Source organism: Anomaloglossus baeobatrachus, chromosome 9, assembly GCF_048569485.1.
Source record: "Anomaloglossus baeobatrachus isolate aAnoBae1 chromosome 9, aAnoBae1.hap1, whole genome shotgun sequence".
NCBI lineage: Eukaryota > Metazoa > Chordata > Amphibia > Anura > Aromobatidae > Anomaloglossus > Anomaloglossus baeobatrachus.
In genome coordinates this window covers 16,091,419-16,143,290 of record NC_134361.1, presented here as the reverse complement: position 1 = coordinate 16,143,290, position 51,872 = coordinate 16,091,419, and the positions used below count along the sequence as shown (strand labels likewise).

At 49.1% G+C, this 51,872-nt stretch overlaps 1 protein-coding gene across 2 annotated transcripts; it reads left to right on the top strand.

Moving 5' to 3' along the window:
- Positions 1 to 15,056: 15,056 nt before the first annotated feature.
- LOC142250251 (transmembrane protein 182-like) lies at positions 15,057 to 41,300 on the top strand. Of its 2 annotated transcripts, XM_075322376.1 has the most exons (5): positions 15,061 to 15,286; positions 22,636 to 22,756; positions 26,365 to 26,463; positions 33,665 to 33,802; positions 40,880 to 41,300. In XM_075322376.1, exons 1-5 carry the CDS (start codon positions 15,143 to 15,145, stop codon positions 41,107 to 41,109), a joined length of 732 nt encoding a protein of 243 aa, XP_075178491.1. In that variant the 5' UTR covers positions 15,061 to 15,142; the 3' UTR covers positions 41,110 to 41,300. The 2 variants fall into 2 exon arrangements, with proteins under 2 accessions (XP_075178492.1, XP_075178491.1); XM_075322377.1 differs by lacking the exon at positions 33,665 to 33,802 and having other exon boundaries at positions 15,057 to 15,286.
- Positions 41,301 to 51,872: the final 10,572 nt, after the last annotated feature.

The window sequence follows — 51,872 nt, the reverse complement described above, 5'->3', positions numbered from 1 at the left end:
CAAAGACTTTAAGCCGTTCAATGAGGCTGCAGGCGACATTGAGGGCTTCTTCCAGGACTTTGAGCATCAGTGTCGATTAATGGAAGTCCCGGACAGGGAGCGTGTCCGGCATCTGGTTGGGCTCCTAGAGGGGGGAGCTGCTGAAGCCTATAGAGCTATGGACCCTCGGTGGAACTGTGAGTATGCGGAGATTAAACAGACTATTCTAGAACATTATGCTGTGACCCCAGACACTTACAGGACTCAGTTCCGTGCTTTAGCATGTGATGGGGAAGTGTCTTTTAAGATATATGCTCATAGACTCAAACAAATATGTAATCGCTGGCTGGAGGCAGAGGAGGCCTTATCTTGGGAGACCTTCCTGCAGGTCATCCTAAAAGAACAATTCTTTGCCCAGTGCCCCGCTGAGATCCGGGAATGGGTGCGTGAGAGAAAACCAGCGACAGTGGAGGAAGCTGCTGCTCTCGCTGATGAGGCTCTCACCATCAAGCCTCAGTGGAGGGTTCTGTTGGAGGATGGAGAGACGCCTAACAGCTCCACAACACCGGATGCCCCCAGTTATTCTGTCCCCATTGTTCCCCGTTCCTCTAAGCCACCACATGTTGATACCCGTGTTAATGTGCCTCCAGTTGCTTCTACTGCACTTTCTGGAATACGCCGGGGAGAGGAAGTAACAGAGCACAGGTGTTATGTTTGTAGGCATCCCGGGCATTTGCAGGCCTCATGCCCAGCCAGGCCATGGAGGAATCATCCTCAAACCCCTACAGCACCTTCAGGTGGGAGCCGGCCTCCAAGTTCCCCTACCCCTTACCCAAGAGGACGCCTTGGATGGAGGGAGACCCAGCTCAGATGCTATCAATGTGGACAGCCAGGGCATCGGCAAGTCTCCTGCCCAGCTGTTCAAATGAGGACTGATCCTGCACCCAATCGGATTGTTAATTATTTACAGCCCAGTGCCATGGAGGAAGATGTGGCACCGTTATGTGAGGACTGGCCTAGTGACTCAGCCCCCCATGTTGCACTACCAGGAGTTTACGGGGTGCGACCCGCAGTTATGACGACTTCTGCTCATCGAGGTAAGCACTTGCAGGAGGTTGTGCTGGATGGACAGAGACTTGTTGGATTTTGTGACTCGGGTGCTTTCCTCACACTGGCTGATCCCCGAGTGGTTCGGCCTGAGGCAATCCATAGAGGACCTGGGATTGTCATTGAACTGGCTGGTGGACAATGGAGGACTATTCCCACAGCCACTGTGGATCTGAGCTTTGGTTTTGGGGTCAGGCGATGTGTGGTTGGGGTGATGGGTGGTCTGCCTGCAGCTGTTCTCCTGGGCAATGATGTGGGAGAGCTACGATGCCAATTCGTGGCTGCATGAAGCCACATGTAAGTAACGCTCTGCCTGTGTGTACTTAACCAGTGACCTGTAGAGGTCCCTAGTACGTACACAAGTTGGGAGGGGGAGGGATTGTGAAGATGTAATTTACCCTCTCACTGTATATGCTGTACAGATTCCTATTTCAAGCTGGGTTCATTGTCTTATTTGAACTACTTCTGTGTACATTTCTATTGTTGTAGGTAATCACCCCCCTAAAATGCAAGGTTATATCCTCTTGAGGCACTTCCATCCCTGGGAGTAGGGGGAGGTGGGCCTAGAGTCCAACTAGTGTAAACTCTGCTTACCTGGGAGATTCAGGCAGAGTGAGCTGAAACTTGAAGGGAGCAGGAGCTCCAGCCTGTGTGGCTGTGGACACGGACGGAGCTAGGCCTGTGTGGCGGCCCGTGGGATTGTGTGGAACTCTTTGGACTACTGTAAGGACGATTGCTTTGTAATCCGGTCCGAGGATTGTCGGGAAGGGCCCCCGAATCTGTTTTACGTGGACTTATCGTGTGCTGTTCCAGTGTTCTTGTGAATAAACCTGTTGGATCGTTCCTCGGCCTGTTGTCTCTCCTTGCTCTGCTGTACACCCCGTCACATTTACACCCTGAGGTCACGCCTTGCTTGCATAGAGAAGTAAAGAGACTCGATACCTAACACCCCCGAGTTGGGGCCCCTCTTTTATTGGGCCCCAACTATAGGAGGAACCGCACTAGGACCAGAGCAGCAACGCGAAACTCTGCAGGGTTCACAGATTGTGGATCCATTGCATAAGAATAAATAAAAGCCATCCAGAACCCATCTGCTCCAGTGGAGATCCTGATCTGATCTGCTCGGCCAGTGATCGCTATCCCATCTGCTAGGCCGGCGATCCAGATCCCATCTGCTCCAGTGGATATCCAGATCTGATCTGCTCGGCCAGTGATCCCTATCCCATCTGCTTAGCTAGTGATCCAGATCCCATCTGCTCGGCTGACGATTTAGATCTGATCTGCTCGGCCAAAGATCCAGATCCAATCTGCTCGGCTTGAGATCCAAATCCGATCTGCTCAGCTGGCAATCCAGATCCCATCTTCTTGGCTTGTAATCCGGATCCCATCTCCTCAGCTGGCGATCCAGAATCCATCTGCTCGGCCGGCAATCCAAATCCGATCTGCTCGGCAGACGATCCAGATCCCATCTGCTCGGCTTGAGATCCAAATCCGATTTGCTCAGCCAGTGATCCACATCTGATCTAATCAGCTGGCAATCCAGATCCCATCTTCTCGGCTGGTCATCCAGATCCCATCTCCTCAGATGGTGATCCAGAACCCATCTGCTCGGCAGTGATCCAGATCCAATCTGCTCGACCAGAGATCCAGATCCGATCTGCTTGGCCTGTGAGATCCGACCCCCTCTGGGGATATACGCCTCCTGCTGATCACCTTCACTGATTATTGGCCTCCAGGTGGCGACGTTCTGCTGGATTATGTTTCATTTCTTGACTGAGATTTACTGATATTTCAAATATTCCGTAAAAATCCTTTAATCCGCCATCTCATAATCCAGCAGCTGATGGCGGATTATACTGATTTTTCGCTGTCACAATTCTCCGATCTCACGATTATTGGAAACATCTCATCATTTGCTGTTTTTTTCCTTTCTTGGAGCTCGGTGAGTAATTTCTGGCGCGGTGTGAGGATTTCCGCACCGTACGGCGGCGCTGACAACTCTGCTGATTCCCCGACCAGACATGAAAAGGGAAAGCGCTCGTCGCCTCTTTCATCTGTTCTGGAATTTTCCATTCACAAACGATTCATTTAATCGCATTATTATATTCTGGATCTTCTATAAATAGCGCCGGGGGAGGGGGATTAATGCGCCAAAGTGATCCTGAATGTCAAAAATGTGAAGTATGTGAGATCCGGCAATCACAGCGAGTGCGGCGCACATGTTCCCGACAAAACCGGACAAGACGCCGATCAGACGCGGAAGCTGCGGACGACGGTGCACGGCGCTGCTGCATTCCTGGCGACGCGGCTGATTTTCCACTACTGATCAGATCCATGTGTGCGCCGGGAATCGACTCCGAGCGCCAGGATCAGAGGATGCGGCTGCGAGGAGTCTGCAGAGGAGATACCGCGTGACAAACTCAGCTCTGCTGCATCCAAACAGGAGGAACCAGAGGGGATACAGTGTAACAAACTCAGCCCTGCTGCATCCAAACAAGAGGAACTAGAGGAGATACAGGGTAATAAACTCAGCTCTGCTGCATCCAAACCAAAGGAACCAGAGGAGATACAGTGTAACAAACTCAGCTCTGCTGCATCCAAACCAAAGGAACCAGAGGAGATACAGTGTAACTAACTCAGCTCTGCTGCATCCAAACCAAAGGAACCAGAGGAGATACAGTGTAACTAACTCAGCTCTGCTGCATCCAAACCAAGGAACCAGAGGGGATACAGCATGACAAACTCAGCTCTGCTGCATCCAAACAGGAGGAACCAGAGGAGAAACAATGTGTAACAAACTCAGCTCTGCTGCATCCAAACCAAAGGAACCAGAGGAGATGCAGTGTAACAAACTCAGCTCTGCTGCATCCAAACAGGAGGAACCAGAGGAGATACAGAGTGTCAAACTCAGCTCTGCTGCATCCAAACCAAAGGAAGCAGAGGAGATACAGTGTAACAAACTCAGCTCTGCTGCATCCAAATAGAAGCAACTAGAGAAGATACAGTGTAACAAACTCAGCTCTGCTGCATCCAAACAGGAGGAACCACAGGGGATACAGTGTAACAAACTCAGCTCTGCTGCATCCAAACCAAAGGAACCAGAGGAGATGCAGTGTAACAAACTCAGCTCTGCTGCATCCAAACAGGAGGAACCAGAGGAGATACAGAGTGTCAAACTCAGCTCTGTTGCATCCAAACAAGAGGAACCAGAGGAGAAACAATGTGTAACAAACTCAGCTCTGCTGCCTCCAAACCAAAGGAAACAGAGGAGATACAGTGTAACAAACTCAGCTCTGCTGCAGCCAAACCAAAGGAAACAGAGGAGATACAGTGTAACAAACTCAGCTCTGCTGCATCCAAACAGGAGGAATCGCAGGGGATACAGTGTAACAAACTCAGCTCTGCTGCATCCAAACCAAAGGAACCAGAGGAGATGCAGTGTAACAAACTCAACTCTGCTGCATCCAAACAGGAGGAACCAGAGGAGATACAGAGTGTCAAACTCAGCTCTGTTGCATCCAAACAAGAGGAACCAGAGGAGAAACAATGTGTAACAAACTCAGCTCTGCTGCCTCCAAACCAAAGGAAACAAAGGAGATACAGTGTAACAAACTCAGCTCTGCTGCATCCAAACCAAAGGAAACAGAGGAGATACAGTGTAACAAACTCAGCTCTGTTGCATCCAAACAAGAGGAACCAGAGGAGATACAGCGTGACAAACTCAGCTCTGCTGCATCCAAACAGGAGGAACCAGAGGAGAAACAATGTGTGACAAACTCTGCTGCATCCAAACAGGAGGAACCAGAGGAGAAACAATGTGTAACAAACTCAGCTCTGCTGCATCCAAACCAAAGGAAACAGAGGAGATACAGTGTAACAAACTCAGCTCTGCTGCATGCAAGCAAGAGGAACCAGAGGAGATGCAGTGTAACAAACTCAGCTCTGCTGCATCCAAACAAGAGGAAGTAGAGGAGATATAGTGTAACAAACTCAGCCCTGCTACATCCAAACAGGAGGAAACAGAGGAGATACAGTGTAGCAAACTCAGCTCTGCTGCATCCAAACAGGAGGAAACAGAGGAGATACAGTGTATAACAAACTCAGCCCTGCTACATCCAAACAGGAGGAAACAGAGGAGATACAGTGTCATAAACTCAGCTCTTCTGCATCCAAACCAAAGGAACCAGAGGGGATACAGTGTAACAAACTCAGCTCTGCTGCATCTAAACAAGAGGAACTAGAGGAGATACAGTGTAACAAACTCAGCTCTGCTGCATCCAAACAAGAGGAAGTAGAGGAGATACAGTTTAATAAATCAGCTCTGCTGCATCCAAACCAAAGGAAACAGAGGAGATACAGAGTGACAAACTCAGCTCTGCTGCATCCAAACAAGAGGAACCAGAGGAGATACAGTGTAACAAACTCAGCTCTGCTGCATCTCAACAAGAGGAACCAGAGGAGATACAGTGCAACAAACTCAGCTCTGGTGCATCCAAACAGGAGGAAACAGAGGAGATACAGTGTAGCAAACTCAGCCCTGCTGCATCCAAACAGGAGGAAACAGAGGAGATACAGTGTATAACAAACTCAGCCCTGCTACATCCAAACAGGAGGAAACAGAGGAGATACAGTGTAATAAACTCAGCTCTTCTGCATCCAAACCAAAGGAACCAGAGGGGATACAGTGTAACAAACTCAGCTCTGCTGCATCTAAACAAGAGGAACTAGAGGAGATACAGTGTAACAAACTCAGCTCTGCTGCATCCAAACCAAAGGAACCAGAAAAGATACAATGTAACAAACACAGCTCTGCTGCATCCCAACAGGAAAGTCTTATTGTAACAAACCCAGCTCTGCTATATCACAACTCACAGCACAGAAGAAATAACGAGAAGAGATTCACTGTAAAATACTTTTCTCTGCATCATCACAACTTATATAATAAAGAAGCTTTAGTAAAATGTTAATTTGTGGCGCAGAGGTTTTTTTTTTTTTTTTTTTTAAACAAAGCCAATTCACTTCTTTAACCCTCCGCTCCGGCATTGTTTCTTCAGCGCTGGAGTGCAGCATTAAGGCCTCGCTTGCACTAGTGTATATATAAAATCGCTCTGTGGGATGAGTGTCCTGCGCATGTAATGCGAGTGCGGCGATGTGCGGTTTTTTTTTTTCTCTCTGACGTAGAATTCGTATATTTTGGGTTTTTAACATTATCCTTTACATATCATACATTTTAAGCTAGTTTCATAAATACTAAAGTAATCTTAATCTTATATAAAGATAGATAGCCTGCAGATATATAATGCCCCTCCCCCTACATATTATACACTTGCACCATTTAGTGCTTTTCATGTGGCACTATAGGCAGTTTAGCATTGTTTAACCAAATAAATAAAGAACTTAAAAATACGGCATGGAGTCCCGCCTATTTTTGATAACCAACGCAGGTAAAGCAGACAGTTGGGGGCTGGTATTATCAGTCTGGGAAGGTCCATAGTTATCTGGCCCTTCCCAGCTTAAAAGTACCAGCCTGCAGCTGCCCCAAAAGTGGCGCATCCATTAAATGCTCCAGTTCTGGCGCTGTGCCTGGCTCGTCCCATTGCTCTGGTGCGGTGGTAAATGGGCTAATGCTTTTTGGGGTTGATGTCGGCTGTCTGGTGTCAGCTGGCATCAAGCCCCGGGGATAATAATGGAGATGCGTCCACCAGAGACCCGTATTACTAATCCAGTAAGTAAAAAGAAAAAAATACAGATAAAAATATAGTTTATTCTTAAAAAAAAAACACTCCCTGTCTCTTTCCTTGGATCACCAAAAGAAAAGCCATGCAGGTCCGACGTAGTCCACAAATGAAAACCTGAAAGGCATAAAAAAAGAGAGAAATAAAAACAAAACATTGTCCCTTGTTTTCCAATTTATTAGTAAAGTTCTCAGGTAGGTCTGACGTAGTCCAGTGCTTTCCACAATGTTCCCCGACTACAAGGCTCCATAGACTTTGAGGCTCCATAGAGTTTAATCAGCAGCTGATCCCGATTCACACTGCGCTCTTCCTGACCAAGCAACTGTGATGAGTGGTGACATTACTGGTTCTACACGGGACCAGATTTAGGAGGAAATTTTGTAAGGGCAAAACAGGAGTAGTTAGATAAGTGATGTGAGGTGAAGTCAGTCTAGAGAAATGCGTTTTTTGGACACACTTTAAACTGTGGATATTGTGAATTAATTGAATTGTCCTGGGTCGTGCGTTCCAGAGAATTGGTGCAGCTCATGAGAAGTCTTGGAGACGGGAGTAGGAGGATCGGATTATAGAGAATGTCAGTCTCAGGCCATTAGTGGAATTAGACAGAGGGAGGAGATGTAGGGGGTGCAGAACTGTGGAGAGGACGGGTAGGCGATAGACAGAGGGAGGAGATGTAGGGGGTGCAGAACTGTGGAGAGGACGGGTAGGCGATAGACAGAGGGAGGAGATGTAGGGGGTGCAGAACTGTGGAGAGGACGGGTAGGCGATAGACAGAGGGAGGAGATGTAGGGGGTGCAGAACTGTGGAGAGGACGGGTAGGTGATAGACAGAGGTGAGGAGGGGATGAAGAGCAGTGCAGAACTGTGGAGAGGACAGTAAGGGTGATAACAAATGAGGAGGAGATGTAGGTGGTGCAGAACTGTGCAGAGCTTTGTGGGTGAGAGATAAGTTTATATTGGACTCTGCAGGGGAAGGGTAACCAGTGCAATGACTGGCACAGGGTGGAGGCATCGGTGTAGCAGTTGGAGAGGAATATGATCCTGGCAGCTGAAGGAATAGACCCTACCAGTGAGAGGTCCTCTCCGAGCGGTGGTGACACCTGGAAGATCCTGTTAATCTGGGGAACAGTCTGACCCTGGACGAGGAGGATGGAGGTTTTTAGGTAAAAGGTCTGAGCAAAATTATATGAAGTAAATAAATAAATTCTGCACAGCGATAAAACCACAAAGAACGGAATTTTAAAAATTATGTGATCATTTTATCTTGAGGTTTCCCTAATTTATAATTTCTAGACTGGTCTAATATAAGACGGAAGCGGCCTTGTCCCCTCCCCACATTCACACGGGCTCCTATTCCCAGCATGTTCCAAAGATAAGAGCTGCTGCTATAAAAATAGTGGGAGAGCACTGCAAGTCCCAGCATTGCCCTGCTGGAGAGATAGGAGCTGTGCATTGTGACTATGAAGGATCCAGGTCTCAGTCACACACAGGAATTGTTGCAGTAGAATTGCGCTGATGATGATGCCGGGGTAAAGTGACATCAAGATCCGGGCCACAAAAAGCAACAAAAGAGGAAAAAAATGTAAGAAAATAAAAGTAAGCAAAACAGAGACTGAAAATGACAGCCTGAAATCTTGTAATTTTACATTAAGACCTGGCCACTAGGTGGCGCCTCTCATGCAGGATTTTCTCTCTATGTTTGGTGCACAGCGCAGAACATTCCCAGTATAAAAAGTGACATCTGCCCAGAGAGGATCGTCGCTGGCAGCCGCGTTATGTCATGCAAATATAATGCTGGCATCAGGCAGGGATTCTGCTGCGGCTTTACTCTATAATTGTCAGGGGTGTGGGCGGAACGCCGCCGACTAAAGGACACGTAACCCTTAAGGTAAAATAACGTTCTGCAAACATCATTGTATTTATAAATATACTGAATTATAGTTTAACATTTTTTACACTTTTTTTTTCATTTTATAAACTTTTGAAAGTCAATAAAAAACTACAAAAAACTGAAATAAAAAATGGGAAATTTGAAAAATGATTTTCTAAATTTCGCTGAGATCCGCCTGGATCCCGGACAGATACAGGAGCCCGGACTGACGCGACTTCACCCGCCGCCGATTAGTCCGGATTTTATGAGGATATTACTCACACCAAGAAGAAACCGCCGGGGGCCAATTAATGAGCAGATCAGCGTCATCCCCCAAGAATTCCAGCAACGTTATTTATATTCTTATCGTTTTACTACCGACTCCAGCCCCGACCCCCGGGACAAAAACTGAGCAAAACTTACAAATAATACAGAAGAAAAAATAAAACTTGGAGAAAAGAATAATAACGTTAAAAAAAGTCTAAATAATAAAATCTAGAAATAAAGATTGAAAAACAAAGACTAAAAGATTAAAAAGTTACAGTAATATTTATATAAGGGAATGTTTATGTGGAACTGAGATAAATATGTACTCCATGTATTATACCCAAGTATAAGGCAGTAGTATAGCAAATATATTCTTGTATACAGAGGGCAGTATTATAGTAGTTATATTCTTGTACATAGGGGGCAGTATTATAGTAGTTATATTCTTGTACATAGGGGGCAGTATTATAGTAGTTATATTCCTGTACATAGGAGCAGTATTATAGTAGTTATATTCTTGTACATAGCAGCAGTATTATAGTAGTTATATTCCTGTACATAGGGGCAGTATTATAGTATTTATATTCTTGTACATAGGGGGCAGTATTATAGTAGTTATATTCTTGTACATAGGGGGCAGTATTATAGTAGTTATATTCTTGTACATAGGGGGCAGTATTATAGTAGTTATATTCTTGTGTAAAGGGGCAGTATTATAGTAGCTATATTCTTGTACATAGGGGCAGTAATGTAGTAGTTATATTCTTGTATATAGAGGGCAGTATTATAGTAGTTATATTCTTGTATATAGGGGCAGTATTATAGTAGTTATATTCTTGTACATAGGGAGCAGTATTATAGTAGTTATATTCTTGTACATAGGTGCAGTATTATAGTAGTTATATTCTTGTACATAGGGGCAGTATTATAGTAGTTATATTCTTGTATATAGGGGCAGTATTATAGTAGTTATATTCTTGTACATAGGAGCAGTATTATAGTAGTTATATTCTTGTACATAGGGGCAGTATTATAGTAGTTATATTCTTGTATAAAGGGGCAGTATTATAGTAGTTATATTCTTGTACATAGGGGCAGTATTATAGTAGTTATATTCTTGTATATAGAGGGCAGTATTATAGTAGTTATATTCTTGGATATAGGGGGCAGTATTATAGTAGTTATATTCTTGTATATAGGGAGCAGTATTATAGTAGTTATATTCTTGTAGATAGGGGCAGTATTATAGTAGTTATATTCTTGTACATAGGGGCAGTATTATAGTAGTTATATTCTTGTACATAGGGGGCAATATTATAGTGGTTATATTCTTGTACATAGGAGCAGTATTATAGTCGTTATATTCTTGTACATAGGGGGCAGTATTATAGTAGTTATATTCTTGTACATAGGGGGCAATATTATAGTGGTTATATTCTTGTACATAGGGGCAGTATTATAGTAGTTATATTCTTGTACATAGGGGACAGTATTATAGTAGTTATATTCTTGTACATAGGGGCAGTATTATAGTAGTTATATTCTTGTACATAGGGGGCAGTATTATAGTAGTTATATTCTTGTATATAGGGGCAGTATTCTAGTAGTTATATTCTTGTACATAGGGGCAGTATTATAGTTGTTATATTCTTGTACATAGAGGCAGTATTATAGTAGTTATATTCTTGTATATAGGGGCAGTATTATGGTAGTTATATTCTAGTACATAGGGGCAGTATTATAGTAGTTATATTCTTGTACATAGGGGACAGTATTATAGTAGTTATATTCTTGTACATAGGGGCAGTATTATAGTAGTTATATTCTTGTACATAGGGTGCAGTATTATTGAAGTTATATTCTTGTACATAGGGGCAGTATTACAGTAGTTATATTCTTGTACATAGGAGGCAGTATTATAGTAGTTATATTCTTGTACATAGGGGGCAGTATTATAGTAGTTATATTCTTGTACATAGGAGCAGTATTATAGTAGTTATATTATTGTACATAGGGGCAGTAGTTTAGTAGTTATATTCTTGTACATAGGGGGCAGTATTCTTGTAGTTATATTCTTGTATATAGGGGGCAGTATTATAGTAGGTATATTCTTGTGTATAGGGGCAGTATTATAGTAGTTTTATTCTTGTACATAGGGGGCAGTATTATAGTAGTTATATTCTTGTACATAGGGGCAGTAGTTTAGTAGTTATATTCTTGTACATAGGGGGCAGTATTACTGTAGTTATATTCTTGTACATAGGGGGCAGTATTATAGTAGTTATATTCTTGTACATAGGGGCAGTATTATAGTAGTTATATTCTTGTACATAGGGGCAGTAGTTTAGTAGTTATATTCTTGTACATAGGGGGCAGTATTACTGTAGTTATATTCTTGTACATAGGAGCAGTATTATAGTAGCTATATTCTTGTGTATAGGGGCAGTATTATAGCAGTTATATTCTTGTAATTAGGTGGCAGTATTATAGTACTTGCACTGATAGAGCCATATACAGGAGTATTGTGCTTTCTGGATAAGAGCAGCAGATCCTTTTGTTTATTCCTGGAAATGATTCATTCCGTTGTTTACAGATAATTATTTGGTGTCATGTCTTTCTGTTCCTGGTCCTCATGTGACGTGTGTCATATTTTGGTCTTTGCGCCTCTTCTTCTGTGCTGGTCCCTCGTCCTCTCTTTCTTCCCCTCATTCTCTCTGTCTGTCCCTCATCCTCTCTCTCTGTCCCTCATCCTCTCTCTCTGTCCCTCATCCTCTCTCTCTGTCCCTCATCCTCTCTTTCTGTCCCTCATCCTCTCTCTCTGTCCCTCATCCTCTCTTTCTGTCTCTTTTCCTTTCTTTCTCACCCTCTTCCTTTATTCCCCTCGTAATCTCTTCCTGTCCCTCGTCCTCTCTTTCTATCCCTCGTCCTTTCTTTCTTCCCCTCGTCCGCTCTTTCTTCTCCTCCTCCTCCTCTCTTTGTCTCTTGTCCTCTCTTTCTGTCTCCTGTCCTCTCTTTCTGTCCCTCATCCCCTCTTTCTTCCTTTTGACCTCTCTTTTTTTCCCCTCGTCCTCTCTTTCTGTCCCTCGTCCTCTCTTTCTGTCCCTCATCTTCTCTTTCCTCCCCTTGTCCTCTCTCTTTTCCCTTTGTCCTCTCTTTCTGTCTTTTCTCTTTTCTTTCTCACCCTCGTCCTCTCTTTCTTCCCCTCATCCTCTCTTTCTGTCCCTTGTCCTCTCTTACTATCACTTGTCATTTCTTTCTTCCCCTCGTCCTCTCTTTCTTTCCCTCCTCCTCTCTTTGTCTGCTGTCCTCTCTTTCTGTCTCCTGTCCTCTCTTTCTGTTCCTGTCCTCTATTTTTGTCACTCGTCCTTTCTTTCTTCCCCTCGTCCTCTCCTTCTTCCCTTCGTCCTCTCTTTCTGTCCCTCGTCCTCTCTTTCTGTCCCTTGTACTCTCTGTCTGTCCCTCAACCTCTCTTTCTTCCCCTTGTCCTCTCTTTGTCTCCTGTCCTCTCTTTATGCTCTTGTCCTCTCTTTCTGTCCCTTGTCCTCTCTTACTATCCCTCGTCATTTCTTTCTTCCCCTCGTCCTCTCCTTCTTCCCTTCGTCCTCTCTTTCTGTCCCTTGTACTCTCTGTCTGTCCCTCATCCTCTCTCTGTCCCTCAACCTCTCTTTCTTCCCCTTGTCCTCTCTTTGTCTCCTGTCCTCTCTTTATGCTCTTGTCCTCTCTTTCTGTCCCTTGTCCTCTCTTACTATCCCTCGTCATTTCTTTCTTCCCCTTGTCCTCTCTTTCTTCCCCTTGTCCTCTTTTTGTCTCCTGTCCTCTCTTTCTGTCTCCTGTCCTCACTTTCTGCTCTTGCCCTCTTTCTGTCCCTCGTCCTTTCTTTCTTCCCCTTGTCCTCTCTTTCTTCCCCTTGTCCTCTTTTAGTCTCCTGTCCTCTCTTTCTGCTCTTGTCTTTTCTTTCTGTCCCTCATCCTTTCTTTCTTCCCCTCATCCTCTTTTTGTCCCTCGTCCTCTCTTTCTTCCCCTGGGCTGGGTCTTGTCTTGTGGGGTGCCGGGTTCTGCAGTATTTCCCCCTGTAGTCAGTGGTGTGGTGTCGGCCTGTTCTGGTGTCGGTCTGTTCTGACGTCGGTCTGTTCTGGTGTCGGCCTGTTCTGGTGTCGGCCTGTTCTGGTGTCGGTCTGTTCTGGTGTCGGCCTGTTCTGGTGTCGGCCTGTTATGGTGTCGGACTGTTCTGGTGTCGGCCTGTTCTGGTGTCGGCCTCTTCTGGTGTCGGCCTGTTCTGGTGTCGGCCTGTTCTGGTGTCGGCCTGTTCTGACGTCGGTCTGTTCTGACGTCGGTCTGTTCTGACGTCGGTCTGTTCTGGTGTCGGCCTGTTCTGGTGTCGGCCTGTTCTGACGTCGGTCTGTTCTGACGTCGGTCTGTTCTGGTGTCGGCCTGTTCTGGTGTCGGCCTGTTCTGACGTCGGTCTGTCGGCCTGTTCTGGTGTCGGCCTGTTCTGGTGTCGGCCTGTTCTGGTGTCGGCCTCTTCTGGTGTCGGCCTGTTCTGGTGTCGGCCTGTTCTGGTGTCGGCCTGTTCTGACGTCGGTCTGTTCTGGTGTCGGCCTGTTCTGGTGTCGGCCTGTTCTGGTGTCGGCCTGTTCTGGTGTCGGCCTGTTCTGGTGTCGGCCTGTTCTGGTGTCGGTCTGTTCTGGTGTCGGCCTGTTCTGGTGTCGGCCTGTTCTGGTGTCGGCCTCTTCTGGTGTCGGCCTGTTCTGGTGTCGGCCTGTTCTGGTGTCGGCCTGTTCTGGTGTCGGCCTGTTCTGGTGTCGGCCTGTTCTGGTGTCGGTCTGTTCTGGTGTCGGTCTGTTCTGGTGTCGGCCTGTTCTGGTGTCGGCCTGTTCTGGTGTCGGACTGTTCTGGTGTCGGCCTGTTCTGGTGTCGGTCTGTTCTGACGTCGGCCTGTTCTGGTGTCGGACTGTTCTGGTGCCGGCCTGTTCTGGAGTCGTTCTGTTCTGACGTCGGTCTGTTCTGGTGTCGGCCTGTTCTGGTGTCGGCCTGTTCTGGTGTCGGCCTCTTCTGGTGTCGGCCTCTTCTGGTGTCGGCCTCTTCTGGTGTCGGCCTGTTCTGGTGTCGGCCTGTTCTGGTGTCGGCCTGTTCTGGTGTCGGCCTCTTCTGGTGTCGGCCTGTTCTGGTGTCGGCCTGTTCTGGTGTCGGCCTGTTCTGGTGTCGGCCTCTTCTGGTGTCGGCCTCTTCTGGTGTCGGCCTCTTCTGGTGTCGGCCTGTTCTGGTGTCGGCCTCTTCTGGTGTCGGCCTCTTCTGGTGTCGGACTGTTCTGGTGTCGGACTGTTCTGGTGTCGGCCTGTTCTGGTGTCGGACTGTTCTGGTGTCGGCCTGTTCTGGTGTCGGCCTGTTCTGGTGTCGGCCTGTTCTGGTGTCGGCCTGTTCTGGTGTCGGACTGTTCTGGTGTCGGACTGTTCTGGTGTCGGCCTGTTCTGGTGTCGGCCTGTTCTGGTGTCGGCCTGTTCTGGTGTCGGCCTGTTCTGGTGCCGGCCTGTTCTGGTGTCGGCCTGTTTTGGCGTCGGCCTGTTTTGGCGTCGGCCTGTTCTGGCGTCGGCCTGTTCTGGCGTCGGCCTGTTCTGGCGCCGGCCTGTTCTGGCGCCGGCCTGTTCTGGCGTCGGCCTCTTCTGGCGTCGGCCTCTTCTGGTTTCGGCCTCTTCTGGTGTCGGCCTGTTCTGGTGTCGGTCTGTTCTGGTGCCGGTCTGTTCTGGTGCCGGCCTGTTCTGGTGCCGGTCTGTTCTGGTGCCGGCCTGTTCTGGTGTCGGTCTGTTCTGGTGCCGGTCTGTTCTGGTGCCGGCCTGTTCTGGTGCCGGCCTGTTCTGGTGCCGGTCTGTTCTGGTGTCGTTCTGTTCTGGTGTCGGCCTGTTCTGGTGCCGGCCTGTTCTGGTGCCGGTCTGTTCTGCGTCCTCCATCCTCCTTCGTGCAGCTATGTTTCGTCTCCAGACCACAACTGTTCTGAGTGTAAGGTCATCGACTTTAAATAGGATCCTGTGTTGCTTCTCAGTGAAACCCAAACCAGTGTTTATGGGATGTAACGTTCCATCCTAAAATAACCGTCCTGGGCCGCCACCGCCCGGACCCCTCCACCCTGCAGCCCACCACTGCCCCTGCTCAGCAGCTCTGTGTGCGCAGTTGTAGCAGAGTTGGTCAGGATGAAGGTCGGAATCGCTTCCCTCAGTGCTGGCTTGGTTGGGGGCGTCGGGGTCCTTCTGTTCCTCGTTGCATTCTCTACGGACTATTGGCTCTTGGCGACGGAGAACTGCGGTGATAGCGGCGGACTCTCGTCTCTAGCGCAGGTAACAATGTCACAGAATCCACAATATGACAACTAAATAGGAAAGGGTTCTTTACAGTTAGAGCAGTCAGACTGTGGAATGCCGAGCACAAGAGGTAGCAATGGCCGATACTATAACAGCTTTATATCAGCGCGGAGGATTCCTCACACAACATTGCCAGTTATAAATGACAAATGTAGAATTGGTGGAGGAAGGTGAATAGATGGAGCGGGGGCGTTCTTCAACCTAAGTAACTGTGTAACTGTGTAACTGTGTAACCGCCTGTGATACAACTCGCCAGACATTGTTTCCTCTTCTTGACAGTTTTCTACCTCAATATTCTGTACAAATCATTTGTTGCAGGGACGACTCCTCTCAGACGCAGACAATTTAGATTGTACCAAACTGTAGGTAAAATTGTGCAAATTGTGTCCAGTGTCAGATGCGGGGGAACGTTGTGTACGGGTAGCCGGTGCCGATGGCGGGCAGATACGCGGATATGAGTTGCCTCTGCTCATCTGTGCTATCATCAGGGTGTGAACGGCACAACAGGTGCCGACATATTGGGGGTTGCCTTCATGAGGAATGTAGTAGCTGCTGTCATGTGAAACCATAAGTTTCCCTCTGCTCTCTATAAAGACACGTCTGCAGGTTTTCCCCTCCACTCTCTATAATGACACATCTGCAGGTTTTCCCCTCCACTCTCTATAATGACACATCTGCAGGTTGTTTCCTCCGCTCTCTATAGAGACACATCTGCAGATGTGTCTTTATAGAGAGTGGAGGGAAACTTCTGGTGTCCCCTGTAGTGTAGATTCCACAGCTCCATTCTCGGGGGCTGTGCAGCAACTCTGGATGTGTGACCGTCATTCTCAGGCCTGCAACACACATCCATGTCTCCGGTACGTGTTTGGTACGTTTTTGCACGTACCGGCGGCACGGAGACACGTTGACCAATGTTATCCTATGGAAGAAGGCACACACACGTAAAATCACACGGAACGTGTCATTAGTACGTGTGTGCGTTTTCCCACACGGCTGACATGTCCGTTTTTGGCGGTCAGCACGCAGGCACGGACACGCTAAAGTCAATGGGTCCGTGCCTGCACGGACGGCACATGTAGCATGTCCGTGTGCTATACGTACCATCCGTGTGCGTTTTTAAAAGAGCGATGTCGGGCTTTTTTTTTTTTAATGTCAGTATACTTACCTTTTTTCCTGCTGTTCTCAGTCATCATCCCTTTGGCGCTCGGTCCGTATCTTCCCCTGTCACATACTTACCGATCCCCGAACTCCAGCGCGGCGTAGAACAGCTGTGCCAAAGATACGCGGCTTCAATTAATTTGAAAATGCCGGCTGCTCATTATTCAATCTACTATTCCCTGCTTCCCCCGCCCACAGGCGCCTATGATTGGTTGCAGTTAGACACGCCCACACGCTGAGTGACAGCTGTCTCACTGCTACCAATCACAGTAGCCGGTGGGCGGGTCTATGCTGTGCAGTAAAATAAATAATTAATTAATTTAAAAAAATGGTGTGCGGTCCCCCCTAATTTTGATACCAGCCAAGATAAAGCCATACGGCTGAAAGCTGGTATTCTCAGGATGGGGAGCCCCACGTTATGGGGAGCCCCGCAGCCTAAAAATATCAGCCAGCAGCCGCCCAGAATTGCCGCATCCATTAGATGCGACACTTCTGGGACTCTACCCGGCTTTTCCCGAATTGCCCTGGTGCGTTGGCAATCGGGGTAATAAAGAGTTAATGGCAGCCCATAGCTGCCACTAAGTCCAAGATTAATCATGGCAGGCGTCTCCCCGAGATACCTTCCATGATTAATCTGTAAGTTACAGTAAATAAACACACACAACGAAAAATCCTTTATTTGCAATAATCAACACTAACAAATTCCCTGGTTCACCAATTTATTTAACTCCAAAAACCCATCCATGTCCGGCGTAATCCACGGAGGTCTCGCGTCGCTTCCAGCTCTGTTACATGAAGGTGACAGGAGCGGCAGAAGAACACCGCCACTCCTGATAGCTCCACGCAGCTACTGAGGTGAGCCGCGGAATCACCGATAACGTCACTCAGGTTACTCGCGGCCACCGCTGGATCCTCCTACTGTGACAGCAAGTCGCCCGAGTGACAGCGATGAAGTCACAGGTGAGTTGCGGTCTCGGATCCAGCTAGCCGTGGATAACCTGAGTGACGGCACCGCTAATCGCGCTGCTCACTTCAGTCACTCAGGGGATTAGCGGTCACCGGTGAGTCCTTCACGGGCGACCGCTAATCAGGACGCTACACAGACAGAGCCGCGGTATGAGGATGAAGCCGGGTGAAGTTCACCCGAGTTCATTCTCATTGTTCGTCTCTGTCTGCTGTCAGCGTGTATGCATCAATGACATTTTACATCACACACGGACATTCCACACGCACACACGGCTTGCATACGCCATCACACGGATGTCACACGTACTGGAGAAACACCCATAAAAAACGGAACACGGACCCGAAAAACGGAACAGGAGACACGTACGTTTTTTGCGCGGAAGTGTGTTTTAGGCCCCAGACAAATCGCACAAGGAAGCATTTAATGTGAATCGTCTGCTTTTCGCTGTCATGTGACTATAGTAAAGCTGGGATTTAGGTGTAAATAAGCCCCGAGGCCCAGGTGTCTGTTTCCATTGACGTTTCCTGTGACAGGGTGGGGTTATTTACAGCGATCACAGGTCAGAAGACACCGCGCTGGAGGATCGCAAGATGTGACGTCACAGCTCGACTCCGCCATAGATATGTGCAGTAATCGTAGTGACCGTAGATGTGAGATGATGGCGGCTTCTTGCAGTCGCTCCATCAGATGGGGGCGACTGCTGTTCATACGTGAATTGGGCAGCGTGTGGCTTTCCCTTGTACTACGACCTTATCATCTGTATTACTGCAGTATCAGGCACAGACAGCGGTTGAAATAAGTATTGAACATGTCACCAATTTTCTACGTAAATATATTTCTATTGACAAGAATTTCTCACCAGATGTCGGTAACAACCCATCCAATCCACACAGGCAAAGAAATCAAACCATAGATTTCCATAAATTATGTGTAATGAGAAATGACACAGGGAAAGTATTGAAATGTGTTTAATACTTGGTGCATTCTCCTTTGTTGGTGCTGAAGCTTCCAGACGCCTCCTGTGTGGAGACAATGGTCGCCTGCATTGCTCAGGTGGATTTTGGCCCATTCTTCCGCACACGCTCCTCACATCCTGTATGGAGACACTAGTCGCCTGCATTGCTCAGGTGGATTTTGGCCCATTCTTCCGCACACGCTCCTCACATCCTGTATGGAGACACTAGTCGCCTGCATTGCTCAGGTGGGATTTTGGTCCATTCTTCCGCACACACTCCTCACATCCTGTATGGAGACACTAGTCGCCTGCATTGCTCAGGTGGATTTTGGCCCATTCTTCCACACACACTCCTCACATCCTGTATGGAGACACTAGTCGCCTGCATTGCTCAGGTGGATTTTGGCCCATTCTTCCGCACACACTCCTCACATCCTGTATGGAGACACTAGTCGCCTGCATTGCTCAGGTGGGATTTTGGTCCATTCTTCCGCACACACTCCTCACATCCTGTATGGAGACACTAGTCGCCTGCATTGCTCAGGTGGATTTTGGTCTATTCTTCTGCACAGACTCCTCACATCCTGTATGGAGACACTAGTCACCTGCATTGCTCAGGTGGATTTTGGTCCATTCTTCCGCACACACTCCTCACATCCTGTATGGAGACACTGGTCCCTGCATTGCTCAGGTGGATTTTGGTCCATTCTTCCGCACACACTCCTTACATCCTGTATGGAGACACTAGTCACCTGCATTGCTCAGGTGGATTTTGGCCCATTCTTCCGCACACACTCCTCACATCCTGTATGGAGACACTAGTCGCCTGCATTGCTCAGGTGGATTTTGGCCCATTCTTCCGCACACACTCCTCACATCCTGTATGGAGACACTGGTCCCTGCATTGCTCAGGTGGATTTTGGTCCATTCTTCCGCACACACTCCTTACATCCTGTATGGAGACACTAGTCTCCTGCATTGCTCAGGTGGATTTTGGTCCATTCTTCTGCACACACTCCTCACATCCTGTATGGAGACACTGGTCACCTGCATTGCTCAGGTGGATTTTGGCCCATTCTTCCGCACACACATTCCTCACATCCTGTATGGAGACACTAGTCGCCTGCATTGCTCAGGTGGATTTTGGCCCATTCTTCCGCACGCACTCCTCACATCCTGTATGGAGACACTAGTCGCCTGCATTGCTCAGGTGGATTTTGGCCATTCTTCTGCACACACTCCTCACATCCTGTATGGAGACACTAGTCACCTGCATTGCTCAGGTGGATTTTGGCCCATTCTTCCGCACACTCCTCACATCCTGTATGGAGACACTAGTCACCTGCATTGCTCAGGTGGATTTTGGCCATTCTTCTGCACACACTCCTCACATCCTGTATGGAGACAATAGTCGCCTGCATTGCTCAGGTGGATTTTGGCCCATTCTTCCGCACACTCCTCACATCCTGTATGGAGACACTAGTCACCTGCATTGCTCAGGTGGATTTTGGCCCATTCTTCCGCACACACTCCTCACATCCTGTATGGAGACACTGGTCGCCTGCATTGCTCAGGTGGATTTTGGCCCATTCTTCCGCATACACTCCTCACATCCTGTATGGAGACACTAGTCACCTGCATTGCTCAGGTGGATTTTGGCCCATTCTTCCGCACACATTCCTCACATCCCGTATGGAGACACTGGTCGCCTGCATTGCTCAGGTGGATTTTGGCCCATTCTTCCGCACACACTCCTCACATCCTGTATGGAGACACTGGTCGCCTGCATTGCTCAGGTGGATTTTGGCCATTCTTCCGCACACACTCCTCACATCCTGTATGGAGACACTAGTCCCTGCATTGCTCAGGTGGATTTTGGCCCATTCTTCCGCACACACTCCTCACATCCTGTATGGAGACACTAGTCGCCTGCATTGCTCAGGTGGATTTTGGCCCATTCTTCCGCACACACTCCTCACATCCTGTATGGAGACACTAGTCACCTGCATTGCTCAGGTGGATTTTGGCCCATTCTTCCGCACACACTCCTCACATCCTGTATGGAGACACTGGTCGCCTGCATTGCTCAGGTGGATTTTGGCCCATTCTTCCGCACACGCTCCTCACATCCTGTATGGAGACACTAGTCGCCTGCATTGCTCAGGTGGATTTTGGGTCCATTCTTCCGCACACACTCCTCACATCCTGTATGGAGACACTAGTCGCCTGCATTGCTCAGGTGGATTTTGGCCCATTCTTCCGCACACACTCCTCACATCCTGTATGGAGACACTAGTCGCCTGCATTGCTCAGGTGGATTTTGGCCCATTCTTCCGCACACACTCCTCACATCCTGTATGGAGACACTAGTCACCTGCATTGCTCAGGTGGATTTTGGCCCATTCTTCCGCACACACTCCTCACATCCTGTATGGAGACACTGGTCGCCTGCATTGCTCAGGTGGATTTTGGCCCATTCTTCCGCACACGCTCCTCACATCCTGTATGGAGACACTAGTCGCCTGCATTGCTCAGGTGGATTTTGGGTCCATTCTTCCGCACACACTCCTCACATCCTGTATGGAGACACTAGTCGCCTGCATTGCTCAGGTGGATTTTGGCCCATTCTTCCGCACACACTCCTCACATCCTGTATGGAGACACTAGTCGCCTGCATTGCTCAGGTGGATTTTGGCCCATTCTTCCGCACACACTCCTCACATCCTGTATGGAGACACTAGTCACCTGCATTGCTCAGGTGGATTTTGGCCCATTCTTCCGCACACACTCCTCACATCCTGTATGGAGACACTGGTCGCCTGCATTGCTCAGGTGGATTTGGTCCATTCTTCCGCACACACTCCTCACATCCTGTATGGAGACACTAGTCGCCTGCATTGCTCAGGTGGATTTTGGTCCATTCTTCCGCACACACTCCTCACTTCCTGCCGCTCCCGGCTCCTTCTCTGAACTCTGAGCTTTATTTCCTTCCAGACATTTTCTATTGGATTCAGCTCTGGTGATCGGCTCGGCCATTCTGCAGATTTATTTTCTTTCTCTGTGAGTTTGGGGTCATTGTCTTGGTGAAATGTCCTCCCGCCTGTCATCCCCATCATCCTGGTAGATGGCAGCAGGTTTTTATCAGTAACGTCTCTGTACATTTTTCCATTCATCCTTCTTTCCATGAAGTTTTCCAATGTCGTCTGCTGAAAAACAGACCCATGCGATGATGTTCCCACCTCCACACTTCACTGGTGTTGGTGCTTTGGGGGTGATTTGCCTTTTGGCCTCCAAACATGGTGTGTATTATGGCCTCCAAAGAGTTAAATTTTGGTCTTATCTGGACAGACTATTATTCTTCAGTATTTCAGGCTTCTCTAAATGTTGTTGAGGAAACTTTAAACGCTCTTGAACCTGCTATGTGTTCAGCAGTGGAGTCTTGCGTGGTGAGCGTGCATACAGGAGCGTGCATACAGGAGCGTGCATACAAATGTCATGCTGAGGTGTACAGACGCTCAGTGATGAGTGCAATACAGGGGTAACAATGGGGGTAGTATAGAAGGAATGCCATGGTGATAAGGATGGGGACACCTCCTGCCACTCACCTGAGTCTGTACCCTGCATCTGAAATCTTGCCAGAAGCACCTGGTCGTGGCCGGTTTATGGTGAAATTATGTCTTTCCACTTCCAGATTATGGCCCCAACATTGTTCACAGGAAGCTTCTGTAGCTTAGATATTCTTCTGTTACCAATACCATCAGTTTTGGACAATAAGGCTGAGAAGGTCTTGGGACAGCTCACTGGTTTTACCCATCATGAGATGTTTCTTGTGTGGCTCCTTGGTAATGACCCCTTATTATCACCCATCAGTTGAACCATCTGATATTATTTTTCACATAGCGGCAGGATTGCCTTCTAATTACTGATAAATCTCATCTGGGGTCAGGACTTTCCTTGGCTTTTTCCACCTCTCTTTCGTTATGTGTTCAATACTTTTTCCCTGTGTCATTTCTCTGTCTTACACATAACTTATGGAGCTCTATGGTTTAATTTCTTTACCTGTGTGGATTGGATGGGTTGTTACCGACATCCGGTGAGAAATTTGTGTCAATAGCAGCTATAGCAATATATTTACTTAGAAAACTGGTGACGTGTTCAATACTTATTTCAGCCGCTTTATGTAGCACAGTAATGGCGCAGATGTTCCTGGTATAACACTATCTCTACTGCTACCTCTGATTACAGAACAGCACAGACGCCCCCCCCACCCCGGCTGCGCCCCTCTACTTTCACCACGAGGGATTCTTCTGGAGATGTTGGTTCAATGGCGAAGATTTTCAGGAGACGATCTGGAACTTCTGGTTCAGTGAGTACCGTTCACTTATCTGTGATGCTATATACAGAGGATGGAGGGGACAGTCACTATATACAGAGGATGGAGGGGACAGTCACTATATACAGAGGATGGAGGGGACAGTCACTATATACAGAGGATGGAGGGAACAGTCACTATATACAGAGGATGGAGGGGACAGTCACTATATACAGAGGATGGAGGGAACAGTCACTATATACAGAGGATGGAGGGGACAGTCACTATATACAGAGGATGGAGGGGACAGTCACTATATACAGAGGATGGAGGGGACAGTCACTATATACAGAGGATGGAGGGGACAGTCACTATATACAGAGGATGGAGGGGACAGTTACTATATACAGAGGATGGAGGGGACAGTCACTATATACAGAGGATGGAGGGGACAGTCACCATATACAGAGGATGGAGGGGACAGTCACTATATACAGAGGATGGAGGGGACGGTCACTATATACAGAGGATGGAGGGGACGGTCACCATATACAGAGGATGGAGGGGACGGTCACTATATACAGAGGATGGAGGGGACGGTCACCATATACAGAGGATGGGGGGAACAGTCACCATATACAGAGGATGGAGGGGACAGTCACTATATACAGAGGATGGAGGGGACAGTCACTATATACAGAGGATGGAGGGGACAGTCACTATATACAGAGGGTGGAGGGGACGGTCACTATATACAGAGGATGGAGGGAACAGTCACCATATACAGAGGATGGAGGGGACAGTCACTATATACAGAGGATGGAGGGGACAGTCACCATATACAGAGGATGGAGGGGACAGTCACCATATACAGAGGATGGAGGGGACAGTCACCATATACAGAGGATGGAGAGGACAGTCACTATATACAGATAATGGAGGGGACAGTCACTATATACAGAGGATGGAGGGGACAGTCACTATATACAGAGGATGGAGGGGACGGTCACCATATACAGAGGATGGAGGGGACGGTCACTATATACAGAGGATGGAGGGGACGGTCACTATATACAGAGGATGGAGGGGACAGTTACTATATACAGAGGATGGAGGGGACCGTCACCATATACAGAGGCTGGAGGGGACAGTCACTATATACAGAGGATGGAGGGGACAGTCACCATATACAGAGGATGGAGGGGACAGTCACCATATACAGAGGATGGAGGGGACAGTCACTATATACAGAGGATGGAGGGGACAGTCACCATATACAGAGGATGGAGGGGACAGTCACCATATACAGAGGATGGAGGGGACAGTCACTATATACAGAGGATGGAGGGGACAGTCACTATATACAGAGGATGGAGGGGACAGTCACCATATACAGAGGAAGGAGGGGACAGTCACCATATACAGAGGATGGAGGGGACAGTCACTATATACAGAGGATGGAGGGGACAGTCACCATATACAGAGGATGGAGGGGACGGTCACCATATACAGAGGATGGAGGGGACAGTCACTATATACAGAGGATGGAGGGGACGGTCACTATATACAGAGGATGGAGGGGACGGTCACCATATACAGAGGATGGAGGGGACGGTCACCATATACAGAGGATGGAGGGGACAGTCACAATATACAGAGGATGGAGGGGACAGTCACTATATACAGAGGATGGAGGGGACGGTCACTATATACAGAGGATGGAGGGGACGGTCACCATATACAGAGGATGGGGGGAACAGTCACCATATACAGAGGATGGAGGGGACAGTCACTATATACAGAGGATGGAGGGGACAGTCACTATATACAGAGGATGGAGGGGACAGTCACTATATACAGAGGGTGGAGGGGACGGTCACTATATACAGAGGGTGGAGGGGACAGTCACTATATACAGAGGATGGAGGGGACAGTCACCATATACAGAGGATGGAGGGAACAGTCACCATATACAGAGGATGGAGGGGACAGTCACTATATACAGAGGATGGAGGGGACAGTCACCATATACAGAGGATGGAGGGGACAGTCACCATATACAGAGGATGGAGGGGACAGTCACCATATACAGAGGATGGAGAGGACAGTCACTATATACAGATAATGGAGGGGACAGTCACTATATACAGAGGATGGAGGGGACAGTCACCATATACAGAGGATGGAGGGGACGGTCACTATATACAGAGGATGGAGGGGACAGTCACCATATACAGAGGATGGAGGGGACAGTCACCATATACAGAGGATGGAGAGGACAGTCACCATATACAGAGGATGGAGAGGACAGTCACTATATACAGAGGATGGAGGGGACAGTCACCATATACAGAGGATGGAGGGGACAGTCACCATATACAGAGGATGGAGGGGACAGTCACCATATACAGAGGATGGAGGGGACAGTCACCATATACAGAGGATGGAGGGGACAGTCATTATATACAGAGGATGGAGGGGACGGTCACCATATACAGAGGATGGAGGGGACAGTCACTATATACAGAGGATGGAGGGGACGGTCACCATATACAGAGGATGGAGGGGACAGTCACCATATACAGAGGATGGAGGGGACAGTCACCATATACAGAGGATGGAGGGGACAGTCACCATATACAGAGGATGGAGGGGACAGTCACCATATACAGAGGATGGAGGGGACGGTCACTATATACAGAGGGTGAAGGGGACGGTCACTATATACATGGTGGTCCGTGTGTATACTCAGGCAGCACTCGCCCACATTTATCATTGGCGGATTTATTACCCATCTCCGCCATTATTACAGCCATTGGTGCCTGGTACTTCACTGGCAATGCTGAGAATTTGCTGCTTGGAAATCATGGATTTTTAAAAATCTGACAAAATTGTAAAAAAATTTTTTTATTTGTTTGTACAAATGTAGGTAAGACGGTGTGCGCCTCCGGGCCTGGAGGGGGGGTGTAGGTAAGACGGTGTGCGCCTCCGGGCCTGGAGGGGGGGGTGCAGGTAAGACGGTGTGCGCCTCCGGGCCTGGAGGGGGGGGTGTAGGTAAGACGGTGTGCACCTCCGGGCCTGGAGGGGGGGTGTAGGTAAGACGGTGTGCGCCTCCGGGCCTGGGGGGAGGTGGGGGGGTTGTGCAGGTAAGACGGTGTGCGCCTCCGGGCCTGGGGGGGGGGTGCAGGTGAGACGGTGTGCGCCTCCGGGCCTGGGGGGGGTGCAGGTAAGACGGTGTGCGCCTCCGGGCCTGGGGGGGGGGTGCAGGTAAGACGGTGTGCGCCTCCGGGCCTGGGGGGGGGGGGGGTGCAGGTAAGACGGTGTGCGCCTCCGGGCCTGGGGGGGGGGGTGCAGGTAAGACGGTGTGCGCCTCCGGGCCTGGAGGGGGAGTGTAGGTAAGACGGCGTGCGCCTCCGGGCCTGGGGGGGGTTGCAGGTAAGACGGTGTGCGCCTCCGGGCCTGGGGGGGGGTTGCAGGTAAGACGGTGTGCGCCTCCGGGCCTGGGGGGGGGTGCAGGTAAGACGGTGTGCACCTCCGGGCCTGGGGGGGGTGCAGGTAAGACGGTGTGCGCCTCCGGGCCTGGAGGGGGGGTGTAAGTATTCCTGGGACCCCAGAACATCCATGGTTCCCCCTAATTTAGACTTTCTAATCTTTCTCTGCAGCCAGTCAAGCGCACCCCAAGCACTGCATCCAGGGGTACCTGTTCCCCATGCCGATAGCGCCCGGACCGGTGCCACATCCGTCCTATGACCCCACAGCAGGTAAGTCGCCCCCAAAATGTTTATTCCTGTATGAGACCCTCCCTGGGATTTCCGATCCTGTTGGAGGATTGATCCCTCTGTGATCCGGTGATCACCGCGCACATGACCGGCTCCGGCGCTTCTGTCCGGGCAGAGTTCCTCTTTAATCCCACACGTTTGGTGCCGGAGACCCCCTGAATGTCCCCCACAGCGCCCTCCTCCCCTCCCCCGCCCTATATCTGCTGCGTTACTGACTCCGCCGACCCCTCGTCTTCTCCCAGTGAATAAATGACTTTTCTTCATCTGCTAATGAGACAATTATGTGCAGAATATGGCGGTAATGATCTCACTGCTGGTGCTGGAGATGCCCCGGTAATTGCCGGGATCACCGGGGGGAGGGCGGCCGCCGGCTGCCTCCTGAACGCTTCTGGATCCTGACAACTTCTTTCATATTTCTCCAGCAGGGGGCGCTCAACACCTCAGATAATACTGGGAAAAATAAAAGGAATTTTTTTATCCTGAAAGGCAAAATTCCCAGAACCAGGCACATGACAATCCAATGGGGGCAGAGGTGCACCCACCGCAGGGCACCTACAGAATGCTGGGCGAGGGGGCCGAAAGCTGAGACCTGACACCCAACACATAGAAGAGTCACAGAGGTGTCAGGAGCTCACAGAGCGAAGGGCAGGACGGCAGGACAAGGGAATACAATCTATTGTCCCCTGTTATCAGCCATATCAAGGGGTACTTCTCACATGGCGAGATCGCTAGTTTTGTGACGCAGCAGTGACCTCATTAGCGATCTCACTGTGTGACACTGAGCAGTGACCTGGCCCCTGCTGTGAGATCGCTGCTCGTTACACACAGCCCTGGTTCATTTTTTGGACGTTGCTCTCCCGCTGTGACGCACACATCGCTGTGTTTGACAGCGAGAGAGCAACGATCTGAATGTGCAGGGAGCCGGCGTCTGGCAACTGCGGTAAGCTGTAACCAAGGTAAATATTGGGTAACCAAGCGAAGTGCTTTGCTTGGTTACCCGATATTTACCTTGGTTACTAGCGTCCGCCGCTCTCAGGCTGCCAGTGCCTGCTCCCTGCACACGTAGCCGGAGTACACATCGGGTAAATAAGCAAAGCGGTTTGCTCATTAACCCAATGTGTACTCTGGCTACGAGTGCAGGCAACCAGCGCTATGCGATGTGCACTGGTAACCAAGGTAAATATCGGGTAACCAAGCGCTTGGTTACCCGATATTTACCTTAAGGCCGCTTTACACGCTACGACATCGCTAAAGCGATCTCGTTGGGGTCACGGAATTTGTGACGCACATCCGGTCGCTTTAGCGATGCCGTTGCGTGTGACACCTATGAGCGATTTTGCATTGTCGCAAAAACGTGCAGAATCGCTCATCGGTGACATGGGGGTCCATTCTCGAATATCGCTGCTGCTGCAGTAACGATGTAGTTCCTCGTTCCGGCGGCAGCACACATCGCTCCGTGTGACACCGCAGGAACGAGGAACCTCTCCTTACCTGCCTCCCGGCCGCAATGAGGAAGGAAGGAGGTGGGCGGGATGTTCCGGCCGCTCATCTCCGCCCCTCTGCTTCTATTGGGCGGCCGCTTAGTGACGTCGCTGTGACGCTGCACGACCCGCCCCCTTAGGAAGGAGGCAGTTCGCCGGTCACAGCGACGTCGACGGGCAGGTAAGTATGTGTGACGGGTCTGCGCGATGTTGTGCACCACGGGCAGCGATTTGCCCGTGTTGCACAACCAATGGAGGCGGGTACCCACACTAGCGATATCGGTACCGATATTGCAGCGTGTAAAGCGGCCTTTAGTTACCAAGCGCAGCATCGCTTCCACGCGTCGCTGGGGGCTAGTCACTAGTCGCTGGTGAGATCTGCCTGATTGACAGCCCACCAGCGACCATGTAGTGAGGCACCAGCAATCCTGACCAGGTCAGATCGCTGGCGAGATCGCTGGAGCGTCGCTAAAGTGTGACGGCACCCTAACAGGAGGGGAAACAGTGGGACAAGTCAGTATAGGTATTGCTCCCTGTTATCAGCTGTTCCAGGCTGGGCAGCGATGAGTCTAGCACAGGTCACAGGGGAGTAACATAAAGCTTTTGGGGCCCGATGTAAAATCTCCAACAAAGCCCCCAACTACCATGGATAAATAATAGTATTGGTTCTTCATATGTTCCAAAGAGACCTTGTGAACCCCCCCAGCACCAGGGTCCAGGTGCGACTACAATGTCTGCACCCCCTATAATGGTCAGGTGCGACTACAATGTCTGCACCCCCTATAGTGCCCAGGTGCGACTGCAATGTCTGCACCCCCTATAGTGGCACCATAGGCCAAGAACTAAGAGAGTTCTCATCTGAACACAGTGCGGTGTGTAATGTGTGTACAATCTGCAGTGTGTGTAATGTGTGTATGGTGTGTAGTGGCTGCAGTGTGTGCATTATCTGCTTTGTGTGTGGAGTATTTGTAGTACAAGTCTGTATGTGTAGAGTCTGCACATTGTGTGTAGTATTTCTAATCTGTAGAGTATTGGTAATATGTGTCGTTTGTGTGCTACGTGTAGTGTACTATGTTTGTATAGGTGTAGTATGTGTAGTGTGCTATGTGTATTATATTATGTGTGAAGTTATGTAGCATGTGCACTCTATGTGTAGTGTATAGTGTATAGCATGTGTGCTCCATGTATAGTGTGCATAATGTGTAGGATGTGTGCTCTATGTATAGTGTGTATAATATGTAGGATGTGTGCTCTATGTATAGTGTATATAATATGTAGGATGTGTGCTCTATGTATAGTGTATATAATATGTAGGATGTGTGCTCTATGTATAGTGTATATGTGTGCTCTATCTATAGTGTGTATAATGTGTAGCATGTGTGCTCTATGTATAGTGTGTCTAATGTGTAGGATGTGTGCTTTATGTATAGTTATATAATATGTAGCATGTGTGCTCTATGTATAGTATGTATAATGTGTAGGATGTGTGCTTTATGTATAGTGTGTATAATGTGTAGGATGTGTGGTCTATGTATAGTGTGTATAATGTGTAGGATGTGTGCTCTATGTATAGTGTGTATAATGTGTAGGATGTGTGCTCTATGTATAGTGTGTATAATGTGTAGGATGTGAGCTCTATGTATAGTGTGTATAATGTGTAGGATGTGTGCTCTATGTATAGTGTGTATAATGTGTAGGATGTATGCTCTATGTAGTGTATAATGTGTAGGATGTGTGCTCTATGTATAGTGTGTATAATGTGCATGATGTGTGCTCTATGTATAGTGTGTATAATGTGTAGGATGTGTGCTCTATGTATAGTGTGTATAATGTGTAGGATGTGTGCTCTATGTATAGTGTGTATGTGTAGGATGTGTGCTCTATGTATAGTGTGTGTATAATGTGTAGGGTGTGTATTCTATGAATAGTGTGTATGTGTAGGATGTGTGCTCCATGTAGTGTATAATGTGTAGGATGTGTGCTCTATGTATAGTGTGTATAATGTGCAGGATGTGTGCTCTATGTATAGTGTGTATAATGTGTAGGATGTGTGCTCTATGTATAGTGTGTATAATGTGTAGGATGTGTGCTCTATGCATAGTGTGTATAATGTGTAGGATGTGTGCTTTATGTATAGTGTGTATAATGTGTAGGATGTGTGCTCTATGTATAGTGTATAATGTGTAGCATATGTGCTCTATGTATAGTGTGTATAATGTGTAGGATGTGTGCTCTATGTATAGTGTGTATAATGCGTAGGATGTGTGCTTTATGTATAGTGTGTATAATGTGTAGGATGTGTGCTCTATGTATAGTGTATAATGTGTAGCATATGTGCTCTATGTATAGTGTGTATAATGTGTAGGATGTGTGCTCTATGTATAGTGTGTATAATGCGTAGGATGTGTGCTCTATGTATAGTGTGTATAATGTGTAGGATGTGTGCTCTATGTATAGTGTGTATAATGTGTAGGATGTGTGCTCTATGTATAGTGTGTATAATGTGTAGGATGTGTGCTCTATGTATAGTGTGTATAATGTGTAGGATGTGTGCTCTATGTATAGTGTATAATGTGTAGCATATGTGCTCTATGTATAGTGTGTATAATGTGTAGGATGTGTGCTCTATGTATAGTGTGTATAATGTGTAGGATGTGTGCTTTATGTATAGTGTGTATAATGTGTAGGATGTGTGCTCTATGTATAGTGTATAATGTGTAGCATATGTGCTCTATGTATAGTGTGTATAATGTGTAGGATGTGTGCTCTATGTATAGTGTGTATAATGTGTAGGATGTGTGCTCTATGTATAGTGTGTATAATGTGTAGGATGTGTGCTCTATGTATAGTGTGTATAATGTGTAGGATGTGTGCTTTATGTATAGTGTGTATAATGTGTAGGATGTGTGCTCTATGTATAGTGTATAATGTGTAGCATGTGTGCTCTATGTATAGTGTGTATAATGTGTAGGATGTGTGCTCTATGTATAGTGTGTATAATGTGTAGGATGTGTGCTCTATGTATAGTGTGTATAATGTGTAGGATGTGTGCTCTATGTATAGTGTGTATAATGTGTAGGATGTGTGCTCTATGTATAGTGTGTATAATGTGTAGGATGTGTGCTCTATGTATAGTGTGTATAATGTGTAGGATGTGTGCTCTATGTATAGTGTGTATAATGTGTAGGATGTGTGCTCTATGTATAGTGTGTATAATGTGTAGGATGTGTGCTCTATGTATAGTGTGTATAATGTGTAGGATGTGTGCTCTATGTATAGTGTGTATAATGTGTAGGATGTGTGCTTTATGTATAGTGTGTATAATGTGTAGGATGTGTGCTCTATGTATAGTGTATAATGTGTAGCATGTGTGCTGTATGTATAGTGTGTATAATGTGTAGGATGTGTGCTCTATGTATAGTGTGTATAATGCGTAGGATGTGTGCTCTATGTATAGTATGTATAACGTGTAGGATGTGTGCTCTATGTATAGTGTATAATGTGTAATATGTGTGCTCTATGTATAGTGTGTATAATGTGTAGGATGTGTGCTGTATGTATAGTGTGTATAATGCCCCCCCCCATCTCATTGTAGATTGTAAGCTCTCACGAGCAGGGTTGCCATTTTTCCCTTTAAATATTGTATCTTCTATAATTGTTACTTGTTTGTATATGTTTGTATATGTTTATGTATATGATATGTATATGTATATGAGCCTCCTGAATTGTAAAGCGCTGCGGAATATGTTGGCGCTATAGAAATAAAGATTATTATTATTATTATGTGTAGGATGTGTGCTCTATGTATAGTGTGTATGGGTATGCTCACACGAGAGTATAAATCGGACGAGTGCAATGTGAGAAAATCTCGCATTGCACTCGGCCCCAGCTGCAGCTCAGATCAGCAATTTTTTTCTCAGCCCAAAACAGACTGAGGAAAAAAATCGCAGCATGCTACGATTTTCTGCGAGAGCCGTATGACTCGCACATTCAAGTGAATGGGTGCGAGAGAAATATCGGACTGCGCTCGGATGTTTTCCCAGTGCAGTGCGATATACGCACAGGCTGATAATAAAGGAGATGGGTGGATTAACCCCTCCTTCTCCTCCGCAGCGCCCGCCCTCAGCTTGCAAGATCCGTTCACAGTCGCATTATACTCGGCTCAGACTCAGAGCCCGAGCCCGGGTCATTAGCATATCGCATCCGTTGCTCTCGCAGTCTAATGTGTACTCTATGCATAGTGTGTATAATGTATAGCATGTGTGTTCTATGTGTATGTAGTGTGTATAATGTGTAGCATGTGTGCTCTATGTGTAGTCTGTACAATGTGTGCTCTATGTGTAGTGTATAATTTGTAGCATGTGTACTCTATGTGTAGTGTGTATGTGTACTCTATGTATAGAGTGTATAATGTATAGCACGTGTGCTCTATGTGTATTGTGTATAATGTGTAACATGTGTGCTCTATGTATAGTGCATAATGTGTACCATGTGTGCTCTATGTGTAGTGTGTATAATGTGCAGCATGTGTGCTCTATGTGTAGAGTGTATAACGTGTGCTCCATGTGTAGTGTGTATAATGTGTAGCATGTGTACTCTATGTGTAGTGTGTATGTGTACTCTATGTATAGTGTGTATAATGTATAGCATGTGTGCTCTATGTGTATTGTGTATAATGTGTAACATGTGTGCTCTATGTATAGTGCATAATGTGTACCATGTGTGCTCTATGTGTAGTGTATAATTTGTAGCATGTGTGCTCTCTATGTGTAGTGTGTATAATGTGTAGCATGTGTGCTCTATGTGTAGTGTATAATTTGTAGCATGTGTGCTCTCTATGTGTAGTGTGTATAATGTGTAGCATGTGTGCTCTATGTGTAGTGTAAAATGTGTAGCATGTGTGCTCTATGTGTAGTGTGTATAATGTGCAGCATGTGTGCTCTATGTGTAGAGTGTATAACGTGTGCTCCATGTGTAGTGTGTATAATGTGTAGCATGTGTGCTCTATGTATAGTGTAAAATGTGTAGCATGTGTGCTCTATGTGTAGTGTATAATTTGTAGCATGTGTGCTCTGTGTATTGTGCATAATGTGTAGGATGTGTGCTCTATGTATAGTGTATAATGTGTAGGATGTGTGCTCTATGTACAGTGTGTATAATGTGTGCTCTATGTATAGTGTATAATGTGTAGCATGTGTCCTCTATGTGTAGTGTAAAATGTGTAGGATGTGTGCTCTGTGTAGTGTGTATAATGTGTAGCATGTGTGCTCTATGTGTAGTGTATAATTTGTAGCATGTGTGCTCTATATGTAGTGTGTATAATTTGTAGCATGTGTGCTCTATGTGTAGTGTGTATAATGTGTAGCATGTGTGCTCTATATGTAGTGTGTATAATGTGTAGCATGTGTGCTCTATATGTAGTGTGTATAATGTGTAGCATGTGTGCTCTATGTGTAGTGTATAATTTGTAGCATGTGTGCTCTGTGTATTGTGTATAATGTGTAGGATGTGTGCTCTATGTATAGTGTATGATGAGTAGCATGTGTGCTCTATGTGTAGTGTATAATGTGTAGCATGTGTGCTCTATGTGTAGTGTATAATTTGTAGCATGTGTGCTCTATGTGTAGAGTGTATAATGTGTGGTTGGTGCTCACAAGTAGAGCAGGGTTTGCAGCCATTAATCTGCACTCTTTTCCTTGCAGTGTACAGAGGCTTCTGGACGGCGTTTATCATCCTCGCAGTGGCGGCCAGTGTGGTGGGGGGGCTGCTGCTGGTCTGTGCGGTTCCCTTTGCTGCGGCCGGGCTCTATAGAGTGGGAGGCGGATTCCTCATCACTGCGGGTAAGATGCCAAGTCAGGAAATTAGAGGCTCTGATGTCACGAGCAAAACCCAGACATGGACGTCAGGAGCTTTGCCCAGAAACAGCCGCCGCCCGCTGCATGGTCCCAGGGCGCCGTGTGTACAGGAGAGCGGGGAGCTTTACATTCAGAGAGGATCCTACTGACCCTGAGCGTCTGCTGATCCGGGACAGAGCAGAGATAGTCCCAGACTGGAGGAGCTTTACATTCAGAGAGGATCCTACTGACCCTGAGCGTCTGCTGATCCGGCACAGAGCAGAGATAGTCCCAGACTGGAGGAGCTTTACATTCAGAGAGGATCCTACTGACCCTGAGCGTCTGCTGATCCGGGACAGAGCAGAGATAGTCCCAGACTGGAGGAGCTTTACATTCAGAGAGGATCCTACTGACCCTGAGCGTCTGCTGATCCGGCACAGAGCAGAGATAGTCCCAGACTGGAGGAGCTTTACATTCAGAGGGGATCCTAATGACCCTGAGCGTCTGCTGATCCGGGACAGAGCAGAGATAGTCCCAGACTGGAGGAGCTTTACATTCAGAGAGGATCCTACTGACCCTGAGCGTCTGCTGATCCGGCACAGAGCAGAGATAGTCCCAGACTGGAGGAGCTTTACATTCAGAGGGGATCCTAATGACCCTGAGCGTCTGCTGATCCGGGACAGAGCAGAGATAGTCCCAGACTGGAGGAGCTTTACATTCAGAGAGGATCCTACTGACCCTGAGCGTCTGCTGATCCGGGACAGAGCAGAGATAGTCCCAGACTGGAGGAGCTTTACATTCAGAGAGGATCCTACTGACCCTGAGCGTCTGCTGATCCGGGACAGAGCAGAGATAGTCCCAGACTGGAGGAGCTTTACATTCAGAGGGGATCCTACTGACCCTGAGCGTCTGCTGATCCGGCACAGAGCAGAGATAGTCCCAGACTGGAGGAGCTTTACATTCAGAGAGGATCCTACTGACCCTGAGCGTCTGCTGATCCGGCACAGAGCAGAGATAGTCCCAGACTGGAGGAGCTTTACATTCAGAGAGGATCCTACTGACCCTGAGCGTCTGCTGATCCGGGACAGAGCAGAGATAGTCCCAGACTGGAGGAGCTTTACATTCAGAGGGGATCCTACTGACCCTGAGCGTCTGCTGATCCGGGACAGAGCAGAGATAGTCCCAGACTGGAGGAGCTTTACATTCAGAGGGGATCCTAATGACCCTGAGCGTCTGCTGATCCGGCACAGAGCAGAGATAGTCCCAGACTGGAGGAGCTTTACATTCAGAGAGGATCCTACTGACCCTGAGCGTCTGCTGATCCGGGACAGAGCAGAGATAGTCCCAGACTGGAGGAGCTTTACATTCAGAGGGGATCCTAATGACCCTGAGCGTCTGCTGATCCGGCACAGAGCAGAGATAGTCCCAGACTGGAGGAGCTTTACATTCAGAGGGGATCCTAATGACCCTGAGCGTCTGCTGATCCGGGACAGAGCAGAGATAGTCCCAGACTGGAGGAGCTTTACATTCAGAGGGGATCCTAATGACCCTGAGCGTCTGCTGATCCGGCACAGAGCAGAGATAGTCCCAGACTGGAGGAGCTTTACATTCAGAGGGGATCCTAATGACCCTGAGCGTCTGCTGATCCGGCACAGAGCAGAGATAGTCCCAGACTGGAGGAGCTTTACATTCAGAGGGGATCCTACTGACCCTGAGCGTCTGCTGATCCGGCACAGAGCAGAGATAGTCCCAGACTGGAGGAGCTTTACATTCAGAGGGGATCCTACTGACCCTGAGCGTCTGCTGATCCGGCACAGAGCAGAGATAGTCCCAGACTGGAGGAGCTTTACATTCAGAGGGGATCCTACTGACCCTGAGCGTCTGCTGATCCGGGACAGAGCAGAGATAGTCCCAGACTGGAGGAGCTTTACATTCAGAGGGGATCCTAATGACCCTGAGCGTCTGCTGATCCGGGACAGAGCAGAGATAGTCCCAGACTGGAGGAGCTTTACATTCAGAGGGGATCCTAATGACCCTGAGCGTCTGCTGATCCGGGACAGAGCAGAGATAGTCCCAGACTGGAGGAGCTTTACATTCAGAGAGGATCCTAATGACCCTGAGCGTCTGCTGATCCGGCACAGAGCAGAGATAGTCCCAGACTGGAGGAGCTTTACATTCAGAGGGGATCCTACTGACCCTGAGCGTCTGCTGATCCGGGACAGAGCAGAGATAGTCCCAGACTGGAGGAGCTTTACATTCAGAGAGGATCCTACTGATCCTGAGCGTCTGCTGATCCGGGACAGAGCAGAGATAGTCCCAGACTGGAGGAGCTTTACATTCAGAGGGGATCCTAATGACCCTGAGCGTCTGCTGATCCGGCACAGAGCAGAGATAGTCCCAGACTGGAGGAGCTTTACATTCAGAGAGGATCCTAATGACCCTGAGCGTCTGCTGATCCGGCACAGAGCAGAGATAGTCCCAGACTGGAGGAGCTTTACATTCAGAGGGGATCCTACTGACCCTGAGCGTCTGCTGATCCGGGACAGAGCAGAGATAGTCCCAGACTGGAGGAGCTTTACATTCAGAGGGGATCCTACTGACCCTGAGCGTCTGCTGATCCGGCACAGAGCAGAGATAGTCCCAGACTGGAGGAGCTTTACATTCAGAGAGGATCCTACTGACCCTGAGCGTCTGCTGATCCGGCACAGAGCAGAGATAGTCCCAGACTGGAGGAGCTTTACATTCAGAGAGGATCCTAATGACCTGAGCATCTACTGATCCGGCACAGAGCAGAGACTGTCCCAGACTATAGGAGCTTTACATTCAGAGGGGATCCTACTGACCCTGAGCGTCTGCTGATCCGGAACAGAGCAGAGATAGTCCCAGACTAGAGGAGCTTTACATTCAGAGGGGATCCTAATGACCCTGAGCATCTACTGATCCGGCACAGAGCAGAGACTGTCCCAGACTAGAGGAGCTTTATATTCAGAGGGGATCCTACTGACCCTGAGCGTCTGCTGATCCGGCACAGAGCAGAGACTGTCCCAGACTAGAGGAGCTTTACATTCAGAGGAGATCCTACTGATCCTGAGAGTCTGCTGATCCGGCACAGAGCAGAGATAGTCCCAGACTAGAGGAGCCTTACATTCAGAGAGGATCCTACTGATCCTGAGTGTCTGCTGATCCGGCACAGAGCAGAGACTGTCCCAGACTAGAGGAGCTTTACATTCAGAGAGGATCCTACTGATCCTGAGCATCTGCTGATCCGGCACAGAGCAGAAATAGTCCCAGACTGGAGGAGCTTTGCATTCAGAGGGGATCCTACTGATCCTGAGCATCTGCTGATCCGGCACAGAGCAGAGATAGTCCCAGACTGGAGGAGCTTTAAATTCAGAGAGGATCCTACTGACCCTGAGTGTGTGCTGATACAGCACAGAGCAGAGATAGTCCCAGACTATAGGAGCTTTACATTCAGAGGGGATCCTACTGATCCTGAGCGTCTGCTGATCCGGCACAGAGCGGAGACTGTCCCAGACTAGAGGAGCTTTAAATTCAGAGAGGATCCTACTGACCCTGAGCGTCTGCTGATCCGGCACAGAGCAGAGACTGTCCCAGACTAGAGGAGCCTTACATTCAGAGGGGATCCTACTGACCCTGAGCGTCTGCTGATCCGGCACAGAGCAGAGATAGTCCCAGACTGGAGGAGCTTTACATTCAGAGAGGATCCTACTGACCCTGAGCATCTGCTGATCCGGCACAGAGCAGAAATAGTCCCAGACTAGAGGAGCTTTATATTCAGAGAGGATCCTACTGACCCTGAGCGTCTGCTGATCCGGCACAGAGCGGAGACTGTCCCAGACTAGAGGAGCTTTAAATTCAGAGAGGATCCTACTGACCCTGAGCGTCTGCTGATCCGGCACAGAGCAGAGACTGTCCCAGACTAGAGGAGCCTTACATTCAGAGGGGATCCTACTGACCCTGAGCGTCTGCTGATCCGGCACAGAGCAGAGACTGTCCCAGACTAGAGGAGCTTTACATTCAGAGAGGATCCTACTGACCCTGAGAGTCTGCTGATCCGGCACAGAGCAGAAATAGTCCCAGACTAGAGGAGCTTTATATTCAGAGAGGATCCTACTGACCCTGAGAGTCTGCTGATCCGGCACAGAGCAGAAATAGTCCCAGACTAGAGGAGCTTTATATTCAGAGGGGATCCTACTGACCCTGACCCCAGTGGTGGCCCCTGATCTTGGCGATATGCCCAATCACCGGTCTCTGTGGTCACATATCGCTCTTCCTGACTGACGGTCATTTCTGGAGCAGCGGAGAATATATGATCTGCCATTGTCTGACCAGGTTGGAGTGTTACCTAATAGCAGTGATTACCCCGATATTTAGTGACCCCCCCCAGTGACCAGAATCCATTATCCTCTGTGTATCCCCCGGAGCAGACGTCCCTGCAATAAAATGAGCTCAGAGGGAGATGATGAGGAGCTGCGGAGTCCGTGTCCGAAGTGATGAACAAGCTCCGGGTATTGGAAAACCATCAAATGAGCAGCGTCCTAATGAATTAGCGGCCCCTTATCACAGGAGGGGAGGCGTTAATTTGGCAGCGTCCCGCTGGACCGGGGCCAGACGACATCACTTTACTGATTTTCCGCTCAGTAGATAACGCGTTTGTTTACAGAGGACGAATTCTGGCTGCACCGAAGCTGAGATGTGCGGAGGGGGGGGGGGGGGGGGTGCACAAACTTTACGTGGCCTCTCTGCTGACCTGACAATGAAAACCACAACCTAAAATAAGACATCAAAGCCGCTAAATTACTGATGTGAGGTTACACGCTTTATACTCAAGAGCTGTAATCACGATTCTACTGTTTCTTCAAGTCTTATAGTTACATCCAGAGCAGCATTTACCGGTCACCTACCAGAAATATGTAGCATTTTACCTGGTATATAGTTCTTGAAAAAGTATTCATACCCAGTGAACTGTGTCACATTTTTTCATTCTACCCCCAAAACTTAGATGTATTTTATTGTGATACCAGCACCAAGTACAAGTATTGGTGAAGTGTAAAGGAAATGATACATTGTTTTTTAAATATTAAAAAAAATAAATCTGAAAATTGTGACGTGCGTTTGTGTTCAGCCCCCTGTAGTCTGATCCCCCTAAATAAAATCCTGTGTGACCAATGCCTTCAGAAACTACATTATTAGTAAAATGAGTCCCCGTGTGCAGAATTTCTTCTGATCAGATGAGATTAAAGTAGAACTTTTTCGACTAAATGCAAAACACTATGTGTGACGGAACACTAACCCTGCACATCACCCTGAAAACACCATCCCCACCGTCAAACATGGTGGAGGCAGCATCCTGCTGTGGCGAGGATTTTCTCCAGCAGGGGCAGGGAAGCTGTCAGAGGTGGTGGATGGAGCTAAATACAGAACAATCCTGGAGGAAAACCTGTCGGAGTCTGAAAAAGACCTGAGACCGGGGAGTAGGTTCATCTTTCAGCAGGACGACAACCCTCAGCATCCTGCAGAGTCACAATGCAGGATTTAGATTAGAGCATAGATGTGGAAAGCTGGAGAGACCCCGAAAGACAGAGACAGGTGGTCCTACAAAGTACTGACTCTGGGGGCTGAATACTAACGCACGGCAGTTATCAGATTTATATGTATAAAATATTTAGAAAACCAGGAATCATTTCCTTTACACGTCACAGATGCTTGCACTTAGTGCTGATGTCACATAAAAGCCCAATAAATACATTTAAGTGTACGGGTATAATGTGATAAAAATGTGGAAACGTTTACAAGGTGTGAATACTTTTTCGAGGCTCCGTAAACGCCCCTCTTCTCCTGAATCTGGGGTTGTTGTTTTTTTTAGCTCCTGCGCCTCTCTGCTCCTGAGATGTTAAACCACTTTACTATATGTAAATTTAGTCTATTTAGTCAAGTGGGTGTGGTCATCAAGTATTCTCTATTGGCATTTTCTGGAGAACCACACCCCCTTGGCTACAAAGACCATATTTATTTTGAAAGAAGAAAGGACCAGATCTCAGGAACAGAATGGAGAAAGACAAGAGCAAAACAGCGACAGATTTGGGGGAACAGCAGCATTTACCCCAGGTAAATATTTATACCAAGTATCAGGTCCTCTGTAAGAAAGCCTAAAGCCTTGACTACACTAGACTGTAGTCAATTCAATTAATAAGAAGCTAGTAAAATTAGAAATGCAGCTCTGGAGGTGAATGGAGTATAATAATAAGCTAGCAGAATTATGAATCCAGCTCTGCAGGTGAATGGAGTATAATAAGAAGCTAGCAGAATTATGAATGCAGCTCTGTAGATGAATAGAGTATACTAAAAAGCTAGCACAATTGTGAATGCAGCTCTGAAGGTGAATGGAGTATACTAAGAAGCTACCAGAATTATGAATGCAGCTCTGGAGGTGAATTGAGTATAATAATAAGCTAGCAGAATTGTGAACCCAGCTCTGCAGGTGAATGGAGTATAATAAGAAGCTAGCAGAATTATGAATGCAGCTCTGTAGATGAATAGAGTATAATAAAAAGCTAGCAGAATTGTGAATGCAGCTCTGAAGGTGAATGGAGTATACTAAGAAGCTACCAGAATTATGAATGCAGCTCTGGAGGTGAATTGAGTATTATAATAAGCTAGCAGAATTATTAATCCAGCTCTGTAGGTGCATGGAGTATAGTAAGAAGCTAGCAGAATTATGAATGCAGTTCTGCAGGTGAATAGACTATAATAAGAAGCTAGCAGAATTATGAATGCAGCTCTGTAGGTGAATAATACATAATGTCTGCGCTGCTCTGGATCTGACTGAAGAATACAACTAAGGTAACAGCAGAACTGGATATCCCTCCTCTGGATAAAAGAGTTCAGTCTGGGAAAGGGTAAAGATGAGGTGTTTTATCAATATCAGAATTACGAGTGCAGCTCTGGAGGTGAATAGACACCAGGCAGCAGTGACATTGATTATGATGTAGGGGGTGTCTGGGGGGATGTAGACACCACTGATCTTCGTGAGGTCGTTGACCCCTCGTCTTCTCCTTGCAGGGGTGCTGCTCGCCCTCCTCATCGCCCTCTTCGCGCTGTGGAAGGAGTTTGCTGCTGATCTGGAGAGATACATCTTACTGGAGAGGAGCCACAGCTGCCCGCCGGACGCCCACCTCCACGTCTACTATGGCTGGTCCTTCATGTTTGCAGCGGCCGGGGCCCCCCTGGTGCTGCTCTCGGGGCTCCTGTTCCATTGTATCAGCCGCAGTCTCCAGGTACAAGAGAAGTAAATGAAGATTCCACATGACAGATGGACATGAAGCCGCGGACCCTCCACTTGTGGTCTGCGTGCAATAATAAGGGACCCTCCTCCGCTGCCGGGGCGCACACGAGTGTGACAAGCTGCTGAGATATTCCTGCGTGCGACGTCAGATGCTCAACTTTCCTGAAAATGTTTCCAATAAAAAGTCATAAAAGCTAATGAGAACTTATCTGAGAGCAATAAAAGGGGTCCACACACCTCTTACATGGGGGGCTCTGGGCACCGAAGGGTCCACACACCTCTTACATGGGGGGCTCTGGGCACCGAAGGGTCCACACACCTCTTACATGGGGGGCTCTGGGCACCGAAGGGTCCACACACCTCTTACATGGGGGGCTCTGGGCACCGAAGGGTCCACACACCTCTTACATGGGGGATTTGGGCACCGGGTGTCCGCACACCTCTTATATGGGGGGCTCTGGGCACCAGGGGTCCACACACCTCTTAAATCGGGGGCTCGGGGCACCAGGGGTCCACACACCTCTTACATCGGGGGTCGGGGCACCAGGGGTCCACACACCTCTTACATCGGGGGCTCGGGCCACCAGGGGTCCACACACACCTCTTACATGGGGGGCTCTGGGCACCGGGGGTCCACACACACCTCTTATATGGGGGGCTCTGGGCACCAGGGGTCCACACAGCTCTTACATGGGGGGCTCTGGGCCGCGGGGGTCCACACACCTCTTACATGGGGGCTCGGGGCCCCGGGGGTCCATACACCTCTTGCATGGGGGGCTCTGGGCACCAGGCATCCACACACACCTCTTACATGGGGGGCTCTGGGCATGGGGGGTCCACACAGCTCTTACATGGGGGGCTCTGGGCACTATGGGTCCACACAGCTCTTACATGGGGACTCGGGGCCGCGGGGGTCTACATGCCTCTTACGTGGGGGGCTCTGGGCCGCGGGGGTCCACACACCTCTTACATGGGGGGCTCTGGGCACCAGGGATCCACACACCTCTTACATGGGGGGCTCTGGGCACCAGGGATCCACACACCTCTTACATGGGGGGCTCTGGGCACCAGGGATCCACACACCTCTTACATGGGGGGCTCTGGGCCGCGGGGGTCCACACACCTCTTACATGGGGGTCTCTGGAGCAAATATAAGCATAGGGCCCGATTCATCAATGGATCTGCGCCTTGTTCTTTCTCTATGTGCTCACCTTTTCTATTTTCACATTTTTGGGGGTGATTTGGTGTTTCCAGATTTTTGGGGCTAATTAATCAATTGTTACTTTTAAAAAAGTTGCATTTTTGTTGTGCAATTTTCCTATATCTGATAGTGACGTTTCGCACAACAGAAATGTTAGCACAAATTTTGCAACATTTCAACACAACTTGCAATATTTTATGCTAAAAAGTCCCAAACAAAGTTTAAAGACAAAAATATAAAGCATTTTTCACAAAATTCTTGAACCCCCTCTGCCAATTGTAAGAATTTGGTGCAAAAAAGTCAATGAATATCACAAGAGAAAAAAGTGACTTAAAACACAAACCGCACACGATGAATGGGGTGTCAGTGCCGTGCGTGGCGCTAGGTGGGGTGTGACGCCCTGGGCAAGCCAGGGGACACAGGTCACACACCACCACACCCTACATCCCAGTTAGGAACACCACAGCTAACCAAAAATCCTTGTTGCCTTCCTCCAGAGGCTGATGATGCACACCAGGGGGTGGGCCGGGCGGTTGGCTCCGCCCACCGAGGAGTTCACAGCCCTGGAGGGAGGAAGTACCAGGCAGTCCAGTGAGGGACATGAAAGAGTGAACAGCAGAGTTTAGCCCAGCCAGGGCTTGAGTGCAGAAAGCTCAGGGAGAAGCAGGAGTGAGGAGTTCAGTTTTAGGAGGAGGAAGTGAAAGGAGTAAACAAGTAGTGAAAGTAGAGAGAAGTGAAGTGTTAAAGGAGGAAAGCAAGAGTGGTGACAGAAAGAAAGCCTGAAGTAGTCCAGCTGTGTGCAGGACAGGTCAGCAAGGTCAGCAACGGCGGTGACTGTCTGGAGGGGGACCGTGTGGAAGTTCCTGGAAGGACCGCGGACGGGTAGTGGCCCGGCGGTCTGGAGCAGTGTACCGAAGGACAGTCAGCACCAGGGCAGGGGCTTCTCGGACCCTGGCAAGGCTTGGAGTCGCCATAATTTGCCAAATCCGTCAGTGAAGGGGACGTAGATCCCCCAACAACCAAGTCCCGATTGAAGGCAACAGCCCAACCAGAGTAGGAGAGACACCGCCACCGCCAGGGCACCAGTCTCTCAGGGCCAGCGCCTGCGGGCAAAGAGTAGAGCTCCCTCGGTCCAGCTTGAAGCCGGGGAGCGGGTTACCGGTGGGAACCCATCGCAACCAACAAGTAAACATCAGGTGCAGGTCAGAGGGACATCACCGTCACCTACTGGGAGAGCAAGTGCAGCCGTCCGTGGGAACCGTCTTTCCAGCCGTGTGGTTTACTGTAAAACTGTGTCAACGTCTCAGGCTGAGTGAGTACCACAGTGCCGCAAGGCACAGCGCTGCCCCCGCGTCCCTGCGCCCACCAGGCCCTGCACCTCCCTCACCATCACCGGGCCCCGGGATCACCAACCCCTACCCACGGAGGGGCAACGCAACACCTGGCTGCTCCGCATCACCATCCCCGGGAGCCCCGTATAGAGCAGCGGTGGTGAAATCACCACAACCGTGGGTGGCGTCACGGACAATAAACTATTCCCACACCCAACAACCCCCCTTTCACTCACGGGCGAGGAGTGCCGCTCGAGAACCCCTGGGATCCGGCCCACAGCTCGAGCCACCACTGAGCAGCAGCCGCCGGACCCGAGCAGAAGGGGTGAGCGTAGTGTGCTGACACCCTCCTCCCCGCCCCGCGACAGGGGAACTTACCGCACTCTCGGGGTTGGAAGTAATTGGCCATCACATGCGTTATCTGCACCATGTGGCGCTGCGCAGCTATATGTGCCCATTATAGAGCGAGCCATAGACTCCTGTGCTCGGGGTAACAATTCAGCCTGAAGTTAAATACCTCGGCCCACAGAGGAGCGACCTCTTACCTCTGCCCATTGTACCCAGCACAGGGGAAAATGCCCTACAAATTCACCCCCAACCCGAGCCCCTCCAGAATCTGGGGAAGGTACAGAGAAGGCGGCATTACATGGGCACCATAAGTGGGAGCTGTATCTGGGCACAGTATGTACAGGTCCTGTAGGCAGTATATCTACCATCTGAACACTGTATACATTATCTGGGTACAGTTTCTACTATCTAGGTACTGTAGGTGATATATTTACTATATGGACGCTGTATACATTATCTGGGTACCATAAGCATTATATGGACATCATATGTATAATCTGGGTACTGAATGGACTATCTGGACACCATATACAGTAAATAGTGTTCTATGAACTATCTGGGCGCTCCATCCATTATCAGGGTACACTATGTACAATCTAGGTACTATAGGTAGTATATGTACTATCTCGATGCTGTATACATTATCTGGGTACTGTATTGACTATCTGGGCACCCTACATAGTAAATGGTGCTATGGACTATCTGGGCTCTCTATTATCTGAGTACAGTATGTACTATCTTGGTACTGTAGGTAGTATATTTACTATATGGATGCTGTATACATTATCTGGGTACTGTATTGACTATCTGGGCACCATATGCAGTAAATTGTGCTGTATGGTCTATCTGGACCCTCTATGCATTATCACAGAATCATTGAATAGACTGGTAGAGTTGGAAGGGACCTCAAGGGTCATCAGATCCAACCCCCTGCTATTGCAGGTTTTCCTAAATCATCCCAGCTATATGTTTATCCAGCTTCCGCCTGAAGATTTCCATTGATGTAGAGCTCACTGCCTGCCGTGGTAGCCTGTTCCACTCTCTCACTGCTCTCACTGCCTCCTGCAGTCGCCTGTTCCACTCTCTGACTGCTCTCACTGTCTCCTGTGGTAGCCTGTTCCACTCTCTGACTGCTCTCACTGCCTCCTGCAGTCGCCTGTTCCACTCTCTGACTGCTCTCACTGCCTCCTGCAGTCGCCTGTTCCACTCTCTGACTGCTCTCACTGCCTCCTGCAGTCGCCTGTTCCACTCTCTGACTGCTCTCACTGCCTCCTGCAGTCGCCTGTTCCACTCTCTGACTGCTCTCACTGCCTCCTGCAGTCGCCTGTTCCACTCTCTGACTGCTCTCACTGCCTCCTGCAGTCGCCTGTTCCACTCTCTGACTGCTCTCACTGTCTCCTGTGGTAGCCTGTTCCACTCTCTGACTGCTCTCATTGCCTCCCGTGTCCGCCTGTTCCAGTCTCTGACTGCCCTCACTGCCTCCCATGGCCGTCTATTCTAGTCTCTGACTGCCCTCACTGCCTCCCACGGTTGCCTGTTCCACTCTTTGACTGCCCTCACTGCCTCCCGTGGCTGCCTGTTCCACTCTCTGACTGCCCTCACTGCCTCCCGCGATCGCCTGTTCCAGTCTCTGACTGCCCTCACTGCCTCCCGCGATCGCCTGTTCTAGTCTCTGACTGCCCTCACTGCCTCCCGCGATCGCCTGTTCCAGTCTCTGACTGCCCTCACTGCCTCCCGCGATCGCCTGTTCTAGTCTCTGACTGCCCTCACTGTCAGAACGTTTTTCCTAATGTCTGATCGGAATCTCCTTCCATTTAGTTTTTTCCCATTGCTTCTTGTACTTCCTTGTGCTAATGAGAATAGGGTGGTTCCCTCTGGACTGTGACTACTTCTCAGATATTTGTAGACCGCTCTTAAGTCTCCTCTCAGCCTTCTCTTTAGTTCTTTTATCCGGTCTTCATAGGACATGGGTTGCAGACCTTCTACTATCAGAGTTGCTCTTCTCTGGACTTGCTCCAATATATCGAAGTCTTTCTTGAATTGTGGCCCCCAGAACTGTACCCAGTATTCCAGGTGGGGTCTGACCAGGGCAGAGTATAGGGGAATGATCACCTCTGGATCTAGATTCAATGCTTGTCTTGATACATCCCAGAATGTTGTTGCCCTTTTTATCTGGGTACAGTACGTGCTATCTGGATGCTGTATGAATTATCTGGGCGCTCTACCCATTATCTGGGCGCTCTACCCGTTATCTGGGCGCTCTACCCATTATCTGGGCGTTCTACCCATTATCTGGGCGCTCTACCCATTATCTTGGCGCTCTACCCATTATCTGGGCGCTCTACCCATTATCTGGGCGCTCTACCCATTATCTGGGCGCTCTACCCATTATCTGGGCGTTCTACCCATTATCTGGGCGCTCTACCCATTATCTTGGCGCTCTACCCATTATCTGGGCGCTCTACCCATTATCTGGGCGCTCTACCCATTATCTGGGTGCTCTACCCATTATCTGGGCGTTCTACCCATTATCTGGGCGTTCTACCCATTATCTGGGCGCTCTACCCATTATCTGGGCGCTCTACCCATTATCTGGGCGCTCTACCCATTATCTGGGTGCTGTAGGAATTATCTGGGCGCACTTTGTAACTTCTAAGTACTAAGTTGCAGTCAAACTTGCATCATTTTAAAAAATCCTGTGACTTTTTGCGCTTGAAAAGGCGCAATTTGATTTTGCGCAAAAGTAATAAAACCATGTGCGCCATTTTGAAGAATTTGATGCAAAAAGGCCACAAATAACAAAAGACAAAAAAAGAAAAGGGACCTCAAACCCACAAATGATGAACGGGGCCAAAACGTTCATCTCTTCCCATTTGAGGTTTCTTTGATCTCAAGTTTTTTCCCTTTTCTTTTGTTGATGTTTTTTACGTCAGATTCTCGATACAATTCGCAGATTCATGAATTTTGTACATCAGATAAAAAAATGTTTCTTTATTTTCATCTTCTTACCTTTTTTGCAGCAGAAAGTCGCACGGCCGAATTAAATGTTGCATTTAACTCTAATATTTCCCAATGTCTGGTTTTGTGACTTTTTCAAAAGTTGCAAATAATGAAAGAGACGAAGAAATAGAAAAAAAACTTCAGAATTGGCGCAATTTAAAAGAAGAATTTGCTACAAAACAATAAAAAAGCTTCAAAACAGAAAACATGGTCACAAAGTAGGTTCACGTGCAATAATGTAGTGGGCCTTACAGGTTGTGTCAGTCCTCACGGAAGTTGTGGAATTCTGTTCTGTGAATCAGGAGGCTCAGGATGAACAGAGCTGTGTGCTCCCCTAAAAAAAGAATAAAGCGATGTCTCCTCTGCGACTCAGTGACAGGGATGTATGGGGTTAATTCCAGCGGTTGACGCGTTGTGCACATTGTTATTACAGGGACGGATTTTGTGCAAACAGCGCAATTGTCACAATGTGAAATAAAGATGACGTTTCCCAGCGAATGTCACGTCAGACCTATGACAGGATGACTGCTGATGAGAGCCGATACTGCAGCGACCAGAGCGCGAATGATCCACGTCACTGCGAGCAGGAGGCGATTGTCTGCAGATCACCGACTGATGAGATTTCCAGAAATACATCACCACCAACCGGGGAGGAGCGCGTGGCGGGAAAGAACAGGTGACAGGAGAAGATGAGCGGTGACAGGAGGTGACTAGAGATGACAGGAGATGATACAAGATGACAGAAGGTGACGAGCAGTGACAGGAGATGACAGGAAAAAACGGGTTTTTCCCACCCACCAGTGAATCATCAGGAAGGTGGGGGCAGCACAGGGGAAGTGAGAGAGCACACAGTTTTTACTTCAGTATAGTCTGAGACACAGAAGAAGTAGGGTTGCTGAGGAGTGTGCTGCATCGCTCCCCTCAAAGGGACCGACCGGGAAGAGTGCTTAAGAGCTCTCCCAGGACTGACTGAGAGAGTGCCAGAACATCAGGGACTCACAGGACCACAGCGACTGAAGGGCATGCTTAAGAGCTCCTTCAGTTAGGACCGGGCAGACTGGAAGAAGCGGGGGAGCTGGTGAGACAGAGGAGAAACACGGTAGCCGGTGAGAGAGCTGAACAGCCCCTTCGGGACCGGCTCTGTAAAGGTGCAGACTCCTAGGGTGGTGTGTACACTCCGCGTTGCGTCATCAGAATCTGCAGGGAAGGTGGATTTCATGTCCTATTGCCCACCACAAAGGTCCCAGGGCACAGCAGCATATAGAGTCAGGAGTCAAGACCATGGTTGGCCCCACAATTGATTTACGCTGCCTGCGAACGAGACGGGAACTAAACAAAAGGACACCGGGGTCCCCAAGTAGCTCCACGCCATGGGGATCCACACTACAAGTGCAAGGAAGGAAGGTCTCACACTCCACAACACTGGTGGTGGCCACTCAATCATCCGGGATCAGTTGGGGCCCAACACGGTGGAAACCGGCACTCCGAGGGTGATGACCTGACACAGTGAGTAAAAGAACTTTGTCCACAGTCCTCGCGTCGTCCCGTCATTGCCGTTGCCCCACGCTCCAGCGCCAATGGCCGCTACCCCCCACGATCGTCCTCCCTGGGGCCGAGCTCTACCTGTGAGGAGCTGGACAATCTGAGCTACGTGACCAACCGCCCCAGAGGAGAGCAACATCTCGTAGCGGCGGCTGATCATTGGCCCCACAACTTGGGTGGCACTGCAAAGCAAACGCCCATCAACCACCATACTGGTCACCCTTGCACCCTTATATTGACACTGACGGGGCCATGGAGGTGGGTCAGGCCAGTCACGGCAACCCCAAATACCATTGGCCCGGTGACGAGTAGCCCTGAGGCCCCATGGGCGCGGAAACAGGAGGTGACAGGAGGTGACAGGCAAAGACAGGAGGTGACAGGAGGTGACAGGCAGTGACAGGAGGTGACAGGAGATGACAGGAGGTGACAGGAGGTGACAGGAGGTGACAGGAGGTGACAGGAGATGACAGGAGGTGACAGGAGGTGACAGGCAGTGACAGGAGATGACAGGAGGTGACAGGAGATGACAGGAGGTGACAGGAGGTGACAGGAGATGACAGGAGATGACAGGAGGTGACAGGAGGTGACAGGAGATGACAGGAGGTGACAGGAGATGACAGGAGGTGACAGGAGGTGACAGGCAGTGACAGGAGGTGACAGGAGATGACAGGAGGTGACAGGAGGTGACAGGAGGTGACAGGAGGTGACAGGAGGTGACAGGAGGTGACAGGCAGTGACAGAAGATGACAGGAGGTGACAGGAGGTGACAGGAGGTGACAGGAGGTGACAGGAGGTGACAGGCAGTGACAGGAGGTGACAGGAGGTGACAGGAGGTGACAGGAGGTGACAGGAGGTGACAGGCAGTGACAGGAGATGACAGGAGGTGACAGGAGGTGATAGGAGGTGACAGGAGGTGACAGGCAGTGACAGGAGGTGACAGGAGGTGACAGGAGATGACAGGAGGTGACAGGAGGTGATAGGAGGTGACAGGAGGTGACAGGCAGTGACAGGAGGTGACAGGAGGTGACAGGAGATGACAGGAGGTGATAGGAGGCGACAGGAGGTGACAGGAGGTGACAAGAGATGACAGGAGATGACAGGAGATGACAGGAGGTGACAGGAGATGACAGGAGGTGACAGGTGATGACAGGAGCTGACAGGAGGTGACAGGAGATGACAGGAGGTGACAGGAGGTAACAGGAGATGACAGGAGGTGACAGGAGATGACAGGAGGTGACAGGAGGTGACAGATGACAGGAGGTGACAGGACGTGACAGAAGATGACAGGAGGTGACAGGAGGTGACAGGAGGTGACAGGAGGTGACAGGAGATGACACGAGGTGACAGAAGATGACAGGAGGTGACAGGAGGTGACAGGAGGTGACAGGAGGTGTCAGGTGATGACAGGAGGTGACATGAGATGACAGGAGATGACAGGAGGTGACAGGAGATGACAGGAGATGACAGGAGGTGACAGGAGATGACAGGAGGTGACAGGAGGTGACAGGTGATGACAGGAGCTGACAGGAGGTGACAGGAGATGACAGGAGGTAACAGGAGATGACAGGAGGTGACAGAAGATGACAGGAGGTGACAGGAGGTGACAGGAGGTGACAGGCAGTGACAGGAGGTGACAGGAGGTGACAGGAGATGACAGGAGGTGACAGGAGGTAACAGGAGGTGACAGGAGGTGACAGGCAGTGACAGGAGGTGACAGGCGATGACAGGAGGTGACAGGAGGCGACAGGAGATGACACGAGGTGACAGGAGGTGACAGGAGATGACAGGAGGTGACAGGAGGTGACAGGAGATGACAGGAGGTGACAGGAGGTGACAGGAGATGACAGGAGGTGACAGGCAGTGACAGGAGGTGACAGAAGATGACAGGAGGTGACAGGAGGTGACAGGAGATGACAGGAGATGACAGGAGGTGACAGGAGGTGACAGGCAGTGACAGGAGATGACAGGAGGTGACAGGAGGTGACAGGAGATGACAGGAGGTGACAGGAGGTGACAGGCAGTGACAGGAGGTGACAGGAGGTGACAGGAGATGACAGGAGGTGACAGGAGGCGACAGGAGGTGACAGGAGATGACAGGAGGTGACAGGAGGTGACAGGAGATGACAGGAGGTGACAGGAGGTGACAGGAGGTGATAGGAGGTGACAGGAGGTGACAGGCAGTGACAGGAGGTGACAGGAGGTGACAGGAGATGACAGGAGGTGATAGGAGGCGACAGGAGGTGACAGGAGATGACAGGAGGTGACAGGAGGTGACAGGAGGTGATAGGAGGCGACAGGAGGTGACAGGCGATGACAGGAGGTGACAGGAGATGACAGGAGATGACAGGAGGTGACAGGAGATGACAGGAGGTGACAGGAGGTGACAGGTGATGACAGGAGCTGACAGGAGGTGACAGGAGATGACAGGAGGTGACAGGAGGTAACAGGAGATGACAGGAGGTGACAGGAGATGACAGGAGGTGACAGGAGGTGACAGGAGATGACAGGAGGTGACAGGACGTGACAGAAGATGACAGGAGGTGACAGGAGGTGACAGGAGGTGACAGGAGATGACACGAGGTGACAGGAGGTAACAGGAGATGACAGGAGGTGACAGGAGATGACAGGAGGTGACAGGAGGTGACAGATGACAGGAGGTGACAGGACGTGACAGAAGATGACAGGAGGTGACAGGAGGTGACAGGAGGTGACAGGAGGTGACAGGAGATGACACGAGGTGACAGAAGATGACAGGAGGTGACAGGAGGTGACAGGAGGTGACAGGAGGTGTCAGGTGATGACAGGAGGTGACATGAGATGACAGGAGATGACAGGAGGTGACAGGAGATGACAGGAGATGACAGGAGGTGACAGGAGATGACAGGAGGTGACAGGAGGTGACAGGTGATGACAGGAGCTGACAGGAGGTGACAGGAGATGACAGGAGGTAACAGGAGATGACAGGAGGTGACAGAAGATGACAGGAGGTGACAGGAGGTGACAGGAGGTGACAGGCAGTGACAGGAGGTGACAGGAGGTGACAGGAGATGACAGGAGGTGACAGGAGGTAACAGGAGGTGACAGGAGGTGACAGGCAGTGACAGGAGGTGACAGGCGATGACAGGAGGTGACAGGAGGCGACAGGAGATGACACGAGGTGACAGGAGGTGACAGGAGATGACAGGAGGTGACAGGAGGTGACAGGAGATGACAGGAGGTGACAGGAGGTGACAGGAGATGACAGGAGATGACAGGAGGTGACAGGCAGTGACAGGAGGTGACAGAAGATGACAGGAGGTGACAGGAGGTGACAGGAGATGACAGGAGGTGACAGGAGGTGACAGGCAG

Excerpts from the sequence above, each read along its gene's own strand:
- LOC142250251 (XM_075322376.1), top strand. The coding sequence starts at position 15,143 with ATGAAGGTCGGAATCGCTTCCCTCAGTGCTGGCTTGGTTGGGGGCGTC. Across the intron at positions 22,757-26,364 it reads GATCTGGAACTTCTGGTTCA|CCAGTCAAGCGCACCCCAAG; the intron begins GTGAGTACCGTT and ends CTTTCTCTGCAG. Across the intron at positions 33,803-40,879 it reads CGGATTCCTCATCACTGCGG|GGGTGCTGCTCGCCCTCCTC; the intron begins GTAAGATGCCAA and ends TTCTCCTTGCAG.